Genomic DNA, 72,089 nt, shown 5'->3' on the forward strand with positions numbered 1-72,089 from the left:
TTATAAAAAGTTACTGCAGGGATCTCCTACTAACACAAATTAAGCAAAGCACTAACAATACAAATCGAACACTCTCGCTCCTGAGGCATGTGCTTTAAAAACAAGCGTGAACAAGAAAGATGGTCTCCAAGTAGCGACATCATCTCATCAATAAAAACTGTCGTTTTATAAGCGGAACCTTCCTGTTTTAAAAGCGCAAATGTTTGCACCAATTTATTTTTGACAAAGTGGTTGAAAAAACACAACTTCCAACTAAAAAATGTGCCAAAAAGCCATAATGAAATAATCACGTTATAAGGGCACCCAGTAATTCGTTAATAAGAGCATATGGCCAAACTATATTTGAGGGTAAAACTTGAGAACGCCTATCTGAAAATGTGTATTTGACATGATAATTTGTTTTTGCCATAAAACACACAACTTGCCAAAGCAGATAAATTTATTAAGAAAACAGTGATATTAGGTTTACATAAGTTACAAAAGATAAATAAAAACTCCTTTAAGATCATTTGTCATGCAAATAAATGCCCAAAACTTCACTGGCAAACTGAGATGACGTAAGAGTCTCTGGAAATACATTGTCGAGACAAACTCTAATGTTGTCAATATCCTTTGGGATTGTAAGGTCGCCGGTGCTTCCCCCTTCCTCACCAACACCGACTAAAGTTGCAAGATACTCCGAAATTTCATTTTCTGTCATGTGTTCACCTATATATATATATATATATACAACATATAACAATAAAAAATTGTCCACGCTCTTAACTTTTATTTTTAGCTGTCACGCTAAATTCAACTGCAAGTCCTTATTAATTGGGTTAAAATTACAGAGAATGACCGCATATAAAAAGAAGGAGGCCTAGGCAGTCGCCGGTCAGTGTAAATTATCGAGATTTTTCTTTGCAAAACTTTCCTTTATCCTCTTTCTATACCTTTTTTTTGTAGTTCGTTAAGCAAGACATCCCGTTTTAAACGTGTGTCGTTGCCGCCATTCACAGCTGCAAGTGCCGCAAAAGCGCTATCCAGCTCGAGCGAAGAAAGTCCGAACGCAGGGCGGTGATTGATATAAACTGAGGACAAGAAATCAGAATTTTGCATAAAACATATTAAAGGCTGATAAAATTACACACCATTTTTCCACCCATAAATTTTTATGTTACAATTTCTCAACCTTATTTTGCGGCAACAACCCTAACACTAAGCAGAAGTTTAACAGCGAGTTAAGCTTTGATAACCGCGTTTTGGTCTACCAACTTCGTGCCCTTTGCAGAGCAGTAGACATGTCCAGTTAGTTGACATGCGGATATTAGAATCAGTTTCAAAAAAACTTTCGTGGAATCAAATTATATTTGGACTTCCCTAAAGTAAACTTCGTTTAATAATTTTGCAACATACGTTTTATGAAGTCCTCGAGGTCGATTTTGTTTACTTGCTCGCCGGTGTCCACAAACTTACAGAACTTCACTTCATTTATTAGATCTTCTACCTACAGAAAATTTGCCTGGTGAAGACAATCTAGTCGAAGTAATATTTATTTTAGAATTCCCGACATAAAGCCATAGATATAAAAAACTAATAAAAGTACAAATTCTTTGGTAGTGTTATACATTTAAAGAACCTAAGACTGACCAATTGAAGCGTTACAAACGCGCTGTGTTCTTAGGCGTTTTACTACGAAATTATTCTTTATAGAACTGCGAACATAATGTTTATAGAACCAAATTTTAGCAATGACGTAGGCAATACAATAAACCAATACATATACAGTAGTTTTTAATCACCTGTTGCTCAGACGGGTAAAATCCCATAGCTCGCATAAGAAAGGGAACTTGATCAAGGTCGACTTGGGTTGATACCAACCTTTCCTCGGTTGTCTCAATATCTTGACTCTGCAGTTGTGCGTAGTAAAAGTAATTTTCCATCTCGGCAAACATTTCCCCTTCCTTTCCGCCGTCTATGAGGCCATAGAACGGAGTAAGTCCGCTGCCACCCAATGCTTCCATTGCCTCCATTGCTCTGTTTATGAAGTAAACAAGTACTGTAATCGTTAACCAACAACTTCCAGTAGGCTGAACCTCCAAGCGCAGTTAACACCACTGCTTAATACAATATTTATGACGAACAAACGTACACGGCCTAGTCAAAAAAAAAAAACACAACACGAACAATTTGACAAAATTAGCGAAATAGTTCAGAACAGTGGTTCTCGCAAGGGGTTATCTAGGGTTGCTGTGTAAGATTTGCTAAACAGAAAACTGAACAAAATTTATATTAACATAAAATTAGGAATAAAAGGAACAAACACATCCAACAAATGAGGAATTCCCAAAAGACTGTTATTTAGTTACCAGCCAATCCCGGGTACATTTGGCGGTCGCTAAGATAATTATATTACCCAAAATCCGAGCCGATGATTCTGCGTTAGCAAGACTAAACTGTTGTTGCGATTTTAGTAATTTCTCACGTTGGTTAAAGTGTTTTTTTTTAGTCATAACACTACAAAACTGTTTTATTTGTGTCACCTACTTAGGCACAATCGACCACATGTGAACAGTCGTATCGTTGCCCCCAGACGTGAAAACATAACGACCATCCATGCTGCATGTAATCTGCGAAACACCTTGAGGATGCGCGATCAGCGACACGGACCGATGAGGATTGCCGTCCAAAGGCAGTAAATGTACCCCTACCTTCTTTTCGGTGGCATACAACATAAGTGACGAATTTGTTCCGTCAAAAGTCGGTGCGATCAACATCCTAAACACAACAAATATCAGTTCAAAGTTTACATTCAACCAATACTGTATACTGTACCAAAAATATGTATATCAGAACAAACTAGGGTACACAATCTAAAAATTGTAGACGAAGGGCATACATGTTCGACTAATGTTAGTTGTGTTTAAAACTGTTACAGAATTCACACAAGCGTTTGATTTTAGAAATACTGTCAGGAATACAGCGCAACCTGGCCAATGCGAGATTGCCCTGTTTATGTAAAAAACATATTTTATAGTTTGTTTTATCCTAGTTAATGCGCTGTGCATACTGCTGCAACATAATTTTCAAAGTAATATGCAAGTCGAAAAACAATATTTTTTGATAAATAATTAATCGTAACTGAGTAGTAAGTTACTTATTAGGACCAGCGGTGTGACATAATATGAAGTCAGGAATGCTAATGATTTTTCTTGTTAAATAGTCTAATCAAATTCGTTGTTCTGCCCTGTCTTTGAAAACCAATGTGTTATCCCGTTAATTTAGTGTATGATTGGGCTTGGAAACTGTTTTTTTTAGGGAGTCGCAACCAAAGAGAGGCTTACGTCATCTATTAAAAATGACTTAAAATTATTCCAAATGAAATAAAAACAGCTTCTGAATACCTGTTCTAGAAAGAACCAACGTTTAATCTACGTTGTTCTAATTACACGCTTACTGGTTTAAATAAGGATACCGGTATACAGTTAGTGGTTGTAACTTGTAAGTGTTGTGTAAACTAACCAGAAACTGGGCAGTAGCTTAATCGCTGTGTCCAGGACACTAAAAATAGAGCAACAAGAATTCAATATGGTATTTGTGATCTTGGGTTGCTAGCAACTGCTATAAACAGTACCAACTAATGGCTCAAAGGCATTGGACGATTAGTATTAGTATAGTAGAACAATACAAACTGAAAAGAAAAATAGTTTGTATAACTAAACCTGGTATATCAATAAATTTATTTGGCCTATGTTGCAAGCTTGCCGTCGCTAGTCTTGTGATGTACACTGTTTTGCCAAAACAGTTTAACCGAGAGTTTTACCCTTTTAACCTTGCAAAGATTTAAAAAAAAACGTTATGTTCCCAATCCGCACGTAATTAGTTTAATAGAATATGCAGAGGTGTTTATAGTGTGCTGCGATTTGGTTGCTCAGCCAGTATTATTGACCAGGTTACCCTCAACAGCAACAACCACGCATTTAAGTTAATTTAAAAGTTAGAAACAACGTTGCACTTTGACGATTCCTTTTCGTTCCCTTGAATTAATTTAGGTCCTTAATAATTTTAAAACAAGATTTTTTTTAAATAAAAAGGTACAAATCAATAAAAATGGTGTGATCCAGTTTAGTAAGATTTGTCTGTTAATAAATCCATAAGTGTTACTGGACACTTTCTCACGGACCCCAGTCTGAGAACGTATGCTGTTCAAGGCTTATAAAATAACCCTTGGTACTACCCCAAGATTTATTTAAGTAGTTGCGTAAATTCATATTGCGACACAACCAAATGCCAGCAACGCATAACGCAATAAATTATTTCGAACACGTGATTAGAGCACGTGGATTTGCGGGAGCATCAGATATTCGTAGTAGAACAACGTGACAACTCTATGACATGTACGCATAGTTTGAGGTGCTCTAAACATAATAATGGAAGGGTCCATGGCCTGAAGCCCCAGCTACTTGAATCCGCCCTGTTTTTTTATGTTTTTTTGTTGATATTTTTTGTGTAAAGGGGTAACTCGAACCGTGTACCTTCTCAGAGAAATAAAAAAAATTGTGCTTCACCAAATTTAAACGATGTTACGCAGGCAGATAATGATCTAACTGGCCAAATGTGGCCATTGGGCCTGAGGTTTAAGTCACATTGTACTAGATTTAGAAGATAATAAGCAAGAAAGAAAAAGGAGAAAAATAAAACACATGGGTCACTGAGAGAGATTAGTTATTATTTTATACTCCTTTACAGGCTGCACAAAAACCTCTCACGGGCCGAGTGTTTGAGACCCTCGACTAAACTTAATGTCGGTCGTTTTGTTCAGACGACATGGTACATATTGATAAGTAGTAGATACTAATACTATATGTTAAAACTAATATTTTTAGCAGCTTATAACTTTTTGGTGCATTGTTTTGGAGATCCACCATTTTGTTGCGGTTTAAGAGCGAATTCGTGCGACGCTGATCACAATCATGGGCTTACATATGTTCGAAACCAGACAATAATTTTAAAAAGTCATTTACGTTTGTATTGTCCTCGCTCCAACTCCCACTGTAAAATACTTTTGGTTAATGCTTTTTGAAAGACAAATTCAGAAAAAAATTGAGTTTCATACTTAAATGACATTTCGTAAAAAATACAGTCCGCGGCTTATTAGCCATGGATTTAGTTGTTATTCAAATTAGCCAAAAACTGTCGGGTCACTCCACAGAAAGGTAACGTATACTGCGAAGTATACCAAGAAAAACAGGCTATGACTAAGCGAAAGTAATATCGGAAACCAACAAAGCGCAATTGCGCATATTATACCTAAAACAGAGAAGAACTGGTATGATATCAACCATGCACAAGTTGTATCAGTTATTACTTTGGCTGCAACATTGGCTTTCTCTTTTATCTATATCAGTGATTTTAACTGGTGTTCCGTGAAAGATCGTCGGGTGCTCCGCAAGGAATTTATTAATTTGACTATAATGTTTCATAGAACCCTAGTTGAAAACCACTGGTTTAACCCAATGGGAGTAAGTTGCTTAGGTGTTATAAAAGCCATCGCCAGATTGAATGTTTCAATGTTTTTTTGCCCCATTTATTGTCCTGTAACAACGAGACTCGTTGTTTGGTAAATGGATTATAATTTCGTATGCCCTTTTCTGCTATACACTAATACAATTCGATTATCAAGTTTAGACACATCCAACCAGGTTGTGTTGTTTATTTAATATATATTTATATATATATATATACAGTATATTACTGCTACAATACTTACTTGTCTCACGCCGAAGTGAATCACAAGTCAAAAATGTGATTGCGGAATCATGGAACAATTGTTACAGTTTCCTACTAATGAGTTTAAAATTTTAAATGCACCAGTTAAGATTTGTTAACATTTGATTACCGAAGCTCAGTTTTGTTAAAAAAATGGATCATTGTGCGACAACCCTTGGAAAATAAAAACGACGCACCAAGGCGTCGCAACGCACAGTTGGAGAACCTCTGGGCCATACCAATAAGGCTACAACAATTTTTACTGTTTACATTCAATTAAGCATAACTGCGCCTTTTTACTACTTACATTTGGGGTGGATAACAGCTACATACGGCTATTTAGTTCGATTATGTCAGCTTACCTTTTTATAGGCGAGCCGTAGGTCGGTCCAAGCAGTGTTTTTCTGCACATTTTAGTGGTGGTGTTCAAAAGTTTCATTTTATACTCGTCGTTAGCAGTGACTAAGAAATCCTCTTTCGTTAGCGACGGATACCAGGCGATACAGAGGGGAACAGCAGACTGTTCAACCCGATCGCAGGACAGAAGGCGAAGGTTGTCTTTGCTGCTAGCCAAAAGATCATATTCCACCTGCAATCAGATTCGGATATAAACATTTACAGTTGTGAACACAGATAAATTGGATCTTAGAAGATCTTCGTTCGGTGTTGCTTTTTAAAGCAGGGATAATTTTTTTGAGCACTTACCAGTATTCTATCTTTTCCAAGAGTCAAAAGTCGATGATGGTTGGAATCCAGGTCAACCCCAAAGAGAATGTCCAATATGGCATCATAATGAGCCTGGTGACGCCCCAAGTAAGACCAGCCGGAGTCCAGATTGTACACAAACACAGTTGTGGTAAACTCGTCGTCCTATAAACAGGGTAGAATATAGAAAAAATGCCAAAGTCATTTTTTTGCACAAGCGCATGGAAAATGACCTTAAAGTGACCTAAGCACTTTTTCTATTGATGGGGATGGTAACATGGAGTGACTGAAGCAAAAACTTTGAAAATGTGTAAAAAATGACTTAGGCAATTTGGTTAGGAGCGTGACGATATGTACAAAATACATTCAGTTTAGCCACTACCAACTGCAACTCCACATGCTCGTAGTCGTAAGGTAAGAACGCCTATGATAACACTGGTCAACAAATTTTTTTTTCTTTCTTGCATAAACTTTGGGAAGTGTTTTAAGGTAAGTTTGGCACTGATTTCCAGGTCGAAAACTTGGCGCATCAAAAGGTTTGGACGGCCTGAGCTGGGGGCTCAAAAGAAAAAAATATCAAGCTTAAGGTCAGTGTCCCAATGGTTTGGAGCCCTAGAAATCAGTAAAATGGCGGATTCAAGTAGCTCCATTCCTTTCCTTTGCGGATCAAGGAGTTTTGTTTAGCGATAGCTTACCCATTTTTCAGAGATTACGTCACAAAGCTACTAACCCGTCGGAATAACACCTAAATGGCCCAAATTAGGCCTATACAACATTTTACCTAACCCCAAACCCTGCCCCTACCTACATCAATACCTTCCCTGATAATTTTAACCCCAACCCAATTTCCAACCCCACCCATTACCCACCAATCACCCCAAACAAGTGCAAACAATCCAGTGCCAAAACTGAGGTCAAACTAGGCCTAGGGTGTCCAAACGTCGACACCAAACCGGCCGTTGTCTCAAGCATTATTTGAATTTAGGACGTATTCCGACAGGTTTAGACCTTATTCAGACGATTTTAATATTATTGTGTCGTGGTTCTTCCGGCGTATTAGGCCTAATTATGTCGTTTGTATTAAAAGTACGGTATAGATTATTCTGCTTTGGGACTTGCTGTCTTGTAGATCTTATTGTGTGTTCTCGTTAAAATAGGTAAGAAAAAGTTTGGCATGGAACATGGCTACGTGGTTCCTGATTTAGACTACTAGATAATTCTAGTTTTCAAATTAAATGAATTAGAGTAAAATGGTCTAATTCTTATACTGATATAGTTTGGAAAAACTCAATGCTTCAATTTTAGTTCTAATCTAATTTTAAAGAGCCAAACAAAATCACAGTTGTTCAAATTTTGATGCCGAAATCTTTATTTATTTTTTTTTTTTTCGGATCTTTATTTAATTTTTGAACGATGGTTAGATAATGAAAATGTAAACAATAGGGAACTATGTATAATAACATTTTCGCTGGGAACCCTGACGCTAATGTTTGATCTGCTGCTAGTGCTTCATATTAAACAAAAAACAATCATTATGGTAACAAAAAACAACCGGATTGGTGACATTATCAAAACGATGTTTAAACATGTGATCTTAATCCCTTAGCTTTATGCAGTAAACAAGAAAATAAATCAAACAAATGGTTAATTGCAACAGAAGTTTTGTTTAATTGTGACGATAAAGGGGCCAGGCACTACCACAAAAAAGTCCGGGGAAAATGGTGTTATAAGACGTAATAACGACTGCGTCCATATTTCTCATGGAGTGCAAAATTTAAAATAGCGATAGACGTTGGAAATTGGTCTCATATTATAGCATATACTACGAGTAACAAATAAAAAGTCAACTGGATCTAATCGATTAGTCCAAGTTGTGACGTCATAAAGGCGTTATAAATAACAAAAATGCTATGAAGGACGTAAAACTTGCAATTTAGCGTAGGAATCTATAGGAGTTGCCCATAGGTCAGCTAAACTCTACAAGCACGAAACATTAATCTGTAACTCAATGATACGGACTCCAGCTATAACACCGAAATAAGAACAACGCCAACGTCGGTGCCCAAACGTCGACACCAAAACGGCTGTCTTGGATATTACTGCATTTTTGGCTTTATTATGTCGTTGGTCCCAATACTATAATATTAAACATTTTTCTGATTTAGGTATTGTTGCTCTTTAGGTCTTATTGTGTGTTCCCAATTATACAAGACTTGACGTCCTCATGACGCCACAGTTTTAAGACAGTATATACAAAACTATTGCTTATATTTAATGTTAAAAGCAAACACGGCAACATCCTAATATGTTATTATTACATTGGTGCCAAAGAAAGTTTTAACGTTTTAGGGGTATCTTGCCGAATCTGAAAATGACATGGTGTTTTTAAATTGGCTCTAATTTTTAAGATATTACATATTTTTGTCCCGAATGTCCCAAAAGTGTAGTAGGCCTACAACTTTTGGCATTGGTGTTCTCGTAATACTACAACTTTATTGAGACCTTATTTGTCTTGTTCAAGCATGTCCATCCTATATTCTTATAGTTTTGATTCAATGCTGGTAAATATGGCAATCGTTAACGCCTTTAGGAACCATCAAAGTACATTTCACAAATTGTTAAGCATAGTACACCAGGAGCCTTTAAAGGGGCTAACCAAAATCAGCTCATTAATTAAAGATTTTTGTGCAATCAAGGCAAGGCTCGAAAAAGAAACATTTTATAGCCTGCCGTTAGGTTCGAAATTACGATCTCGGCCGTTTAAACAGGATGCAGCAGGCAAATCATGAGTTAGAACGCAACTGGTGTTACAACAACGCAAAATAGGAGCATTGCTGGAATACACGTAATATATCGCGCTTATTGCAAAAGGCTGCATATTGTTGTTAGAAGTAAATACCCAATTTAACCTGGACAACGCCGGGTGTTTCGTCTAGTGTTTCATCAAAGTTATTTTTCTCGAAAACAGATTGTTTTATGTAAGTTGTCGCTTAAACTCCAAATTATCTTTTAGATATAGCCTAAGATAATTGGCATAATGAGGTTCATATATGCCAGTACTAACATTCAATAAAAGATTGTGGCCGGAGTAAAAAAAATATGTGTTTTCTTGTTCTATTTTTTATTTTTAGTTTACAACGGACTTCTACAGTTTGTCTTAACTACTTTGTTGCCACCTCTTGCCCCCCTTTTTTGAATTTTTCCCCAATTGACTCTGTGTTACCCTTAGTGTATATTATGTAATATAAGACTAATTTCGAGTGTATATCGGAATTTTGAATTTTGTAGCTCATTACAAATATAAATGAAGCTATTATGACGTCGTTATCATGGGTTGTAGCTGATACAAACCTGAAAATTATGCCACAAGAATGTTGAGCACAAAAAAATCTTGATGATTCATGCATTTTATTATTTTTTCAAACGGTTATTACAATGATGTATTAAGTGTGATGCTTTTATTAAACATTTACAATGTACATTTCTAAACTTAAACTACAAAAAACACGGCATTGTCCTTAGTAAATGGATTTCAAATTAATTTAAAACAAATGCGTGTGTTGAAAACATGTAACATCGTTTTATTGGGATCTGTAAAAATAAACTGTTTGCTTAACTATGTTATACGTACGCCTGTAGCGAAGAACTTCGAATCGAGTGAAAACTTGCAATGAGTAATTGCTTTCCTGGCGTAATGGAAGACACGTTCATCAGCGAGAGACAGTGCGTCAATCAGGTGCACGGCACCGGTTGTCATTCCAACAGCTGATTGAGAAATCGTATGGTTTACAGTGCTTAATGAACTCCTTATTGAACCTCAAATCCGGATGCTTACGTACAGCCAGAACATTTATAGTCACTTGTCTATAGATATCAGGCTACGTTTTGACGAATATAATGAAAGATCACTTTGCATTATACAGGTTAAATATGTATTTTTTAAAAGATGAACAGCGTCTATAGATAAAACGAGGTAATGGTATTTTGATTGTTCAGATGTACCTATTTGCATTCCGTTGTCACTGAAGGTGAGACACTGAATCCTTGTCTTGTTGGTGAACAATCTTGTTGCAACAACACGTCTACAACGAAAAGCATTCATGGTTATATTAACATGTCTAAAATATTTACCCGGCAAGTATAAAACACGTGAACATTTCACAATGGTACTAGTAGGCAGGGCTGCGGTGTCGGTTTGAAACAACCCGAGTCCGACTCTCATCTAAAAAAAGAGTCCGATTCCCAAATCTGACTTAGGAACAGTATATATATATATATATATATATAGATAAAAAACAACTAACGTATACCGCACATACCCAATATAAATAACCAAGTTACTTTCTGTTGTATTTGGTTTTATTATAACTTTAAAGAAAGAAACGAAAAAAGAAAGACACAACAATAAAGCGATTATTTATTCGTTCATACATAGAAATATAGGATAGATTCCACCAGTTCACCTTACATTGAGCTGTGAAAATCAGACAGGATGAACTTTAAAGCGCTGAATGACCGTTCGACTCTAACTTGACTGACTGGTAAACCTGACAGAACCATCGCCAACTCCTGTAGCTCCTCAGAAAGGTATTGGATTGTCCCAAAACGTTTCCCCTTCACTCGACCCAGCTCTTCCATGGCCGTTCAGGCCTGTTCCACTCCTTTCCCTCCCGTCGCGTGTCTCAGCTGGGCTGTAGTGACGGCTTTAGCTTGTCTATCGATAGCCATATTAAGTTCATCCCCACTAGAAGCAGTGAAGAAGGTATATACAGGTCCATCGTCAACTTTACTGTAAGATTGGACTGCTGCAGCTGATTCGAAGGCGACGCATTATTTCCAATGCAACCCGCCGTCCTTTTTATCGCTTAACAGAAGCCGGTACCGCAAGTCGAGCGACACAGCTGCTTGTAATATTTCATTATTCTCCAACACGGTAATTCCTTAAGCTTCAGACTGTCCAATATCTTTCTTGCAACAGCGTGTGTTTGCCCCAACCGACCGAGCTTCGTTTTCAAGAAACACCATTCTTTTAAAAACGTGCTGGGAGTCAATTCTGCGGCTTGCAACCGTCCCGTTACGTTGTAGGTTCTTCCAAAAGGCCCTTAATGGTGGCGACCCGTTTCCACTTTTGTTCAGACATAAACAGAGCAGGGGCCGCGGCGCCAACCCCTTCGACGACCAGACTCATGAGCAGGAGACGCTGCGGCATAAGGTACGTCGTAATCCACCTTGCTTCCATATCTCGAGTCGCTCGAAGGCCACACGTTTTCTTCAAGATTTTTTTTTACTACAACTCGTACCCTGCTTCCTGTGGTCGGCTAGCCTTTCATGGTACACCTATCCCCAACTGCAGTATTACACAACGCATGTGATAGCTTGAGCCATCGAATTACTCGTTTCTCACAGCCAAATAGAAACCAGCCTTCCACGCAACCCGACTTTTAACTCTTGGATTCTTGCGATGGCTTCGCCGGTGGTGAGATTCCAGATAGCAACTCGGTCTAAAGCAGTGGGCGGCCCGCCAGTAAACATCATCCGGTCCGCAAACTAATTTACTAGCTGGCTACAAGGCAATGTCTCATATTTTAACTATGTTAACTACCGGTATACAAAAATACATAAAATGTTAGCCTTTCGCGGCAATCGTATTTGCCTTTGTCACTAAATATAAATTTCAAATCATGTCATGTGAAGTCGGTTAACTATAGCGCACAGCACTTGGCTAAGTATGCAATACATCTTTTAAGTAACGAAAACCCGTGACCTTTGTCAATTGAGAATAACTCCCAAACGTAAAACTTTAGGTTGCAGCAGCAATTGCTTAGACTTGCTTAAAAGCGTCATGTTTAAGCAAATACGTAATCCCGGTGCTAAACTGCTTCAACGTGAGAAAAATCCTCATTGAAAAAACAAATGCTTACTGTTAACTACTGCTATAAACGCAATATTTCGCAAACTCTGCTAAGTATTGCGTGGGTAAACACATTGTAAGAAGTCATTAGGCTTTGGCCTCAATCACTATCGCTAACAAACGGCTTAAAAATAAAAATGTAATTCTTCGTAAATTTGCGAACTCTACCTAAATTTTACGCGTAAACATGCATCAATAAGTTCCTAAACATAATAGTCTTAGTTGGAAAAATTTTAATTTTACTTTATGAAGGAAATGTACTTAGTTTTATTTTTTTATTTCCCGACAGGTAAATTAAACTTGGACTATATTTTACTTACTGCGACAACAAATGCGATATTTTGCGAACTCTGCCTAAATTTGGCATTGTTAAACTTAAGTCTTTACTTGGAACGTTGCACACGTTTGTTAGCATAGGTTCTCAACCGGGGGTCCACAAAAACTTTTCAATATACCTATATTAAATTAACTAACGCTTCGGCTTGGGATACATGCTTAAACACAATCTTGGTAACATTGTACCATGTTGTAAATCGCATTGACTGTGACGTAACATTTCCATTGTGATGTAACACAAATATATTGTAAAATGAATGGGCGAACATCTTGCCACACACATCTCACAAACTTTCTCTTTTATTATGTAGATTGGCGATATACTACAAGAATTTACACTCTTATTAACCGATGTGGTAACCTAATATTGTCAAATGTGTCCCTAAAATGACCTACACCTGGTATGGAGGTAGGTTCTGCCTAGTTTTACCTATTGCGGCTTTTACAACTTACTTGTTTTCGTAGTCCCATAGTTTAAGTAAACCTGCATAACTTCCAACACAAATCCAAGACCTACAACAAAATAAAATTGGTTTAAAAGATCTGTTTATACTTATTTTTACATACTCTTTTACTATGTCAAAACTATGTTTTTATACAGATGTTTTCGTAAGACTTTCGTTATCTGAAGTTTTGTACATTATACTTTTCAATTAAAATAAACAATACTAAATTTAAGATATCAAGTTGCAATTTTTTAACAAAAGGGTGGATGGGAATTTGAAAACTATTGAAATTATGTAACCATTTTGTTTACTTAAGTTCATTTTCTGTTGTATCTTTTGCATGCTTTGAAAAAGTTGCACAAGCTTAAAGCCTAGCCCCCGAGCAAATAAAACACGTTAAAATGGGTTAAATACCATTTTGGGTCTTTTTTTTTTATTTTTGTTGGCCTCAGAGTAAATCTTATAATTCAAGGGTAAGGGTATTATATACCGATAAAAATTTCCGCAATTATTTTTAGCATAAAAGGTCAATTCTCGAAAAAAATTGATTGGTTGGTTATAATAAAAGTCATTTATGGTACTACAAAAATGGAGTTTCCGACTCTTTATCTAAAGCTTGCCCCTCGATTAGTAGACTTATTAGGCCCCCTTTGTTGTGTTTGTTTTTGCAAGGTCACAGATTTTAACAGGCATTAAAAACGTTGATCGTTAAATTCGGTTTACAAGAGGATGATTAACAGAATCTTAAGCATAATATTTAGTTCTCTCTGTGGTTTCTTTTGATTATTTTCAACCTACCCCAGCTGATTTTCCGACTGGCTCGGAGAAGTAATTCCTTGTTTGATTGTCAGCTACTAAAATGCCAAAGTGTTTTGTTCTCTGAAGTAGGCTCAGTCATGTTGACATAAATACTTTAACTCAAATAAACTTTAAATTGTACAACTTATCTAATAGCTTGAGAAGAGCACCGCTTCTCACAGCAATTAGCCAGCAAGGTCTAAAACTTTAAATATTAAGATGCATTTAAACGGCATTGTCAGTTTATCTGTACAAAGAAATAGTAAAAAATCACCTCCGACTCTATCGAACACGGAAAAAGCGCTTAAACCACGAGCTAAGGTAGTCAACAAAAGACCGCATACACTATAGAAAATCTTTTTACGAACTATCGACAACTTGCGCACACCTTAGCAGTGCAACAGGTTTGTGAACGTCATGCGGCAAATGCGCACTCTGTGGTCACTGTGGGGGACACAAAGGAATGGTTGGCGTATATTGTAACCTGGGGGCTACAGGTGAGACCATAGCGCTTCGGCAAACCCTCTTGTTGTAAAAACCATAAAATTGTAAATACCATGAAATTTACGTTGCCACGTATAACATCTACTCCGTCCAGTACGTTGGTCAACCCAAGAATAAGTTTTCTATCAGATGGAACGCACACCGAGCGACATGGAATAAATTTAACCCAGCGACAACCGACGACAACCGACGACAACGGAGCTCTGCTCCATCATTATGCAACCTAACATTGCGAGAAATAAAGAAACACTCTCATATTGCCAAATATTTTACGGTGAATTTTTTGAGGAGCCAGACAACAGCAAGCTCGATGAATGTGTGGCTAAATGGCTCAAACTGACCAGAGCCTGAGTTAACATTCAAAAAATGATATTAATCCACATTTGGTGGCTCTTTTGCATTATTTGCAGTTTTGTGTTTTTCTTTTTTAGTTGTGCGTTGTACCACTCTATTTCCGGTTTGTGAGATTTATGCAGTTTCCTTATCTGTTGCTTTGTTTTGGCTTTCCACCGTCTGATCGTCATTCGGTTTTCTTATCTACCGTGTTCGTTACGTCAGTGATTCACATACCACTTTCCTCTGGACCGTGTTTTTCTCAGCGACCGCTTCACGTGTCATGCTCCTTTCTTTTTTACTTTAGTGGTTGGCGTAAAACGCAGCTTGTCTTTGTCCATGTTAGATTGTTAATCTTGGATGTATTTTCTTTTTTTATTTACATGTTTAATATTGTAATATTTATACTATTTATTTGTACAGAAAAACTGACATTGTCATTTATTTATATGGCAAAATGCATATTTATATTAAAAGTTTTATACCTTGCTGACTGATTTACCACTTCGGACAACAATTAAAAACTTTAAGTACTTTTATCGTTAGCATTATGTGCTTTGTTGGAGGGCAAGGTCTGCTGTGGAAACACATACTAAACTTTGTATCTATTGACCAGATAACCTAAGTTTGGTTGTTTCACTTTTGAGACAAGCCAAACAGCTTAACATATGAATATACTGTAATACATTATACAAGCAAATTAGTTTTTGCCTAAACTGGTTCATCGACCAGGTTTGTATATAGATATTTCAACCACCTTACAATTTATCTTAACAAACTGACTTGGTTGGAGAAGCGGCAATCGCATGTATAGCGCCGTTATGCTCCTGCATCACGGGAATAACCTTGGAACCGTCGGTTTGAAGGTAAGCAATCTCTGCTGAGCGACTGGAAACTGCAAAGTCTTGCATCACGAAAGGACCCCCTTTCAATGTGGCATCGATAGGAAATCGTTTATACTCTGTTGATCTAAGAATAAAGTATCCAACTGTATTCCTCAAATACGCTATGGACTATATGTTGTTTTTAGACAACCGCACCTCACAGATTTGTACCACACTATTACAAAAGGAACACTAAGTTTTTTATTACTCCTTATACATAATTTAGAGTGTTTGTCTATAATATAGACTCTATATTATATTCTCCTGTGTCTTTGTCTGTGTGTTGAAACAAACAACCTGCCAACGTGATAAAACATCTTCCTATGAAGTTAGCGCGCAAGAGTACTTTACATCTAAACCAGGGGTTATTTAACTAGGGTCGTTTTTTTGCGGTAATTGTTACACATTAGTGAATGTCAATCATTTGACTCAAGGCAATGCAAGTTTTCTCAAGGCAATGCAAGTCAAGTTTATATGGGGATAAGACCACGGCCAAACGCATGTCTTATTTTTTATGGTGTAAAACATTCAAACAAAATTATGTGAGCTTACTTCACCTGCCTTATTTCAAACAACGATATGTATGTTAACCCCAAACAATCGTTTTAAACTGTTTTCGCCACTTTATTATTTTCTAAAACATTGCTCTTCAATCTTTGTGCCGCGGTGCACATTTAACAGCTTATTAATAACTTGAAAAAAAAAAACTAATAATTAATCGTTTGGTAAAGTGATTATACTGCCTCAACTGTGCCCTAAAAAACCGAATGATTTCCATCTATGTCAAGATAAACGTAAATTGTTACTGTTTGTGTCCTCATCTATTTACCCTTCATATATTTTTTGCAAGTTGCATACCCTAGCTTTGATCCAGCATACAATTGGGTATACTATTTAGCAGGGGCGTCAAATGATTTCAGCCATGATCCACCACAGCCAAGCCTGATAACAAGATGATCCACTAAATACAAATAGTAAACATATTGGACATGCTTTAATTCTTAGGCTACATATTAATAACTTTGTTAAAGTCAAAAGTCAAGTGTGCTACAGATGCAAGATTGTTTCAGTGATAAAAAATTATGATTTGGTTTGGAAAAATAATGAGATCTCACAACAGCATTGAATCAGGGCTTTTCATCCCTTATTAATCTCAAAAGCACATAAGGATGAGCACTTGTGAGTCTCGTTTTTGTGGCCCGAAAAAAAAATAAATTTAAAGCATTAATTTCAACACTGACAATTGGCAACCAGATGAAAATACTGTAACTGTTTTTCAAGATTATTGGAAGATCTACATAAAAAGTTAAAAAAGATCTGGAACCGGATCGAGATCCGCCATTTGAACACCGCCGCTATATAGTATATGCTACCCGGTAAAAAAGCACTGATATTCTAATCTAAACAGTCTTAATGTGACATGCCACTGTAAAGCCCTGTTTTAGTGTCAAACAACTATTTCAGCCAACAAACTAATTTCGTGTTAACATTATTGCTAACAATTTAAATACTCATATAAATAAGTTGTTCAAAATCAATTTATCTTTGAACACATTTGCAATAAATTTTAGTTTCAAACGTGGCAACGTCTGCTTTGTTAAAAAAATTAGGCAAAAAGCAACTAAGTAATCGATTCAGGATCACCAAATTTATTAATTAGTTTAAATGTTGAGATAAAAATCACTTCACTTTATCAGTTGTTGGTTTTCTGTAAATGCATCACAAGTTTTGTGGTTGCGTTTTTGCTAAGCCTTTTAGGCAGAACAGACACCCTGGCCTTTTTTACCCTTTAAATTTAAGATCAACCGAAGTGAATCCAAGACCTGATTTTCATTATTAGACATTAAATTAAACTGGTAAACATACCAACTTAGCTAAAATCTATGTACTATAGTCTATAATTAAGGTAACTTTTCCACTTTTTTTTATGAACTGACTTTAAAGTTTTCCTTCACCAACGAAAGCGTATATGGCAAAAATCACATTTGTACAGACAGAGCTTGTTAGTATATATATATGACAGGTGTGGCAATTTGTTTTTAAAAGGTCTAAGCATTGAAAAATCAATCTATTTAACGGCCAGGCAAAAATCAATAGCTTTTTTTTGACAACCTTTGTAGAAGTGAGGTTAACTTACAAGTGTATTTTATTGAATAACCACCCGATCCGTTTAGTGCATTTCTAAGCAAAAAGGTCTACGACAAATTAGGGCATCCAATGGCAGAAAAGTCTAGACTTTTAGACCTCAAGGTCCTGGCAATGCACTAATTTGGACCTTTAGGTAAACTCCCGGCGTAGATAAATTGAAAATATTTGTTGAACATTCACAAAAGATTACAAAAAGTGAGAGATAGTATTAATAACACTTGACCCACCCTAACCCAAACGCTAACCCGAACCCTAACCCAAATAATGTGCGTTAATGTAATAATTATTTGAATGCTGGTGAAAACGCCCAAACTCGGGTGGGCATAAGTTTCTCGTCTATGATACCATAGGATTGTTACGTCACAAATTGAGGTATTGGAGCCTAAAGCGTTTATGTAATTATTAATTCAATGCACATTATTTGGGTTAGGGTGCTGGTTAGCGTTTGGGTTTAGGTAGGTAAAGTATTATTAAACTTAATCTTTTGAAGCACATTGTTAAGTCAAATTAGTGCATTGTTCGAGACCTCAAAGTCTAAAAGTCGGACTTTTTGATCCTTTGGATGCACTAATTGCCGTAGACCTTTTTGCTTAGAAATGCACTAATTTCTAACGGATCGGGTGGAATAACATATTCTAAAATCAAGATAAAAACGCTTTTTTTGATAAAAATGTGGTGTGTAAAACGAGCGACAGGTAATTTGAATGGCTTTGCAGGCTGCAAAAAGTAACATAAAAAGGGGCAAACTCAAAATATTAGGATATCTCTGAGATCTGTGGAAGAAAGCAGATGGGTCTTTAGGCCAATCATGGGCATAACATTTACTTCGTAGTAGTTTGTACATTAGTAATTGAACAAAAACTGTATTAGTAATGTGCTCGTGGACATAACCTTACACAGATTTAAATGAGTTGGCGGAATCAGAGTTGAGAGACACTGTTCTACAGGCATCAATACATTTCACTTAGACTTTCATCAAATAATATATTGTTAGGTTAAAGATATACATAATAATCCTTACTGAAAGAAAATAAAAAATTAACAAAAAATAATCCCCTGCCTACACGATTTGATTATTTTGCAATCAACATTAATAAAACAAATATATTGTATCAATAAAAAGGAATGATTCTGTATCTAAATCTTTTTAATCGAATTTAATAATATAATCGTTAACCTACATTTCATCCTTTACACAACTAAATGAAATTCCGTTGATTGGTCCAACGTTCAGATGCTGGTACCAGTTGAGCAAGTTCAAGTTCTTGTCAAAGAAGCGCACATGGCCAGCTACATCACCAGTGACAATAAGCTCTCCAATTTGTGTAAGAGCTGTTAAACTTTTGTCTTTCACTCTCACTAGCTTAAGAGGTCGATATCGAAAACAGAAGGCGTTTTCTGAATCAGATAAAATTTGATTTTATACATAGTATATTAATAATAAACTTGATAACAATGGCAATAGTTTAAGTGTAACAGGTAATTTTAAAAAAATGCATAACATAGCTACTTAAGATTTAATATATAGCCTATGCACAGAGAAGTTAATGTTACCAAGTCAGTTAATTTTGTGATAACATTACACAATGTTTGAACTTTACTTATTGATCCTTTGTTAAAAGCGGAAGTCCATACGACTATGTTTCCCAATGAAGTGGCTGTCAATGCTCTGTTCATGTGACCATCCTACGATAAAATGTATAAATGTCAAAATGTAGGCTTTTGATTAGATGTGCACATGTCAGCATGTGTACTTTAAAATGTGCGCACATCTAAACGCCAACTTATTCCACAAGTAAGATTACCTGACTTGACTTTTGTATGCCAACTTTAATGAAAATAAAAGAATCATTTTAACTTTTCTATTGTTTCTAGCAAATTTTGACAACATAATTGCCTTATTTCATTTATGAAGATATCAATAATTTTGGCCTTTTTCATACAAGTTTTTGGCTTTAATTATAGACAATTGAAATTATTGTGCCATATTTTTAACAAACAGCTAGGAGGAATCAATACCTATCACAAATCTTTTATTAAAATAAAGTTAACAAATGGTCACTATATAGAAATGCACTAAAGTTTTATAACGTTCTCAATGCGCAAATGTCTGTCCTAATTTGTATTCACAGTTTAAAACAACTAAACACAAAAAGCTTTCAATTCTAGTAAAGTATATGCGCAAGGGTTAGCTCTACAAAACTTTTATGATTTCCTGTTAAAAAATAACCCAGTTGTATTGAAAACACACCTGCATGCAAGACTTAATGTACACCATCCAATAACTGACATTTTAAGGCATTTACTTATTGCCTTCCTGTGTATTAAGGGTGATTGTCAATTTATAAAATTGTGTGCTTTAAGAAAGCACCTGTAAATATTTTTCTACTGTAAAACAAGATAGTCAAGATGAAAAACAAGCATAAAGGTGTTGCCATTCTTATCATTGAACTTCTAAAACCTGCCATATGTCTATGACAGTGGTTCCAAACCGGGGTGACTTTTCTAAGGCTAAAGGATAGGGAGAGATATTTGCGATTCTTAAAAAAAATTCCTCTGGAAATTAAAAGCAAAATAGACATCATGTAGTTAATGTATATTTCATGTGTCTAGTTACGTAAATATATATTTACTATTTATTCTATTCTTTACATTCCTAATTTATTTCAGTGCAAAACTGTGTCAAATTATATACTAACAATTTAATGTGTGTTACTACGACCAGAAATGTAAGGGCTACAAAAGAATTAGGCCAACCAACATTTAGTTAATATAATGCTTGCGAAAAAGTAGGCCAAACAGGTGCTAACAGAAACATGCTGATAATTTTTCTGACTAAAAACAGTATTGTGTTCCCCCCACTCACAATGCGAGATTAGAATAGTTTTAAAAAAATGCAACAACTTGTTGTTATTTTTGATATATTTGTTACTTTTTTTTATCTAGTTGTTCATTTAAGTTATGCAATATGGCTTTAAACAACTGTTAAATAATTCACATTAGGTCATATGTACGAACAGGATGCAACAGTCAATGGTGCTATGGTAGTTTTCTCTGGGCTAGTGTAGCTCACTTGCTAGAGCAACAGACCTAGAGGTTGTGCGTCCAGTATGGAAGAGGTCAAAACAGACTAAATTTAAACAAATATTTTAATAAAACATCAGGATATGTTCCCAAAATAAATAAAAAAATTATGAAAATATTTTTTGCATGACTCCCGCACACACTTCACACAACTCCGACGATAAACAGAAGGTAAGATATTTATCATAATAAAATTTAACCTTCATGTGAAAGAATGCAATAGTGTGAAGATTTTGGCAAACAGCCAAAAATAGTTTATGGTCACAATTAAGGCTTTCTGTTTTCATGCATGCTAAGAATGCATATTTATCCAATAGTTGAGTAAAACCAAATTTTAACATCTTACCTGTTATAAGACAACAAAAAACTTTTGTATGAACTTTTTCTGGCATTCACAACATACAAAATAACTAGCCAGTAATAGTATGTTTTTACAATTTGTTTAAGGTCATATTTAAAACATATGTGATAAAAACATGTAAAATAAACATGTCACTACTTATTCACTGTGGCTTTTATTAAAACTTCTAGGGCCATAATTACCTGAAATATTGACTGGCTGAACAAACCAACTCCTCGATTAAAAACTGAATCTGACAAAAACGGGGCATCCAATATCAATTCTCCAGACGCCTAACAAAAAAAGATAAATTTGCGTCAAAAATAAGGAACTTAAAAAATACATTCAATTTTTTATGTTACATATTTTAGCAACTTTTTTGCATAAAAATATACTTTATGATCAGCCACCTACCCAAGAAAAGAAGATTACTTGTGTTTCACTGTTGGTCACAAACCGTACATTGTCGTCACAATGAAATCTGGAATGTGTTTGAATACCATGCGCTGGATTAATTTCCCGCTCGTACATTGGTCTTTCACCATTGATAGTCCAATTCCATATACACACCTAGCAGAAAATATACTGATATACTGATAATAAATAAGTATGTCAGCCAGGGTTATGTAGGTTGTAATCCTAATATTTTCTCAAAACATTGTGCTCTTCATTAGTGAGGGTTATTTGTTAGGGATGGGGTTACGCTTTAGTGTAGCATAATGTTTTTGTGATGTAATAATTTATTTGTGACTTAGGAATACACTGTCGTTTATGTTGAACATAATAAATTAGGTCAATTTATATGCAGCCTAAAATACTTGCTTTTCCAAACATATTAATTCATTTAAAAAGGTGTGACTAGGTGTAAAAAAGCTGCTGTGCCCTGACGATTCAGTCGTACTGCCAAAGGATGATGGCTAAGTGTAAATTAATAGTAGTAGAACAAAATCTTTATGGGCTTACCCTATTAAAAACATTTAGTTCAAGCATGGAAAGGTTAGCAAAACTACCCAACTTGTACCTAAAAAGGATTGTCACAAATTTAATTATCGCAGCCCTTTTGTCCCGGACTATTGAATGATGCATTTGGCCGGGGAAACTGCTATTTTAGATTGACTGACTCGGTTTCCTTGGGGGATAAGGCTTTGTGTGACTTTTGGAACCTTCGTTTTTTTTTCACGCCGTGTGATGTCTTTGTACGGGATTATGGCTATTTTGTTTTTCTGTGGTATAGCGTCAGCATTCATCGGGTGGATAACGGGAAGATATTGCACATTTTCAGAATTTGCAAATGTGGTTAGAGACAATCTGTAGCGTAATGCGAACACTTGGTTGCATGTGTGTTTGTCTTATACCGACTGCTGTACTATAAACGTCTTGCATGACAACATAAAGTCAAACCTTATACAGAGGAGATACTTTGGGGATTGTGCCACAAACTAGTTTGCGCAAGGATGAAGCAGAAAAGTACTTCAATGATTTGTTCTTGATGCTTCGAAATCTGCTGAGTTAAGTGTTGATAGTGTATAGCCGAGGTTGTATATCAAAATTGCAGCGTACCTAAGGGTTTTTTTCAGCCTTGAATTGCACTACATTCTTTAATATGATGAGCGATTTTGGCTACCCGAATACTTCTGATGTGATACTAAACGTATTTAGCACAATTATGGGAACTGATAACCAACAGCAATTTATTACAACAATATAAACTGTTATAGACTCAATGTAAAGAACTGATTATAATGAATAATTTTTAACTGCCATTTTAATTTGAAGACATTGAGTAGTCAAAACATTTAAACTGTTGCATCCTGCGTAATTTCATACTGAAACATCATACCTTCTGTGGACTACAGGCACTCAATGTCACAATATACTTTGCGTCTGGTGACATAGCAAGAGATAGATACCCTTCACCTTGTATATCAAACATCGTTTGGACAGGAACACTAAAAAAAAGAATTGTTAAAATATACTCAAAAAATAGTTCAAACCAGAAAAAACGATTTTATACGAAGGTTTATAACTGACTAAAACATCGAAATAACAATACAGTGCAACTAGGGCTGTGTAATCCTTTTTACCAACAGCCCAACTTACATAATATGTAAGTATTATCAAGATTAGGTTAAACTTTTTTATGTTTACTTGAAGCTCTGGTGTTGCTCTTTCTATAGAACTAACTGAACATTACTAATACTATAGTGCCATGGCACCTTTCACATACTATATTTTTAAATTAATCTTATTTGAATTCCTTATTATGCTTTATTCAGCAAGAGAAATATTTATCCCTTAGGTACGAAACAGGCCATGATATTTCAATGGTTTGTTAAGGGAACTTTATTTAAACACCTACATTTTTTAACCTCTTATGATGTTTTGCCATTGTAGGAAGGCCTGTGAAAATATTTTGATGCAGCCAATGCCTTATGTCTCACTACAAGGTAAAAGATTTTCAAATTTTAATACTTGTTTAGATTCTATTTCAGTTGTACATTCGCTTGTAAGCAAGACTGGAAACAACAGGTGTCATCAAGTTACTTGTTTTGTTATGTTGTGCAATAATTTTGTAGTAAAAATGCTGAAAATGTTTGAACAATAAAGCCCTAGTAATAAATATATGGACTTTTAAAATGACAGAGGATAAACATCTCCTAGTGTGTATTACCTTGCCCAGTTGGATGCATAAGTTTATAGTAGCTAAATGTTAAAAAAGTAAAACTAATTGAATCAATGGATAGCTGTTTTTGAAAAATACTAATAAATATACTACAGATAATGGTGAAGCAGTGGTAGAGGCTAATACAACACCAACTTACACATCAAAAATCAAAAGTGCAACAAGAAAATTTGATATGAATTGGTAAATCAAAGGAAGTATATGATTGAGGCACATTTGTTTTGCCAAAAGTAATCAGGAAACATTGTAAATTTAAAAAAATATCGTTAATAAATTATTCTACCAGCTTCATTTCAACGATATTTGTCAAAACGTTGAAGATTTTTATGAACATTTGTACTGACAAAGCTGCTGCAATAACAAGACATACAGCTGTGTTTCCTGTAAGAGTGCGATCTGCAATATAACACTTAGCTGTTACTTGTACATATAATTCACCGAGAGGCCATTGTACCTCCTGATCTAAAAGCTTCATTGTGCAAGATTTTGTAAAAGTTATTAACTTGATAAAGAATATTGTATTTCAGTTTGGAGCTTGTTTTTAATTTTTGTTTGTATGGTTCAATACATATCACAAATATATATTTCGCAGTGTTTAGGAAGGGTTACAAAAAAAATTTAGGAGAGAATTGAGTAGTTCATTAACCATAACAGGGATGCCTAATTTGGTTTCACAAAAAAACAATTTATGTTCAGCATCACAAAAACTCCTTTGTACCTAGTTGTACCACTAAAAAAACAGTACCGAAAAATTCAAAAAAAGAAACAAAAAAAATGTGGTTATCTGACCTTGTGTATGTGTCCCATACAATAACACAACTTCCGGGGCCTTTGTCAGCAGTCACTAACCACCGTTTGTCAGTGCTACAATCCATGCAAGTTAATGTGTTTCCCTAAAACAATGAAGTATTGAGATTATGTTGAATAACAGTAATTAAATACACATATAAATAGACAGTCTTATAAAAAAATATATATTATGGCCAATTGACCAAGATGTAACAATTAGCATGTTTTTTAACACTTTTCAGTAACTTCCTGTAAACTTTCAAACAGTGGGCAACCATGCATATCAATGAAATAATTAAAACTACAATTTATGTTTGAATACCTTTGCAGCCCACTAGACTAGGGCCTTTGCCCACTGGTTAAAAAGCAATGTCATAGCATGAAATCAATAAAAGTTGTTATTTGGTGAATGAGAAACTTAAAAACTTACATGGCCTTGTAGTATCTTTTGGGTATTTTTTTTGTAGTCAAACATAACAGCAGTCTGTGCTGCAGAGTACACAACAGTTGTACGCTTCTGATCACTTAAGTTGATACATGCTATATAACGATTAATTCCAAATGTCCAACGAAGACAGATTGGTTGAGTGTCATCTATTGGGCTGAAAATAAGATTAAAACATAAATTTTTACTTTTAGTATGGTAAATGAATTATAATAAAAATGCATGCTTTTATTTTAAATTCACTGGGAATTAAATCTGACACTCCTAGTTTGTGCCGAGGTTAGTTGCCTTGACTCCAATTGTTATTACAAATATATATAAGACTTCAGTTATTGATCCAATCTGGAACAAAACAATTTTCTGCAAACCCCTTTTTCTGTTTTTTATTTTAAATAAAAAGTGTGTCCTAAGTGCACCTAATTAAGAATGTTTTTTCATCTTAAAGTATATTTCAATTGGTGAATGCAGTAAAATACTAGAAAATCACTTGAAGAAAACATTATTTTAAACTAAGATTAGTGCCATTAACTTATTAAGGACAAAATGAAAACAAGTTAATTTGCATGATTGCATCATCGATTCAACGAGGAATGTATAAAACCGGGGCCTTAAAATCGGGTTTGTGAAGGGTTAACAATGGCAAGAATGACTTACTGAGAAGACCCGATAGGCAATCCATTGGTCAATCCATCTTATTTGTTTACCCTACATTTATTTAGTATGTTCACCAATATTAATATCTTTATTGAAGCTGCTTTTTATTATGTAGGGCTGATATTAAATTGAAAATTGCACTTGTACATCATAAAATCATTTCTTTAAATTTTACAGAAATATATATTTGCCTCTTTCAAGTTTTCAGATATGATTTTATGTTATATATATATAGCTGTTTTTATAAAAAGTGTCTAAACATCTTCTGAAGGAAAAGCAATAATTTTTCTTCACATTTTATTATCTGCAAGAGATTCCTTACATTCAAAAGTAATTCAGCTTTCTACGTAGGTGGCGTTAACATATTTCCTATATTGACGACCTTGATTGTTTAACGGACTATGACAGTTTAGGACTTTTTACCTGACTTCAGCAATAAGAAATTAAATTAACATTATTGTAGGAATAAATTACAGGTTGAAAAAAAAAAAGAAATGAGATCTAAACAACCACCTCTAATTTTCCCAACTAATTTCAAGCCTAATGAAATTCTAACACTACCCAAAAGCCAAAACACACACAAACAGTGTTATGCCGAAAATGAGTCGCCTAAACATCAAAACTAAATTGGCTTATGCCAGACCGGTGACCCTCAATCGCCCCATAACCTTTATCTACAGTTTTAGATGTCATTAGGTCATTTGGGTCTTATTTTGATGAGTTTAGGATTTACTTGAACAAGTTTCCGATGAGATTGGTTTTTATTTCATCATAGATATTACCACTATATCGTTTCTTGTTTTATATTTTAGGTTTAACAACAAATAAATTATGGTTAAGGTACTTGTCAATGGGCAGGTGGTTGTCAACTAGCACTCTTTTTTCTTTCTACGTAATGGCTATACATGCTGTGTCCTAGCGATATTTTTGCGCAGTTGATAGCCGACAGTGGCCACAAGAGGCAGTGGCTGTCTCACAGTAACATTGAAACAAACATTGGTTCATGCTATTTGACAACCTTTTACATCTCACTATTAACAAAATACTTTTGTTTGGAATTTTAGTTGGGGTTTTGACAGGTATCATTTTTAGCCAGATTAACATTCACCAACCAGTAAAACTCAGTTGCAGCTTACCAGCCAACTATAGAGTTAAACGTCAGGCCCAATACACAAGACGCGGTAGGTAACAATTATGTAAGCCAAAATAATTTGACGGAAATTTATTTGGGATAAAGTTAATACCTCTTTTGCAATTAGACCACATTATGGCTTCTAACTATGATACCCGAGATTTCTTTATTTAATTCTATATTTTTAAGGGGTACACCATACATGCAAATAGCACATAAAACACTTTGAGAACTGGATTAAATCCTTTGCTCTGCAATTTGTGTTTTGCATTTATACGAGGTGTGACGGTTTGTGCATTTTACTTTTATTTTAGTACATCACATTTGTAGGGTGCTTTTTCAAATGGTAATATAACTAAGAATAGTAAAATTAACAGACTTAAATCATATGCAACCATTCACACTACATATATATGACCAGGTTTCCGAACATTAAAATAAATTAATATATATATATTTTTTTTGTTTTGAAAACAGGTTAATATGGTAATAAATAAATTATTGTATATATTTTTTTTTAAAAAGGGTTAATATGCAAGATAAAAAAGTAATAGGTTACTTATTAATCAAAACAGCTTATATTGTAAGTATTTCAGTTCTGTAATAGCTAATTTATTTGGGGCAAAATTTTGCATGTAAAGATTTTTTGAAGTATTAAAACACATGACATTTAAAATAACAGTTTTTTGCATTCAATTGCTTGAATTTAGTACTCAGTGAAATCAACTTAATCTATAGTATAACAAAATATTATTTAAAATGCTCAACTTAACTTTTATTGAGTTTAAACTTACTTAGTGTCGGTTACATCAGCAACAGTAGCGGTAAGCACTTTTGAGTATTCCTCATGTTTTTGACAATTTAAGTCACTTTCAATTTTTCTCGCATTGTCATTAGGTTGTTTCTCTGGAGACCGGGCAACTTCCACATCTACAGCCGATCTATACCGCTCATCTTGGTCCTAAATTAAACCCCTTAAACTTTTTATACATTTTTTCAATAGTCAAAAATCTCAAAATTCCTGCTACCTGGTATTGCTGGAGTTCGAGTTTAGTGCCAAAAAAATAGCATTCCATAAGAAACACTGGCCAAGTCAACATAACAAAAAATGTGATTAAAATACACTGCTATTTGCTAACTCTGACGTTTATCTTTAAAATACCAAAAAAATAATGCTGCACATTGAGCCATTGGGCCAAATTGTCCCATCAAATGGGAAAACAAATTACAAGGTCAAGTAAGATTAGCATAAATTGCAATTTCTTTATGTAATTAGGTAGATTAAATCAGCAAAATGTACAGTTTTATGTAAATAATAAGATAATACTAACTTAAACATATATTCTATTTATTAATCACTTGCTTTGAATCATTTTAATTGAATATTAAACGTTCAAGAAAACTTATATTTGCTCTTTGGGATACAGATAATAATCATGTCATGGGCCTGGGCCTGGCTTTGGACCTCCCTGAGTTTGGGTTTTGACCCCCATTTTATCTCTGTCATCGCTTACTTTGAGAACCAATAAACAACACCTCAAAAAATACATAATATGAATATTTGAGAAATCAAGAAGATCAAAGTTATACATTCATTCTTGCATCACAAAAGCAAAACAAAAAAAATTGATATGATTTTCTTAATTTCCATACATAACTAATAATAAATTTACAATCATTGTTGGACATAGCACAAAAAATAATGACAAGCTTTGACATGTTTGTACATATAATATAACTTTATCCAAACAAGTCAATGAGGAAAACAACAAACTTGGGAGAAGAGATAAGTCAAAAAATCTTCTCAAAAAAAAAAAAGTAATGTAAAAGCATTTATTAAGTTTAAACAGCAGAATACTCTAGCAATTTAGGTCACACACTATGGAAAGACATATATATATATTTATTTTTTTTGCCAGCAACTGTATCATCAGTTTATCTGAATAAACAAATTAAACAGTATAAGTATGATACATTAAAATATAATAAAATAAACTAAAATAAAATAACTTAAACATAAAAATTATAAAAAAAAAACAACTTTAGAGAAATCTTTTTGCAGTTTTCGTGTAGTTTTGCGTTGTCATGTCTCTCAACCTGTGTTTATTGTTTTTAGACAAGTGCTCTACAAATTAGACGTTATTACAATTTTATGAACTGCTTTGTTGATTTAGATATGCTGATAACGCCCTTGCTGACAATATATATAACATATATATATCTTTTAGGATCTTTCAGTGTCTGACCTGAATTGCTAGCTTTGTTAGAGCATTCTGCTGTTACTGATCAGGATTTAAGGTCGACATTAATCTTACAACCTTGGGTTAAGGTATTCAAGGGCTATATTAAGTTTACATTAACAAATACCGAAAAATAATCAAAAGTTTCTGAATAATACCTGATGCATAGTTTCCAACTCTACACCAGAAGAGGGCACAGGGAGGCTCATATCCAAAGCTTTTTCTTCTGGGACACAAGTGACGTCATTTTTTTGTCCAATTTCTTGGATTTCAGTTAAGGGAAGTTGCATGTGCAAAATGGATTTAGGTCTGTCTTCTGGAGATGGAAATTTGTTAAGATCTGAGCATAAAATATAAGGATTACAAAATGTATTGAGCTAAGTGACTTTGGATTCACAGTTTCAGCAAAGTACCACACAACGCACTTGGCATTTTAGACTTAAAGTTAAAGTATGTATAATAATTAAATCTACCTAAACGCAAATGCCACAAGGCACAGCATAGCTTTAAAAACTAAGAAGCTGTTTAAAATTGTCTGTTCGACGCTAGAAAAACGCAACACCTTGTTGACGCCTTCAAATCATGTGATTTCAATTGCGTGCAAAATGCCATGGAATTGCGACGTCAGAACATCCTTTGTGACGTATCAACCACTAACTATTGCACTTTGTTGTCAGTAGGAATGTTCAAAGTAGAATCCCAGGCGATTCTAGAACTTTGGATTTTAATCTAGAACAGTGTGGTCCAACTGCATAACTACCGTAGCTGAACAAAGGTGTACATTTCATGAAGTTAGTATATATGCCATAGGCCAGCGGTTCTTAACCTGGTGATCTTTGGAAACAAGGTAACGTACTGTTTAAATCAATGTGTCGAGCGAAAAGCCTCCTGAATTTACAGTTTAGCGGCAATTCAACCAATTAAACTAAAATATTTTTCGCACGCTTTACTATTTTCAAATTGTCTAAGTGATATTTAATTAAAAGTTCCGAATTGCTTTTTGTAGGGGGGCGAAAGGCATTAAAAAATTACCAAAGGAGGTGCGGCTGAAAAAAGGTTAAAAACCACTGCCATAGGCTATGTATAATTTGCCAGCAATAAGCCTAAGAATCGCTATTTAAAAAAATTGGCCCACAAGATAAAAAAAAAATTGTTTTTGGCCCGCAAAGAAAAGAAGTTGGACCACGCTGATCTAGAATAAAGCATCCAGCATATCGAATCCTAGTATATTTTTATTTAATTATTAAACGACGATTTTGTTTGGGGAGGGATTAATCTTAAAATACTTCACAGAGCCCACAGTCACAGCAATTAATCGCAAAAATAATATGCTAACATGTGTAAATTATAATAAAACAATAACCTCCCAATTTTTTAACATTCTTAACAAATGTCATTTGAAGCAGTTATGTAAACTGTGATACATGTCCAGGTTGTTGCGAAAACCTACATTTTTGCCAATATAGCAAGTACAATGCAATACTACACCACAATGAACTATTTTCAGTTCTTCAGGAATTCGGTCCTGTTTTTTAAAACATTGTTGTGTGTCAGTTTGACCTTTTTGACTAACTTGATCTGTTATGCAGTCATGTACTGCAAAGAATACAACTTTACTATTGCCGTAACTAACACTGGATGATTATGCTGTACATAAGCTCTGTATCGCATTTTGTCCAAGGCCCACATGTTTTATAAGGGAATGTTACTTTTGCAACTTAACATAGTTAAGGAAATTGCTAACTTCGCATCTGGCATTACACGTTCATCGTTCGCCCAATAACACTTTATTGACACTCAATCATTAAGCGAAGGTAGTCGCGAGTCGCTCAAAAAACACTGACACTGCATAAACCGGTTACATTTAAAGCAAGCACTATAAATGCGTCGCTGCAGCGACAGGGCTTATCTAAACTTGCCACTAGCGTATGTACAATTTTAGGAACAACCATAGCGCTAAAACTTAATTATAATGGTTTCAACTATCCAAAATAAAAGGCAGGATTGAATACGAATATCGTTTGGATTCTAATCCAATGATCCCTAATTGTCAGCAAAATTAACAATGCTTAACAACAAAATTGGTAATATTTGTAGTTTGATTTTGCTGATTGTTTAAAATGTGCAATAACTCTGCCTGTTACAACTGCAACGGCTGAGTACTTCTTTTGGAGTTTGGGACTAATAAAAACGTTAAATAGAGCGACCTGCGGCGAAGAGTGCTTGACCAGCTAAAGGCTAATGAATGCATACCAGGGTATTACCTACTCCGTGGATGATATTATACAGGAGTTCATTGAGGATGATAAATTGAATTTGTTTAAAATGTACATTGCTGTAGCTTACACGGTTCTCTCTACGTCGTTGAGTAGTCTGTTCCTATCACCAATAAAATATATTTTTGTTATCAGGCATGCTTGAGATTGGGTCGGTGACAGGTGAACTGCTAAATGCAACAACAATAACAAGCGGTGATTGGCGGCTATAAGCACCAACATGTTTTCAATGCCAGGTACAATGTTTCCGATGTAACATCAAAGCAATCACAGTTTTAGTTTTGTGTTCATTGTTTAAGGAGATTTTAAAGGGGGGTGTCTAGACTCCGAGACAACCCCTAACGCTTCACGCTTCACACCAAACCCATGTGGCAATAAAATAGTTAAAAAAACTCTTATTACCTAAGGTGTATATTTAAACTCATTAATATGAAACTGTAGTGATTGGTTGTAATTATATTGATTTAAGAATTCAATTTTGCAATACTGATTAACTTGGCACATGAAAAATAAGGACTGGAGAATTTGGTTTTATCAGTGTCTCGTTTTATATTGATAGAAAAGAGAAGTTCAATTTTGCAGCCAAATCACAATCATCCTGAAAGTAATTAGCTAGCACAATGACTTTTATCAAAATTACAAAGGAAACCATTATCATGCAATTCCTATTGCCGGCTACACTGTATGATACAAACTTACTTTTCAAAAGGCATCACAAAGAAAAACTTTGAGAACCACTTTATACAACCACAACTGCATCATTTTTGTTCAAGACAAATATGAATGCATTCATGGGACAGATTATAGAGTGAATGACTGTTACTCAAACTCAAATGTGGCTATGTGAGTAGCATGTGGCTTCCAAGAATCTTTGTAGCAGCTACCAAAAGGGTTCCAAAATAAATCACTGGCTTTTGTAAAAGACTCATTGCCTTTTGTAAAAGATTTAGGAAGCTCAGGGAAAAAGAAAGATTTTGTCTTTGTATTGTGATGCCAAAATTTTTGGTGCTTTTTTATATAAGTTAAGATCCCCTTATAAGATGAACATTCTCCCTGCTGTTTAAATTTCTCATGGCATAGCTGAACTACTTAAACATACTTCCAACTCAGAGCCTCTACCTATTCGTAAAACTCTCATATTCCAGGTGACAAATAGCTGAAGGGAGGCTGCAGTCTATATATGTGTATCAGCAATATAAAGAAACTGTGGATTTTTATAATGATCAGCCTAATGTTACAGTTTTGCATTATTTCGTTTACTGTCAGATGATGCACAGTTTACCTAAATCTGAGGTAAACTTATACAGTACAGCAACATAATACAGGCTGCAATATTGAGTGTTTTCAATACTGTATAACTGAAGATGCTACAATTACAATTGTACATATTGGAGTATTTGATTGGGAATAAGGTATGTATACTGGTTAAGAACATCTACAAAAGGCATGTTACTGAGCAGTCCAATTTTCTAGCAGAAGTCAAAGTTAGCAAATTTTGTTTTCCAAAAAAAACATCGATATCTCAAAAACTAAAGCCAATTCAAACCAACAAATATAATTTTCAGATCCAGTGGCCCAAAGTTGCCCAGAAACCAGAAAATACATTTGACACTCGAAAAAAATGTTTTGTTAGACAGTGATTGAAAAGACCTGTGTTGCAAAAGTAATTGGTGAGTTTTAATAAACCTTTTCGCATATTTTTATGTTCATTGTTGGCCGGATTCATACCCTCACTATATTTTTTGCCCATCTAAAACGATGTAAAAACATTTTTTTCTTTTTGTGTTTAACTGCATTTCAGTGTGAAATCAAAAGTGCTTACTCATTTACTTAATGAAGTTTTTAAAAAAGATCAAATGAACATGATGAAGAGAAAGGTTTATAAATGTGATTATAAAGTTAAGCATCACAACCATGTCACCTAAAACATGCAATATTTAAAAACTTTAATATATACCTTTAAGAACTGGACTATAATCAGCTCAATATTAGCTAATCATACTGCATTTTTAAATTGCACTGTTAAAGCAAGGTTTTTTTGCTAGTTGCAAAAAATGAAAAAAAAACATTCAATTTGGGAGCAGCTTTCAAAAGCATCAACATTTGTTTTTCTAAAAAATGTTTGGCAAAGAGATGAAAAAAATGTAAAAGCCATGCACGACATTTAACAGCACAGTTAGCAGAAGAATTGACAAGATGGCATAAGAAGTTTAACAGCAACTTGTTGAGAAGGTAAACTTGAGATATTGATATATATAATAACAAACTCGGAATTGTTTTGATAAATATTATATTCGTAAATCTAACATTGTATCTTCCGCTGGTGCCCCTTCATGATGGGTTATACTGTGGCCCTCAAGAATGGATTATTAATAGTATAAGTTTAAAATAAAATAATTGATTTATTTACATCTAGTAACATTTAGATTTTTGCCAGTTGATATATTTTGGATTTATTACAGTGCTAGTTTTTAGTACCATAATACTAGTTGGAAATGTCTAAACTGCTGGAGATGATTGAGTTTTATTGTTAAAATTAGCTTTTGTTTTAATTTGTAAAAGGATATTTAAAGAGGGTTCCCATCTTGCACTACAACTTTCAAATCATGAGGAGGGTAAGAAGAATACCCAATGTAAGCAATAACTGCATGAAAACACTATATAGTAACTGTACTCTTTAGTTTTCCAGTAACCGTATATCAAAATACGGTTAAAGGCATACTATAGTTTTTTACAAAAAATGTACATAATTGTATTAGGCTTAAATTGTGTCCTTCACATAAGGTATTTAACTGGTCTGGCAGATTATTGTGTTTGAACCAATTATGTATTAACACTAAAAAGCGTTTTCTTATGACATTCCATTACTCTATTTACTACCTTACACTGCAGGTAAATTCCTGGTCATATGAGCTAAAAATGAGGAGAACCAACAAAAAACAACATAAAGCCCTGTACCTCGAAAACTGTGCGTATAATGACCTTCATGATCAATTTTGTGTTGTATGCATAGCATTTGTTTACTTCCAAAACAAATGAATAAAATAACATAGTATCTTCATGTGTTCCTATGTAACTGTGTTTGCTGTAAAGGTGTTATAAGAATAGTTCAAGGAAAATGTGATTAAATTAGTGGGACCTAAAGGATATGCAGGTAATTCTACATACTGAAGTAGAAATTTATTAAATAGAAGTGACCTCATTGGATTTGGATTTCAAGGCTCTTGAGAATGACATACCATAATCAACATTTTAGTACTAATTTTTACAATGCTGATTTTTGTACTGTTTTTTTTTTTTTTTTTTTTTTAATGACACTGGCATTACACAAGTTTAAAAGTTTAAAAGACTAAGACATGATAACTTGCCAATGCAGTTTGCAAAGATGGCAGTCCAATTTAAATTTAGTGCCATGTAATCTCTATGCTGCAATGGACTAAATTTCAATCAAACTCAAATCTTAATCCGATCTGCCAGCGAAGGTGCATTTAACAGGCTTAATGTTGCTCCACACCAAGGTAAGGTTACCACCCCATCCGTCAGAAATCAGTGCAGTTCTAAGCAAAAAGGTCTACGACAATCAGTGCATTCAAAGGATCAAAAAGTCCGACTTTAAGACTTTGAGGTCTTGGACAATGCACTAATTTGCATTAACAAATGTGCATAAGAAGATTAAGTTTAACAATACTTGACCCAGCCAAACCCAAACGCTAACCGGCGCCCTAACCCAAATAATGTGCGATAATTTTATAATTATAACGCTTCAGGCCCCAATACCTCAATTTATGACGTAATAATCTTAAATACAATGGACGAGAAACCATCCGAGTTTGGACTTTTTTCCCCAGCATTTAAAGAATTATTAAAATAACGCACATTATTTGGGTTAGGATTCGGGTTAGCGTTAGGGTTTAGGTGGGTCAAGTGTTATTAATCCTATCTCATAATTTTTGTTATCTTTTCTGAACTTTTAATGAATATATTTAATTTATCTTCGCCGGGAGTTTACCTAAAGGTCCAAATCAGTGCATTGCCAGGACCTCAAGGTCTAAAAGTCTAGACTTTTCTGCCATTGGATGGCCTGATTGTCGTAGACCTTTTTGCTTAGAAATGCACTGATTTCTAACGATCGGGTGGGTTACTGTTTAAGGAAAACTTTTTAAGAAGATTTATGGAACTGTTTGAACTACACAGTGTGATTTTAAAAGAGACATCTGAAATGATTTTGTTGATGACCACAGATGTCAAAGGTTGTGTGAGTTACTTGGCAGGTAAATAAGCAGCATAAAGAATTCAATGCAACACTATGCAATGCAAAAGCAAAGTATTTGGATTTGTAACATTTCTCAGTCCCTACAGCAGCAAAATTTTGCACAAAACCTATCTTCAAAGAATGTGAGGTCCACAGTTATTGCTGGACAACATAAAATTCTTATCAAGGACTTTAATGTAATATTTCATTAAGACACAGTATTATAAACATGGACACATCGCTGACTATAACAGGGTTTCTTAACCGTGGCCATCTGCCCCCCCTGGGGGGCCACTGGGCGGTCATTGGGGGGTCATGGAAAACTCTCTAGCTATGTAGTAGTATTGCAAAACTTAACTGTCAGTATTTTCAAAATTGCCAGTTAACTTTAATTTTTTTATTATGAATGTAATCCTTTCGTGTAACATATTATAACTAATTTTTTACATGTTAGGTCAAAATTTGTCAAAAATATGTCAAGTCTAAATCAATAACAAATTGCACCAATATTTTTCACAAAATTATCAAAACCTGGAGCATGCTTTTTGAAATTTTTATTCAGTTTTAAATTTGATCAAAGGTTAGTTTTGAATAACATCCAACAACATTTTAACGGTATTGTACACTATTAACATAAGTTTTCGATAAATCCAATAAAATAGCTAAAAAAAATGAGCGAGTGGCAAGTTTAGATTGACGCTGCTTATCGCTGTGGAGAAACAAATACTGTGCCAATTCGTGCAGCCAAATAGTGCGGCGTTAGCGTTTTTCGTGCGACCAATTACTTGCTGATAACCTTCGCCCAATTATTAAGTGTCCATCACATGCTGTTGGGTGAGCAACTAACGTATAATGTCAAGTGCATAGAATGGCTTGAAGTTGCAAACATCCAACCTAAAACGCGCAAAGTGGCTACAGGGTTACTCAAGGTCAACTTTAGGCCAATATTTAGCAAGGTAATATGCCACAGCATAATTGTCAAGTATAGTAACGTATTACTAGCAGTGGTAGCTCTGTATTTTTCGCAGCATATTATTTGACTGTCTAATTAACATATTACATTTGTAATGAAGTATAAGTAAAACACAACATTGTTTCTATTGCGCTTACTATTTCTATTAAGGGTTGTGTTAATGTTTACTTTTTTGTTTAGTTGTGCACTTTAATTTAAACAACTTCTTTAAGTGGCAGTTTTTTAGAATGCTAATCATTCATAATTTAATTTTTCGATTACAATATATATATGTTAGCAATCAGCTTACGAATTGCTTTTTTGTTAATCTCAAAAAAATAAAAGTTAAATAGTTATTTCAAAAATTATTAGGATTTAATATTCTGGTTTGTTACTCTACTGTCGAAACCTATCATTATAACACCTTTGGATTCTACTTTGCAGACCCCTACTCGCCAGTTAAATGTTTTTATTGTGAATAATTTTTTTTATTTTATTTTGCGAGCAGGTACATTGTCGAGGCATAGTAGGTACAAACCTTCGTTATTATGAACTCTACATGCCCAGAATACAATCAAGAATAGGTGTAAAACCGTCAAGCTATATATAACACGGATGAATTATAGAGGATTGTTAACTTTGAAAACACAATGGTTGCCCCATCTTCCACTTTTACCACTGCATTGAAGCTGATCAAAAGTGATGCCTCCAGTTTTTGTGTCTATTCAAGATTAGTTATCACTAGTCACTACTGAACAAGAAGGCCGTCGTGACATTCGCGTGGCTCAATACAAACCAGAGCCAAATAAAAAAATACCTTGGTAGAGTAGGCTACAAGAATGAGCTTACAATGACTACTAACTAAGTTAATTTAAAGTAAAATGACTGATTTGTTGTTGGACTTGGTTCACGGCTGTATTTGTTATTAAGTTGGAGTAGTAAAACAAGTACAAACATGTAAATACAATGCTAGGAATTTCTATAAGCAGGGGGCCACGAAGCATAAAAGGTTGAGAACCAATTGACTATAAGAAAAGTTATATACCTAAACCCTTCGAAACATCCTTAGAAAGGTCATCATTTGGTTCATCTGCAAGAACGGCATTGTCCGTTTCTGCAAGTTTAACAAGTTCCTTTAATTCCGTATTAGAAACGCTTTCGACAGGTTCAGATTCCTCAACAATGTCTAAAAAAGGGTATAAAACCAGTATCAGTAATTTGTAAAACATGGAAAGTTATACAAATAAAACCACAGTCACTGCAAACAAGTCAAGGTAAACAAAAGTTACTTTTTAGAAAAATGTATATCAAAAAGGGAACACACAATAAGACCTAAAAAGCAACAATACCTAAAGCAGAAAAATCTATAAAACTAGACCAACGACATAATAAAAAATACGCCAAATACGCAGTGATATCCAGTAGAGAATGAGATCGACATCGTCTGAAAAAGGCTTAAATCTGTCGGAATACATGCTAAATTCATCGGAATAAGGCCTAAATGGCGCCAGAAACTGTCGGTAGAGGGTATGGGCGATCAGGTGCCATGGGTCTGGCAACAGCCATTTTGGTGGTGATGTTTGGACGCCCCAGTTTGACCTGTTTTGGCACCAGATTTTTGGCTCTGTTTGGGGTTATTGGTGGGTAATGGGTAGGGTTAAAATTATTAGGGGAGTCAGTAATGTACTTAGGGGTGGGGTTGGGGGTTAGATAAAATGTTGTAAAGGCCTAGTTATGGCCATTTAGGTCTTATTCCGAAGGATTTGGGACTTATTTCGATTTAAACCTATAATGATTATTAGGTATTAGGCCTATTTTGGTCTTATTCGGAACTGTGTTTTATTCTGACATTGATGTTGTTTTTATCTCAGTCTTAAGGCTGGAGTCCATAAAAATATAAATACAATCATACACTTATAGACAAATAGAATGAATTTAGCTTAAATATAAGCAACCTAACCTACAAAATTTGTATCCAAATAATGTTAAACTTCTACTATGTTTAGGGCCTAAATAGTCAACTTGCCCAAGGGCACCATTCATTTCATGAGACTCTTTACTAAAAGTTTGAACCTCATCTATACAAAATGCTAAGTTCAAACAATTTTGCAATTTATTTCAGTTTGAATAAAACGCAGTATTAATCCATTTCAATTCCTGTGAAATTCTAACAAAAATTATTGAAAGATTTGAAACTTGTTAATTTCATTCTTCATTTCTCTTTATAAATATTATTTCGCAATTAACTGCTTTGGCAATCCAATTTAAATTTAGTGCCATGTAATCTCTATGCTGTAATGGACTAAATTTCAATCAAACTCAAATCTTAATCCGATCTGCCAGCGAAGGTGCATTTAACAGGCTTAATGTTGCTCCACACCAAGGTAAGGTTACCACCCCATCCGTCAGAAATCAGTGCAGTTCTAAGCAAAAAGGTCTACGACAATCAGTGCATTCAAAGGATCAAAAAGTTCGACCTTAAGACTTTGAGGTCTTGGACAATGCACTAATTTGCATTAACAAATGTGCATAAGAAGATTAAGTTTAACAATACTTGACCCAACCAAACCCAAACGCTAACCGGCGCCCTAACCCAAATAATGTGCGATAATTTAATAATTATAATGCTTCAGGCCCCAATACCTCAATTTGTGACGTAATAATCTTAAATACAATGGACGAGAAACCATCCGAGTTTGGGCTTTTTTCCCCAGCATTTAAAGAATTATTAAAATAACGCACATTATTTGGGTTAGGATTCGGGTTAGCGTTAGGGTTTAGGTGGGTCAAGTGTTATTAATCCTATCTCATAATTTTTGTTATCTTTTGTGAACTTTTAATGAATATATTTAATCTATCTTCGCCGGGAGTTTACCTAAAGGTCCAAATCAGTGCATTGCCAGGACCTCAAGGTCTAAAAGTCTAGACTTTTCTGCCATTGGATGCCCTGATTGTCGTAGACCTTTTTGCTTAGAAATACACTGATTTCTAACGATCGGGTGGGTTACTGTTTAAGGAAAACTTTCTAAGAAGATTTATGGAACTGTTTGAACTACACAGTGTGATTTTAAAAGAGACATCTGAAATGATTTTGTTGATGACCACAGATGTCAAAGGTTGTGTGAGTTACTTGGCAGGTAAATAAGAAGCATAAAGAATTTAATGCAACACTATGCAATGCAAAAGCAAAGTATTTGGATTTGTAACATTTCTCAGTCCCTACAGCAGCAAAATTTTGCACAAAACCTATCTTCAAAGAATGTGAGGTCCACAGTTATTGCTGGACAACATAAAATTCTTATCAAGGACTTTAATGTAATATTTCATTAAGACACAGTATTATAAACATGGACACATCGCTGACTATAACAGGGTTTCTTAACCGTGGCCATCTGCCCCCCCTGGGGGGCCACTGGGCGGTCATTGGGGGGTCATGGAAAACTCTCTAGCTATGTAATAGTATTGCAAAACTTAACTGTCAGTATTTTCAAAATTGCCAGTTAACTTTAATTTTTTTATTATGAATGTAATCCTTTCGTGTAACATATTATAACTAATTTTTTACATGTTAGGTCAAAATTTGTCAAAAATATGTCAAGTCTAAATCAATAACAAATTGCACCAATATTTTTCACAAAATTAACAAAACCTGGAGCATGCTTTTTGAAATTTTTATTCAGTTTTAAATTTGATCAAAGGTTAGTTTTGAATAACATCCAACAACATTTTAACGGTATTGTACACTATTAACATAAGTTTTGGATAAATCCAATAAAATAGCTAAAAAAAATGAGCGAGCGGCAAGTTTAGATTGACGCTGCTTATCGTTGTAGAGAAACAAATACTGTGCCAATTCGTGCAGCCAAATAGTGCGGCGTTACCGTTTTTCGTGCGACCAATTACTTGCTGATAACCTTCGCCCAATTATTAAGTGTCCATCACATGCTGTTGGGTGAGCAACTAACGTATAATGTCAAGTGCATAGAATGGCTTGAAGTTGCAAACATCCAACCTAAAACGCGCAAAGTGGCTACAGGGTTACTCAAGGTCAACTTTAGGCCAATATTTAGCAAGGTAATATGCCACAGCATAATTGTCAAGTATAGTAACATATTACTAGCAGTGGTAGCTCTGTATTTTTCGCAGCATATTATTTGACTGTCTAATTAACATATTACATTTGTAATGAAGTATAAGTAAAACACAACATTGTTTCTATTGCGCTTACTATTTCTATTTAGGGTTGTGTTAATGTTTACTTTTTTGTTTAGTTGTGCACTTTAATTTAAACAACTTCTTTAAGTGGCAGTTTTTTAGAATGCTAATCATTCATAATTTAATTTTTCGATTACAATATATATATGTTAGCAATCAGCTTACGAATTGCTTTTTTGTTAATCTCAAAAAAATAAAAGTTAAATAGTTATTTCAAAAATTATTAGGATTTAATATTCTGGTTTGTTACTCTAGTGTCGAAACCTATCATTATAACACCTTTGGATTCTACTTTGCAGACCCCTACTCGCCAGTTAAATGTTTTTATTGTGAATAATTTTTTTTTATTTTATTTTGCGAGCAGGTACATTGTCGAGGCATAGTAGGTACAAACCTTCGTTATTATGAACTCTACATGCCCAGAATACAATCAAGAATAGGTGTAAAACCGTCAAGCTATATATAACACGGATGAATTATAGAGGATTGTTAACTTTGAAAACACAATGGTTGCCCCATCTTCCACTTTTACCACTGCATTGAAGCTGATCAAAAGTGATGCCTCCAGTTTTTGTGTCTATTCAAGATTAGTTATCACTAGTCACTACTCAACAAGAAGGCCGTCATGACATTCGCGTGGCTCAATACAAACCAGAGCCAAATAAAAAAATACCTTGGTAGAGTAGGCTACAAGAATGAGCTTACAATGACTACTAACTAAGTTAATTTAAAGTAAAATGACTGATTTGTTGTTGGACTTGGTTCACGGCTGTATTTGTTATTAAGTTGGAGTAGTAAAACAAGTACAAACATGTAAATACAATGCTAGGAATTTCTATAAGCAGGGGGCCACGAAGCATAAAAGGTTGAGAACCAATTGACTATAAGAAAAGTTATATACCTAAACCCTTCGAAACATCCTTAGAAAGGTCATCATTTGGTTCATCTGCAAGAACGGCATTGTCCGTTTCTGCAAGTTTAACAAGTTCCTTTAATTCCGCATTAGAAACGCTTTCGACAGGTTCAGATTCCTCAACAATGTCTAAAAAAGGGTATAAAACCAGTATCAGTAATTTGTAAAACATGGAAAGTTATACAAATAAAACCACAGTCACTACAAACAAGTCAAGGTAAACAAAAGTTACTTTTTAGAAAAATGTATATCAAAAAGGGAACACACAATAAGACCTAAAAAGCAACAATACCTAAAGCAGAAAAATCTATAAAACTAGACCAACGACATAATAAAAAATACGCCAAATACGCAGTGATATCCAGTAGAGAATGAGATCGACATCGTCTGAAAAAGGCTTAAATCTGTCGGAATACATGCTAAATTCATCGGAATAAGGCCTAAATGGCGCCAGAAACTGTCGGTAGAGGGTATGGGCGATCAGGGGCCATGGGTCTGGCAACAGCCATTTTGGTGGTGATGTTTGGACGCCCCAGTTTGACCTGTTTTGGCACCGGATTTATGGCTCTGTTTGGGGTTATTGGTGGGTAATGGGTAGGGTTAAAATTATTAGGGGAGTCAGTAATGTACTTAGGGGTGGGGTTGGGGGGTAGATAAAATGTTGTAAAGGCCTAGTTATGGCCATTTAGGTCTTATTCCGAAGGATTTGGGACTTATTCCGATTTAAACCTATAATGATTATTAGGTATTAGGCCTATTTTGGTCTTATTCGGAACTGTGTTTTATTCTGACATTGATGTTGTTTTTATCTCAGTCTTAAGGCTGGAGTCCATCAAAAATATAAATACAGTCATACACTTATAGACAAATAGAATGAATTTAGCTTAAATATAAGCAACCTAACCTACAAAATTTGTATCCAAATAATGATAAACTTCTACTATGTTTAGGGCCTAAATAGTCAACCTGCCCAAGGGCACCATTCATTTCATGAGACTCTTTACTAAAAGTTTGAACCTCATCTATACAAAATGCTAAGTTCAAACAATTTTACAATTTATTTCAGTTTGAATAAAACGCAGTATTAATCCATTTCAATTCCTGTGAAATTCTAACAGAAATTATTGAAAGATTTGAAACTTGTTAATTTCATTCTTCATTTCTCTTTATAAATATTATTTCGCAATTAACTGCTTTGTTACTAAATTATGCATAATAATTATGTCCTCCTACATTAAAAATACTGTAACAAGCTGGGTAAACCACTCTAGTTAATAATATACTTTTAGGTATTCTAGTTTGAATATTAATAGTTTTATGTAATGATGTTATGAGGAATATAACAGTACGTATAAACATTTAAGTAGCCCTCTTTAAAACAAAATTACTTAAACCAATCCTGGTCATTAAGCCAGGTGTGAACAACTAAATAGAATGTGATCCATTCTTTATTCATGCCATTCTGTGCCTTTTTTATGTTTGCTCGTTTAAGATAAAACTACAATGCACCCTTGAAACTAGAGATGTAAGTAGAACCCTCTGAGGTTTAGTGGGGGTGGAAAAAATATAGGTAGACATAACATTTTTGGCAGAGATGTTCATTTTAGTGCTTTTCTTTTTTTTGCCTAGACACTACTTGATATTGGTGTACTTCCCCCTAAACTGTGAATTTTCAACCTTAGTGAAATAAGTTTTTATTGGACTCAAACAAACAAGAACTATGACATTCCTTTGAAAATGTGAGTGCAATTCACTATGATTTGCTAACTGCATGTAGTTATGGGAAACAACAATTTTTGCGTAATATATACTAAAATGTTAACAAATTGTTTTGCTTAAAACTTTGTAAGCGAACTAAACATTATGACAATAACATGAATAAGTTCAAACTCATTTTTACATGAGCCAGGCCTATATATTGCTTCTATACCTTTTTCAAATGTTAGAAAAATCTTGGTGAGAACCAATCCCTTTAATCTAATAAAATTAACTTGAACAATCATATATTTTTGGGTCACAACCCATGAGTTAAAAAACACTGATACAGCAAAAGGTAATCCATAACGCGATAATAATTGCAAAATACCACAATGCCAATTATTTTATAACTTTGTATGCAGATTTCAATTTTTTTAAAGGTTTTATAAAAAAATACTTTCGCGCGACTTTATGAAATTAAGTAAAAATGGGTAGGGAAAAATTCGTTTATTTTTTAATTGATGGAAAATGTCGTTTGACTCACTATTTTTTTTTTAAGTTACTTGTTTTTAAGTAACATAATATTTAACTCAGTGCACATCTGTGCAACAAGTTAATGCTTCACATCGTTGGTGGCTTCAGGAAGATTACAGATTTTTATATCAATAATATGGCTATTGAGATAAAATATGCATTTTGAAAGATATACAGTTGTTCTGATTTACAAAATAAATACCATCATCATGATCCAATATTCTCTTATATCATGATCCAATATTTCTCTTATATACATTTTGAGAAGCAATCAAAGGCGACTTTAACTTATAAATTATGTAAAGAGCCTTGTTTAACTATATAATGATCGCAATAATATTTATTCACGAATAGGTTGTTTTTGCATAGCCTAATGGTATAGTTTTTCTGTGAAATTGTTACTTTGGTTCTCAACGTTTTACAGAATTTAACTTCAATGTTTTTAGTTAGAAAATTACATATGCCGTTACATCAGTGGTTCCCAACCAGGGTGGTGCGGCACCCTGGGTGGCGGATTTAAATGTTCAAGAATAAAGAAATATTTTTTTAGATTTGTAGAAATCTATAATTGGGTTCCATAAGCCTCAAATTTAGCAAGAATCAGAAATCTATTGTAATTGCCAATACTTACTAATTTAATAAATGCATCACAACAGATGTTCAACCTTGCATGGAATAACATGCAGCTGTGCATGCAGCAACGCCACATATCTGCTATCGTGACAGAACACAGTTTTGACGGTACTGCTAAAAAAAAATCCAACATGTGGTAAATAGTGATCATATTTAAAAACTCCAAAAAGAAAGACGTCGCTATAATATCACAAACCAAAAAAAAACATAAAATAATTATCTTTCAAAACCCTAAAAAAATACTCGAATAAGCTAAAATTGGGATTATGAACAAACATTAATATTTTAAAGATTTTTGAAGACAACATTAAAGTTATAAATGGTAATATCCTAAAAAAAGTAAATCCTCAAATGAACGAAATATATTTTTTGATTCTTGTTTGTTTGAGTCCAATTAAAGTGCATTCAGCTCAGAGTTTAGGGGGTCATATGGGGAAGGTATATCAAAATCAATTTGGGTCCAAGCAAAAAATAAATGTTAAAATAGACATCCATGCCAAAAATTCCATTTCTACCCATCATATGCATGCCTCCAAGGCACATCGGGCCCCTGCTAATTTTCTAGAAAACAAGGTTTTGAATGTATAATACATATCCAGCATATGTATTAATCTGAAATCGGACTAAATTAACATATCCTTTAATGATGAAACAACTATTTGCTATAACTATTGTGCAATAAAAACTCAAAAAAATGATTAAAATTTAATAAATTTGCCATTGGAGCAGTGTTAAAATTTTGATGCATAACCCACGAAAATTTTTTGTTCTAAGTAATGGTCGCATTTCGAAATTTGTTGTTCTAAGTAATGGTCGCAAGTCTGCAAAATAACTGGGCGCCGAAAGCCGGGTGTGATTACTTAGTAATTTCCTTCTCGTCTGCAGTTCGATAAGTGGCCGCTGGACATTATTGGGCTCACTGGATTGCGAAGTTTGCTAAGAATAGATTTGAATGCTATAGTTCTATTGCCAGTAATGCATTTCTATTACTTGACAATAAAGTTGTGGCATAACCTTGATGAACCTTGGTCTACAGTTTACCGTGAGTAACCTAGTACAGTGCTCTTCAACCTTTTTTGGTTTGGTGAACTCTAAAAGTAGTTGTGACGAACTCATGCACCCTATTTACTTAAAAGGCAAACTGAGGTAAATAGCAATATAAAAAACCATTATTCATATCAATATCACCATGTCAATTAAACCGAGCGGACCTGTTGAATTTTTACATACTGTCGGTGAGTGTTCGATATGACTGCAGGCTGCTAGCTTTTTATTATATGTCATAAAACAGCATTTAAACAAACTTGAGAAGTCAAATATTATTGGTTCATTAAAAGTTTGTGATGCTCCCTTGTGTACCTTTTCGTTCTGGTGTACTTTAGCATTGTCAGACGTAGGAACAAGTCAGACGTAAGAAGGGTTGTTCAGTACCTCACGCATATTTTGGTACACCCTAGGGTGCACACCGGTTGAAGAGCACTCTTTGCATGTTTTACGATGGAATGTTACTTTTTGCTTAATGCCTTTAAGTAAATGGTAAAATCTTTACACCTGGCAATAGAAGTTAGCTGACACTTAACAATTAGGCAAAGTTTATTGGCAAGTAATTGGTTACCTTAAGAAATGCTCACGCCGCATTATGTGACTGCATTTAAAGCAAGCACAGTAATCGTTTTGCTACTGCTACATGCCTGAATCCCAAAAATTAGGCCCAAAAAAATTATTTAGTTTTAATTACCCGATATAAACAGGAAAATTGGTTTTAAATCTAAATTGAATGTAATGATCCAATATGTTGAACATTCCCACAAGCTAACAGTTAATTATTAAATTCACAAGGGTTTGATTCAATTGAAATTAGTAATTGTATGTGTGAGTTTATGAGGAAATTTAGACTGGTAAACCTATTGAACACATAATTCTCCACAATGGCATGGTCTGTTTCACATAGAGAACCAAAAATAGTAAACAACAACAATATTATAACACAAAAAACATTTTTGCTACTCAAATATTAAAGATAAAATACCAAGATGTTCATTTCTTAGGTCCTGCAAGGTTGTTTCTTCTTTTGACTTTTCAGCATTTGCTTCCAATTTTACTGCTGTCTCATTCTCAGTTATTATTGTTTCATCTAAACCACATGGATCAGAATCAGCTTTTTTATTATAATTTTGTTCAGGAATATGTGAATATATCTCACTTTCACCATCTTCATGTGATGCCTCCATTTTGTGGTGAGAAAGATCACTTTGCGTATTTTCTTTATCATCACTATGTTGTCCTTCAGACATATTTATCCAGTTTCCTAAAACTAAACATTTGATATATAGTGAAAATATGTATATGTACTACAGTACAAAATGATATGTTTAAAATATAACTACAAGACACAATAAAACTTGTTTTGTATCAAAAAAGTATAAGCTGTCGAAGAAGTACACCGAAAGCCATTGCAGACTTACCGAGTCTGTTGATCTATGATGCAAGCTGGGCAGACTAGAAAAACAACTAGCCTGCAGTGAGGTTCGAACTCACGACCTCCGGTCAAGCCGGGACCGTCGCTCTACCAACTGAGCTACGCAGGCTCAGAGAGGAGCGAGTCGAGAAACAACCATACGCCAATGCTTGCTCAATCTGTTAGTACAAGCAATTCAATTGAAGGGGATCCACAGTACCGTATGATTTATTCAATGAAACATGCACACATATGTGTGTTAACAACTGAGATCTAGCCCTTCTGAAGTTGCTTTTTGACCAACGACTGCGGCTTACATATTATTAGTACACCGAAAGCCATTGCAGACTCACCGAGTCTCTTGATCTATGATGCAAGAAGGGCAGACTAGAAAAACAACTAGCCTGCAGTGAGGTTCAAACTTACGACCTCCGGTCAAGCCGGGACCATCGCTCTACCAACTGAGCTATGCAGGCTCAGAGAGGAGCGAGTCGAGAAACAATCATACGCCAATGCTTGCTCAATCTGTTAGTACAAGCAATTCAATTGAAGGGGATCCACAGTACCTGTCTAAGAAGCTTTTATTATTTTGACAGTTGTGCCACTTCCATAAAAACTTGCTGCAAGTTTGGTATATGTCACTGCCAGATTTGCCAAGTTATCAACAATTAAAACTGGGACACATTGAAAATTACCAAAATTTAGGTATCCAGTTATGAAAATAGAACAATGAGGACTGACATCAATAAAAATAAACATTAAAGTAGGCTTAAAGCATGTCTGGTCAAATCAAAACTCTGGTTTTAGATTTCATTTACTTTATTTCGTTGACAAGTTTGTTTTGCAAAGTTGTCAAGTATTAAAGAAATAATTTTAAGTACTTAAAAACAAATAGATCTACTTACTAGAAATTTGTAAATTGACCTGTAAAAAGAACATATTTCAGGGACACATTATTCTATACCAGGATAATAAGGTTGTATAAAAAAAACGGTTTAAATAAAGACATCCTAGTTTAATTGAGACAAAACTAAGAACAAACCTAAGACACCAAAAAATGGTTTTATAAAAATTGTTCCTGTGACAAAATTGAATGCATTTACTAGTTAAAAACAAACAAAAAGACATGACAACTTTTTCAGACATTTCTCACAAATTCATAGTCTCCTAGGACAGTTGAAATACCTTGTTGTGTACGTGGCATTTAAATTTGTTCAAAATTAAACTTTTTGAAAACGTTTGATATCCCTAACAACGGTAAATAAAAGACTTGCTTTTTTTCTTATGTCGAGTTTTTTTTAGAACAGTGGTTCCCAAGCGGAGTGGCACGGGACCCTGGGATGCTAAGTGGTGCGCCAAGATATTTTACAATATTTTACATTCTGTTTTTTGCTCTATTGAAGGGGTTCTTAAACTGGGTCCATGGATCCCTTGAGGGTCTGTGAACTAGTTTTTGGGGGCCGTGAGACCAAATTGAAATATTAGTGTATTTTTAAGAAGTAATCAATATTTCTAAGGAAAGAGTTTACTTAAAAATAAAATGTTTTTGCACTGAATGTATTAGATTCTATTTTCCTTTCACATTTTGTGGACTAAAAACTGCAGATTTCTAAAGTCTATTTGTAATATGCTGTCATTTTTGAAAATTTCTTGTTTACCGTCAGTCCATGCGAAGCAAAAAAAATTTTAGTGGTCTGCGGTGAAAAAAGTTTAAGAACCCCTGTGGTATGCTTCTCGGTTAAATTGTTTGTGTGGAATTTGAGTGCAATAGTCAAGAATAAACTATTATGAGAAAAATCTACCTTATGCAGCCAATTTAACAGTAAAGGTGAATTTACTCAATTTCTATGACAAAGGTAAATGCTCATATTGAAAATCATTACAAGGATGTTAAGATTTTACAACATAATCGTCGAACAATATTAATTTAGAAGTTTTTTACGAAAAAAACAGTTAAAATTTCACTGTGACAGTTAATTAAATAAAGGTTTTCCCTCATGTCGTGACAAATTAGAACCATCACGTCTTACATGCAATGCAAAAATATTTTAAGGAAGCTATGGTAACAAGTAAATTAAATGAACAGTTTACAAAAAACATAGACACCTCTCTGGCAAACATCAAACTTTTTTAAGCGAGCATTGACTAGAGTTTTCCAAGGTTTGAAAATTGCCATCTATCTTTCTGCAGAACTAATAGAATTTATTTAAGAAGTCCTGTAGTGTTAGTAGCAATATGCATCGATTTAGCTTACCTAATGTTGTTTATCTGCAACATGTACAACAAATAACCAGCCCAAATATACATGTTTGTGAGCAGGGCGGATCCAGAGTGACACAAGGTCTGTAGCGTATCGGGGTGTGTAGTTACGGGTAAAATGGTGCTGGATCTTAAGACGAGAGCCGATGGCTGCCTATGGTCTCTTACACGTCCTTGTATCTGACTCCAAAGGAGCAGACCACTAAAATACATGTCCTTAATTCTTCAACTCTAGCCAAAGTCACTTCACTCAGTAGATATTGCCCGTTGAGTATATATTCACAAATCACACAAGTACACACGATATAATGAAGCGGTGATTCAGGCCGCTAATCAGTAAGACATATTAAATAGAATGAATGCGAAACGTTGAAAACGCACTGTTCGGTGCTAGGTCACGCATCAGTGAACAACGGTCCCTTGTATAGTGACGTCAAATTAGGCAAAATTGAGAATATTGCATGATAAATGCTACAGGCCATGCTTCTTTTTAGCATAAAACACTCCATTCAAATGTTTTCAAATATGAATATAACATCTAACATATAAATACCCTTCGTCCCAACTGCATAACTGGATAAACAATGAATTTTACAGTGCTTTAAGAATTGTGTGACCATATGCCAATGCCCTTTGAAACTAAAGCGTTTTTTCATTAGGACCCTTGTATTGACCCTCACAAGTTAACTGTTCAAGTTTTTGATAAAATAACATTATATAAATAAATGTGCATTTTTTATCCTGTGTGCCATATCTTCTTCTTAATTAAATTTTGTCTATTTAACCACATAAAAGCACTTCTTTAAGCTTTGTGAATTGGCATTGTGTGAGTAAGGAAGAAATGAAGTTATAAGCTATATAGTTCTTTTCATTGGTGTAATGTGTGGCTTGTTGCGCTTAAGTAAAAAATGCAGCTCTTGGTATCTAAATGATTGGCCACCACTTATATAGAACATGGTGTAGTCAGGTCTGTAAAGCCAAGCAAGCAATTGCAATGCAGGTTAATGAATTTTAAGGACTTAAGCGGTAAAGCTCAATTACTGGCATTTTCATATGTAGACAATCATGAAAACACCAAATAACAATGTTTTTTGCTGTAAAGACTGTGTTGGAAAAACCTCAGGCTTCAATTTAAAAGAAGTGTTGGACATTGTTGTAAAAATGGTAAACTACAATAAACCTAGACTGCATAAACCCCATATTTTTCCAAAACTGTGACAACATGTATGTATACTGAGATAAGATGGCTGTCATAAGAAAAGCATTGTCAGGAGTATATTAACTAAAAATGATCTGTTTAAGTTAAAAAAAAAAACATGAAAATTTTTTAACTGTGCTTTGTGATGACAATTGGTTTATCTCTATTAGCATACTTATATTTTGACCATTTAATCCAACATGCAAGGAAAATTTGAAAAACTTTTGTCTATAACTGATAAAATGAGAGCACTAAAATAAATTAAAAATTGAGCCTATGAAATGGTTTTTCATTTCTTTTGAAACAAAAAAAAAACTATTGAATAATCTCATTGATTGTAATAAGTGTTCTTAGCTCAATTTGCAAAGCAGATTTCCAATCAGACTAGAATTTTCTCTATTACATTGAGGTTTTGAGATACCGACATGCATCAAATTTTTCTATTTTTTAGTATAGCAGAAATTTTTTTATAATCCCGTTTATTCGGCAACATAGAAAAACTTAAAAAAAGTTATTTTTGACTAATATAAAAAATATATTACCAAACCTATTAAATTTGTTGCCTGAGTTGCTTTACTTGCACTTATCAGCGGGAAAACTGAATTAAATTTATCTTACCAATAAAAATACGCCCTGCATGCTTTTGGGGTAATACTAATTTACGGAATGATGAATGGTCGGAATGATCGGAACGCTCACTAATTTAAGTGTTACCCCGTTAAAACAATTATTAAACCAACGCACAATATTTGGGTTAGGGTGGGGTTAGCGTTTGGGTGAAGGTGGGTCAAGTGTTATTATATTTAATAATAACACTGTGAGCGTTCCGACCATTCATCATTCCGTAAATTAGTGTTACCCTGCTTTTGTTTGGCGCTGGTCTAGAATCCTACCACAACGCACATTATTTGGGTTAGGGTGGGTCAAGTATTATTATTATTAAATATTGAATATAATAATACTTAACCCACCCACACCCAAACGCTAACTCGCGGCCTAACCCAAATATTGTGCGTTAATTTAAAAATTGTGGTAGGATTCTAGACCAGCGCCTTTTGTTTTCTAAATAAAAACATATAAGGGTAAAAAATGACTTGGACATCATTTTAAAGTTACTTGAATACAACAGTACTAAAAATTCAAAAACGAAATCATTCATACACTTTGTTTGGTAAAGGGTAAAGCTGACATTGTTGCTAGTTGCTACGATACTAGAATCTTACGTGGTTCCGGGTGAATACACACTCATAAAGCTATAAAATAAAGTACGATTACAACAAGCGGTCATGGTCAAACCACGGACCTGCATCCCAAGAAAGAAATGTTTTGACCTGTTCGCAATTTAGAAAAAGTAATCTCAGTAAAAATGACGTCGCGAGACAGTAAAATATGTTTTTTTGTTTAGCTCCTTTTACAAGAATGTGTGCGTGCGAGCCACAATAAAAGAATATTAATTGCAAACTAACAAATAAGTAACAGTGCTTACAGCTACTCACGATATAGGCCTACGTACAATAATTTACCTCCGTAACGTACGCGATCAGAACTCCACAATGAGCAGTTCGAGCAACTGCTGCTTTTGGCATTAAATGAAAATCACTTATATAACATATTACAGCTGGCGGTAATTAGTTTTCGCGGCATTACGTTTTAAGCACAACATACAGAACAGGAAATTTTGGACAATTGACGAAACGCTTCCAGCAATTTGCTGAGACCCGGTAACGATATGGAGCAAGATGATACAAATGCGCAGTGCGTTTTTAAATGACTGTTTCTCGAATTGATAAGGAAAACTTAAATTGTTTCTGTTGCAAACGTTTTTCATCTTTTAATATTAACGTAACATAGAAAGAATAACGGCAATATTCAAATTACAATAATTTCCACTTTAAACAAAACAAATACTGGTACATTGCGCTTCTGTAAAGTATTTTCCATTTCTATTCCGTAATAGACAGGTGAGATTCTTTGTCAGACACTCCTAGGGGGCGGCGGACGTAAAAATGTCTAATCCTGTCAGCTATGCAAGATCGATAGCAAAAAATCCTTCATCTACTAAGAAAATGTCTAACTACATTAACTTTCGCTCAGAAACGGCATTAAGAAGAGACGAATATTGAAAATTGCGAAAATAAATTACCTTTTTTTTGAAAAATCTGTGGAATGACAGAAATGAAAGGATTAACAATCGACGTGACTTGTAAAACAATGCCAAGCGTGCTGAAGTTATATTAGAAATTTTGCAAAGTCTCATATATAAAATCTGTTAGACTGCAGGGCTAAACTCGATTTGTTTGGGCTGATGCTAGTTTATGGTGGATCGATCCGAATCCATTTGCTTACGTAGCCTAGGAACGGCAATCAACTTACAGGAATAGCTTAACGTCCATGGTACAGTACTAACAGTCCAGCGTAAGAACATCTGTCCGTCACATTATTTTAGTTGAGTCGGTTGAGCCACTTTCCAGTTGCGTACAGTCCAGTTACGTTCAGTTACTATTGAATTCTGTTAGTTCAATTGGTTTATCGCCAATCCTTATATACACATCGCCTGGCCATAGAATCATTTAGCAGAGGCGTCTTAACGGTAGTGGTGGGATTCAATTGTAGCCGGTTCTGCCACAAAAGTCATATTTATCAACTGGTTCTGTATAAAAAAGTCATATTTTTTCGGCAAATAAACTGATTATCTACATAATAAAAGAGAAAGTTTGTGAGATGTCGGTGATGATTATAGTATGAAATTCGAGCAGCATCGAGTTTGCGCCGCTTTAGCTCAGTGGTAGAAAACTGGTTGCGTGAACCAGGGTCATGTGTTCAAACCTCACTTGTGGAAAACTGTTGTAATGCTAACTTTCAATTTAAAATGTGTTGCATCACAATGTTACGTCACACTCAATGCGATTTACAAAATGTTTTTACAATGTGATTTGTCACTTACCAAGATTGTGTTTAAGCATGTATCCCAGGCCCCAGCGTTAGTTAATTTAATATAGGTATATTTAGAAGTTTTTGTGTTAGGCAGAGTTTAAGTAAAAGATAGTCCAAGTTTAACGTATCCGCGCAAAACTTTTTTTCAAGCGCTATTACCTGCCGGGAAATAAAAAAATAAAAGTAAGTATATTTCCTTAGTAAAGTAAAATTTTAATGTTTCCAACTAATGAGAATTTTATTTTTATTTTTAAGCCGTTTGTTAGCGATAGTGATTGAGGCCAAAGCCTAATAATGACTTCTTACAATGTGTTTACCCACGCAATACTTAGCAGAGTTCGCGAAATATTGCGTTTATTGCAGAAGTTAACAGTAAGCTTTTGTTTTTTCAATGAGGATTTTTTTCACGTTTGACGCAGTTTAGCACCGGGATTACGTATTTGCTTAAACATGACGCTATCAAGCAAGTCTTAGCAATGGCTGCTGCAACCTAAAGTTTTACGTTTGAGAGTTATTCTCAATTGACAAACGTCACAGGTTTTCTTTACTTAAAAGATGTATAGCATGCTTAGCCAAGTGTTGTACGCTATAGTTAACCGACTTCACATCACATGATTTGAAATTTCTATTTGTTGACACTCAGTTTAAACGTTTAGGCATAAGCAAATTTGTTATGACATTTAAAAAAATATGTTTGCATTATTTATGTCATTTACGAAGTCTTACGAATAACCGGTAAATATTCTATTTAACCTGGGCAACGCCCAGGTTGGAAAGTTTGGCCTGCGCGGGGGATTTATTTTATCAGTAGCACTTTCAGCCGCGGTCACAGCCGCGCATTTTATAGAAAATGTGTTCAGCCGCGCAAATCTGACTCGAGCAAACGCGCAAAACTTCAGCCGCGCAAACTTCTGTATGAAACTTAAGAAGCACAAAAAAAATTGGCGTGCCGCATACTGAAGTTGTATAACATTTTTTAACGCTAGTTTATAAGACGTATATAATATAATGCATCATATAGAATCACCTGCGAAACGCTGAAAACGCACAGTTCGGCGATTTGGTCACGCATCAGTGGACAACGGTCACGTGTTTAGTGACGTCAAATTAGGCAATATCGAGTAATATTGCATATTAAATGCTATACTATCCAGCACACCAACCAAAAATTGCGCAGTGATTCAAGTATTCTATGAACGCTGTAAGTTTAATATAAATTCGCAATTTACAACTTTCGGTAGCCTGATGGTTTATTTTCAGCCGCGCAAGTTCAAGTCGAAATTTTATTTTCAGCAGCGCATTTTTTCAGCTGCAAAACATCTCCCCCGCGCAATATCCAAAGTTTCCAATCTGGGGCAACGCCAGGTATATAAATATTCTATTTAACCTGGGCAACGCCAGGTATAGTCTAGTTTTTTATATATGCGACAGAACGTCGTTTTACGAAGATAAATGGAGATTGAACGTATGTTACAAGAACAGAATAGGTTACAACCCCATGGTCCAGGAAATGGTGCGAACCGGCTAAGTGCCATCACTACCATCAGCCACAATAAAGCAGCAGATGTCTTATTATGACTTGTACTTATGATGCAACAATTCTGTTTTCAGACAAACAATCACAAAAAGAAAATTACTACAATTATAAAAATTAACACAATGCATCACTGCTACGCGCGAACTTGACTGTTGCAACATTTAAAAAAAAATGAGCTACTTGGATGTCAAAAAGCGGTGTTTTAGATAAGATGCAAAAGTCCATTGACAGTAACCAGTAATGATCACATAAAATTTTGTGAGACGGTTCTATAGAACCGGTGCGAACCGGCTGAATCACACCACTGGTTAACGGGTATAATATCCGTGTTACTTATTTTATAGACACGGTCAAATGTTTTTTGGTGACAGGACTGCGTTTGGGTCACGTCATAAAGTTGGTTATAAAACTTAGTTTCGAATAACAATAACAAATAATAAGACGTCCCCTACAAGGCCAAAAGAGTCTTATTTAAAAACCCTTTGGTTAGACCAGCGGTTGTCAACCAGTGGGCCATGGCTCACTGGTGGGCCATAAGAACATTTGAGGTGGAACACAGACCAATTTAAAACAAAATAGATTCAGTTTCATTTGTGCCACTATATTTAATTTTACAGGAATAGTGGCTTGGGGAGGAATTAAAAAGGAATGTAAATTAATTGTTCAGCCGCAAGTATCTCACTATAATGCAAGGTTGAATAAATAATCTGTTTTAAAATATGTTCTACTGTGTTTTGTTTTAAACCTATTTTACGTTTTTTTTTTTTCATAAAAATTTATTGGGCCACAGAATTTTTTTGCAACGTAAATGGGCCATAAAAAAAAAAAGTTGAAAACCACTGGGTTAAACTATACGAAAGCGTGGATACTATCATTGCATTTGGCTGAGTCCCATTGTCGTTTGTAAATGGGAATAATGCAAGAAGGATGGTAGAGCAATTCGACATGACGGTGCAACGTATTTTCCACAGAAAAGATAAAATATGAAGGGCTATATTCTGTTATGAGAATTTTGAAGGTTCTAAAAGCCGATTTGAAAGCCAACCCAAATCCAAGTTATGTTACGATTGATGGAAATAAATGCTATGTGACATATGAAGCATGCGTGTTTAATTACAAGTCTCATTAAACTAATTTGCCTCGGCAATCAACCTCACTATTGCTTCAATAAGTATTGCTGTTGTCTGATTACAATTCCACACAGTTTGTGTTGGCTATTATGGGCAAAGCGGCTAATGCCGGCAAGCACAACCACTCACTGTATTGACTAGACAAGACTGGATATATTGATATAAGGTTTCGCATATATAAGTTGAAAGTTTGCATAAAAGAGGAAAGGCGACACCAAAAAAAAACTTTTTGGCAGCCGGGAACTTTAACAATAACGCGTTCACACAGGTGAAATACTTTTATCTATAACGGAAATATATGTGTCACGATATAACATTATTCATGTGTGAAACAGCCGAATGCTTTGTTCTCAGTGTAACAGCGAGTGTTTGGAAAAAGGCGTGAAAAAGTGACAAATCATAAATCGTAACATATTTGATAAATACACAATACTATAAATTCCAAATTATCCACTAATTATTACTTATGACGCTACAGACACTCCAGCACAAAACGAATTGCCGTCGTTAATGTAACACGGCGGCTGCTTTTCGCAATATACCCGAAAGGTTTCTATTTTTTTTTAACACAATTGACTTTTGTTAGAAAGTGCTTCATACGATTTGAGCGAAATGAACATGAACAAGGCAATGAGTCACGAGTTGTAGTTTTTAGCAACACGTTCAACAACAAGATGTTTTCTTCTGTCGATAAGTCAACGAACGACAGGCGTTTTGTTGTTGTCTCTCTTTCTCGTTCACGTCCTTCCGTTATAAATGGTGAAAAACGTGAAACTGTGAAAACAAAGGAAAGGAGGAGCAGTTATTTGTTCGGAATTAAATTATATTGATTTTTAACATTGAGCAACATTTCCTTAAAAATTTGCATATTTTAGTTTGCACAATTCGTTCAATGTAAGTTTTAAAATAACGACGCATCACAAGAAAATACGCTTTGAAGTTGCTGCTTAATCACTATTGCTTTCAACAAAGGGCAGGAAATGGAGTGGTCCTAAAGTTGTGATTTGAAAGCTAATGTTTCGCGTGTGGATAAATCATTATGCTTGATACGAGATGTTTAAACTCGTGTGTAAACGCGGCTGCGTGATGAGAGAAAAACAGACAAAAACCCAAAACGTACCAAATGTTTAAAAGAATTCGGAAATTTAACACGAAATTATTTCGTGCACAACAAAATTAAGTCGTGATTCACAAGTTTAAAGCGTTGATTTCAAACTATTGAGCTCCAAGCACAAAAATTAAGCTCTTTTAACATTTATCAAAAGATCGTGCGATCGACGTTTAAGCTTAGACTTCATAGATATAGACTATACATAATTTGCGAAATGCGATACATAATGGTTTAATGAAAAGTCGCATTAAAACAATTTACAGACCTTTCAGTCGATATTTTTACTTATTATATATCGTTCGACGACTTTTCTTGGCCATAAGAAATGGAGTTCTTTTTTTTCCTCACTCGGGGCACCAATTTGAAGCATGCGTGTTTAATTACAAGTCTCATTAAACTAATTTGCCTCGGCAATCAACCTCACTATTACTTCAATAAGTATTGCTGTTGTCTCATCACAATTCCACACAGTTTGTGTTGGCTATTATAGGAAAACCGGCTAATGCCGGCAAGCACAACCACTCAAAGTATTGACTAGACAAGACTGGATATATCGATATAAGGTTTCGCATATATAAGTTGAAAGTTTGCATAAAAGAGGAAAGGCGACACCAAAAAGCGGAAATGATTTATAATCGAGCGCCTTTTTTGGCAGCCGGGAACTTTAACAATAACGCGTTCACACAGGTGAAACACTTTTATCTATAACGGAAATATATGTGTCACGATATAACATTATTCATGTGTGAAACAGTTGTATATTTTTTCAAGGGGTATATTTTCAAGGTTTAGTGTCATTTTTTTTTAATTTTAAATTTAATTTGTTTTTAATTTTAATTTGTAATATTTTTAATTGACTTAATTTTTTATTGATTTTTTTTTTTTTTTTGTACTGTATATTTTATATTATAAATATAAGCTTTTATATTTTGTTTTTTATTTTCCTTAACTTGTTTCTGCAAGCAAAAACAGATATGGGCCGAAAATTTCTCCACTTAACTTTGGCTTTGATGCGAAAGGGGTTCAAATAATGTTGATAAATCTCATTTACGTAGATAATGCTTACGGCCATGTTATTACATTTCGGCCACATAACATTTAAAAAAGTAAATATTATCATTCTCCTAAAGACTTTAAATGGTTTAACGCCTATGGTTTGCTATACTTTTGCCAACTTTTACTCGGTAAATTTTTACAATGGCTTGGTTCGAGCAATCACTGTTAAAACAGACTTTAAATCTGTAGTTTCGAGCAATGTGCAAAACACTTTTATGTGCCTAATAAGCAACCTTTTATATTAAAAGTTTCGCAAATTTAAATCAAATAAACGCAATGATGTTAATATTTATTTTTGTATGACGCCATGTTTTGACGTAGCTTTGGAAGGTCGTCGCTAAAAAAGCGTTAAACTTAAGCTTTTTCATGTTGCGGCCCTTGTATAATTATACTTGTTTAGGCCTGGTGTTGATATGTTTGAATGGTGCAACAATGACAACAGGTGCTAACAGAGATGTGTACACTGCTTCCAGGATTCGCCTTTAAATTTGCGTGGTAAAATATGTTGTGTTGTAAGAGCAATAAGTTTTTTTATTTAAGGGGGCCTCTGTATAAAAGGCAAGTCGCATGCGCCTAGTTTTACTAGGCAAGCCACTTCGAACAAAAGCGTTGCACGCGCTGGACAATAAGGCGCAGCAGGGATGCCAGCAACCGTTTCGTCGCGACACAAGCTGAATAAAGCAAGTGATATATAAGCATTCTTTATTGAGTTTTTCTCACGTTAGATAGGAGTAGATAGCTGTTATGAACTAAAACGATTACGTCACACTTTTGTTTTTTGTCCCCCAATTGAAGGCGCCTAGGGGTGCAACCTCATAAACCTCGACATCGCACCTTCATACCGCTCTACGCCATGTCTCAAAATTTGAAAGTTCTACGATGTATACTTTTTCTATAATTCTCTGGACAAAAATCGGTCTGAAACATACCGAGCAAACCATACAAACCATAAAAACCAAAAAAGACTAGACGGGGGTGCGGTTGTTGTATATTTTGTCAGGGGGTATATTTTCAGGGCTTAGTGTTTATTTTCAATTTTTATTTTTTATTTTTTTCAATTTTTTTTTTCATATTCATTTTTAAATTTTTTATTTTTTATATTTTATTTTATACTTTTTATTTTTTAATATTTTGTATTGTGTATTTTATATTATATATTTCATATTTTGTTTTTCATTTTCCTTAACTTGTTTCTGCAAGCAAAAACAGATATGGGCCGAAAACTTCCCCACTTAACTTATGCCTTTGATGCGAAAGGGGTTCAAATATGGCGTAGATTTTGGGGAATGATCGAAACATATATTTGATAAATAGAATTTACGTAGATAATGCGTATGGTCATTTTATTAAATTTTGACCAGCTTACGTCTTTGAAAAGCAAATATTATTATTCTCTTAAAGATAAAAATGGTTTAACGCCTATGGTTTGCTATACTTTTGCAAACTTTTACTCGGTAATTTTTTACCATGGCTTGGGCCGAGCAATCACTATTAAAACAGGCTTTAAATCTGTAGTTTTAAACAATATGAAAAACACTATTATGTTCTCAATACGCAAACTATTAAATCGAAAGTTTTGCTAGATGTTTAGGCCTGATGTTGGTATGCTGGTTGGAGCAAGATGCACGACAGGTGCTAACAGAGAGGCGTAGACTGCCTTAAGATTTTGCATTTAAACTTGCGGCGGTAAATACACCCTATTGACACTTAATTATTAGGCGAAGATTATCGCAATATTTCAGGTTTTTGCCCCCTAAGCAAAGGCCCCTGGGGGTGCAGCCTCATAAACTTTTACAAAGCACCTACATACCACTCTACGCCATGTCTGAAAATTTGAAGATTCTACGATGTCTACTTTTTCTATAAAGCTTCGGACAAAAATCGGTCTGAAACATACCATAGGAAACCATAGGAAACCAAAAAAGAACTAGACGGGGGTGCGGTTGTTGTATATTTTGTCAGGGGATATATTTTCAGGGCTCAGTGTTTATTTTCAATTTTTACTTTATATTAATTTTTTTTTTTTTTAATTTTTTTTTAAATATTTTGTATTGTGTACTTTATATTATATATTTTGTTTTTCATTTTCCTTAACTTGTTTCTGCAAGCAAAAACAGATATGGGCCGAAAACTTCCCCACTTAAAATATGCCTTTGATGCGAAAGGGGTTCAAATATGGCGTAGAATTTGGGGAATGATCGAAACATATATTTGATAATAGAATTTACTTAGATAATGCATATGACTATTTTATTAAATTTTGACCAGCTTACGTGTTTGAAAATCAAATATTATCATTCTCTTAAAGACTAAAAATGGTTTAACGCCTACGGTTTGCTATACTTTTGCAAACTTTCACTAGGTAATTTTTTACCATAGCTTGGTCCGAGCAATCACTGTTAAAACAGGCTTTAAATCTGTCGTTTCAAACAATATGAAAAACATTATTACGTGCCTAATACGCAAACTATTAAATCGAAAGTTTTGCTAGATAAGTTTAGGCCTGATGTTGGTATGCTGGTTGGAGCAAGATGCACAACAGGTGCTAACAGAGAGGCGTAGACTGCCTTAAGATTTCGCATTTAAACTTGCGGCGGTAAATACACCCTATTGACACTTAATTATTAGGCGAAGCTTATCGCGAAGTAATTGGTCGCCCCAAAAAATGCTGACGCCGCATTTAAAGCAAGCATTATAAATGTGTCGCCGATATTCTGCCTTGAACATCCCTACTCGAAATGCTTCCCTCCGTTAATTGTACGGTGGGTGAAACTTTATTCACGGCCTTACCTCTTTGTGTATTACCGCGACAATACGATGAAATACGATTTGGAGAATATTGGAAACATCGTATTTGGAGAATATTTGCTATTTGCACCTGTTCTGTATGTTACTCCAATTCAACATATCTACACACAATTATAAGTTGTGTATAATAATATAATAACTTATGGCTTTGAAGCGAAGGGGGTTCAAATATGGCGTAGATTTTGGCAAATGATCTAAACATACATTTGATCAATAAAAATTTACGTAGATAATGCTTACGGCCATGTTATTACATTTTGGTCAGCTAGCATGTTTAAAAAGTCAATATTTTCATTCTCTCTAAATGATTTAACGTCTATGGTTTGCTATACTTTTTCCAACTTTTACTGTGTAAATTTTTACCATGCCTTGGTCTGAGCAATCACTGTTGAAACAGAGTTTAAATCTGTAGTTTTGAGCAATATGCAAACACGTTTATGTGCCTAATAAGCCACGTTTTATATTGAAAGTTTTGCCAATTTAAATCCAATAAACGCAAGATTTATTTATTTATGACGCCATGTTATGACGTAGCTTTGTAACGTCGTCGTTAAGAATGCGTTAAACTTAAGCTTTTTGTTGTTGCGGCCCTTGTATAATTATATTTGCTTAGACCTGGTGTTGATATGTTTGAATGGTGCAACAATTACAACATGTGCTAACAGAGATGTGTACACTGCCTGTAGGATTCGCATTTAAATTTGCGGTGGTAAAATATTTTGTGTTGTAAGAGCAATAGGTTTTTTTACTTAGAGAGGCCTCTTTGTGAAAGGCAAGTCGCATGTGCATAGTTTTACTAGGCAAGCCACTTCCAACACAAATGTTGCACGCGCGGGACAATAGGGCGCAGCAGGGATGCCAGCAGCCGCCTCGTCGCGACGCGAGCTGGACAAAGCAAGCGAATATGAACGAATTCTGTATGAAAGTTTTTCTGCTGCTAGATGGCTGTCGTTAGCTACAAAGTGCTAAAACGCAATATTTCAGGTTTTTACCCCCCAAGCAAAGGCCCCTGGGAGTGCAGCCTCATAAACTTTTACAAAGCACCTACATACCACTCTACGCCATGTCTAAAAATTTGAAGGTTCTACGATGTCTACTTTTTCTATAAAGCTTCGGACAAAACTCGGTCTGAAACATACCATAGGAAACCAAAAAAGAACTAGACGGGGGTGCGGTTGTTGTATATTTTGTCAGGGGGTATATTTTCAGTTTATTTTTTATTTTTTATTTTTTATTTTTTATTTTATATTATATATTTCATATTTTGTTTTTCATTTTCCTTAACTTGTTTCTGCAAGCAAAAACAAATATGGGCCGAAAACTTCCCCACTTTGATGCGAAAGGGGTTCAAATATGGCGTAGTATTTGGGGAATGATCGAAACATATATTTGATAAATAGAATTTACGTAGATAATGTGTATAGCCATTTTATTACATTTTGGCCAGCTTACGTGTTTGAAAATCAAATATTATCATTCTCTTAAAGACTAAAAATGGTTTAACGCCTATGGTTTGCTATACTTTTGCAAACTTTCACTAGGTAATTTTTTACCATGGCTTGGTCCGAGCAATCACTGTTAAAACAGGCTTTAAATCTGTCGTTTCAAACAATATGAAAAACACTATTACGTGCCTAATACGCAAACTATTAAATCGAAAGTTTTGCTAGATAAGTTTAGGCCTGATGTTGGTATGCTGGTTGGAGCAAGATGCACAACAGGTGCTAACAGAGAGGCGTAGACTGCCTTAAGATTTCGCATTTAAACTTGCGGCGGTAAATACACCCTATTGACACTTAATTATTAGGCGAAGCTTATCGCGAAGTAATTGGTCGCCCCAAAAAATGCTGACGCCGCATTTAAAGCAAGCATTATAAATGTGTCGCCGATATTCTGCCTTGAACATCCCTACTCGAAATGCTTCCCTCCGTTAATTGTACGGTGGGTGAAACTTTATTCACGGCCTTACCTCTTTGTGTATTACCGCGACAATACGATGAAATACGATTTGGAGAATATTGGAAACATCGTATTTGGAGAATATTTGCTATTTGCACCTGTTCTGTATGTTACTCCAATCCAACATATCTACACACAATTATAAGTTGTGTATAATAATATATTAACTTATGGCTTTGAAGCGAAGGGGGTTCAAATATGGCGTAGATTTTGGCAAATGATCGAAACATACATTTGATCAATAAAAATTTACGTAGATAATGCTTACGGCCATGTTATTACATTTTGGTCAGCTAGCATGTTTAAAAAGTCAATATTTTCATTCTCTCTAAATGATTTAACGTCTATGGTTTGCTATACTTTTTCCAACTTTTACTGTGTAAATTTTTACCATGCCTTGGTCTGAGCAATCACTGTTGAAACAGAATTTAAATCTGTAGTTTTGAGCAATATGCAAACACGTTTATGTGCCTAATAAGCCACGTTTTATATTGAAAGTTTTGCCAATTTAAATCCAATAAACGCAAGATTTATTTATTTATGACGCCATGTTATGACGTAGCTTTGTAACGTCGTCGTTAAGAATGCGATAAACTTAAGCTTTTTGTTGTTGCGGCCCTTGTATAATTATATTTGCTTAGACCTGGTGTTGATATGTTTGAATGGTGCAACAATTACAACATGTGCTAACAGAGATGTGTACACTGCCTGTAGGATTCGCATTTAAATTTGCGGTGGTAAAATATTTTGTGTTGTAAGAGCAATAGGTTTTTTTACTTAGAGAGGCCTCTTTATGAAAGGCAAGTCGCATGTGCATAGTTTTACTAGGCAAGCCACTTCCAACACAAATGTTGCACGCGCGGGACAATAGGGCGCAGCAGGGATGCCAGCAGCCGCCTCGTCGCGACGCGAGCTGGACAAACCAAGCGAATATGAACGAATTCTGTATGAAAGTTTTTCTGCTGCTAGATGGCTGTCGTTAGCTACAAAGTGCTAAAACGCAATATTTCACGTTTTTACCCCCCAAGCAAAGGCCCCTGGGAGTGCAGCCTCATAAACTTTTACAAAGCACCTACATACCACTCTACGCCATGTCTGAAAATTTGAAGGTTCTACGATGTCTACTTTTTCTATAAAGCTTCGGACAAAACTCGGTCTGAAACATACCATAGGAAACCAAAAAAGAACTAGACGGGGGTGCGGTTGTTGAATATTTTGTCAGGGGATATATTTTCAGGGCTTAGTGTTTATTTTCAATTTTTACTTTATATTAATTTTTTTTTTTTTTAATTTTTTTTTTAATATTTTGTATTGTGTACTTTATATTATATATTTTGTTTTTCATTTTCCTTAACTTGTTTCTGCAAGCAAAAACAGATATGGGCCGAAAACTTCCCCACTTAAAATATGCCTTTGATGCGAAAGGGGTTCAAATAAGGCGTAGAATTTGGGGAATGATCGAAACATATATTTGATAAATAGAATTTACTTAGATAATGCATATGGCTATTTTATTAAATTTTGACCAGCTTACGTGTTTGAAAATCAAATATCATCATTCTCTTAAAGACTAAAAATGGTTTAACGCCTATGGTTTGCTATACTTTTGCAAACTTTCACTAGGTAATTTTTTACCATAGCTTGGTCCGAGCAATCACTGTTAAAACAGGCTTTAAATCTGTCGTTTCAAACAATATGAAAAACACTATTACGTGCCTAATACGCAAACTATTAAATCGAAAGTTTTGCTAGATAAGTTTAGGCCTGATGTTGGTATGCTGGTTGGAGCAAGATGCACAACAGGTGCTAACAGAGAGGCGTAGACTGCCTTAAGATTTCGCATTTAAACTTGCGGCGGTAAATACACCCTATTGACACTTAATTATTAGGCGAAGCTTATCGCGAAGTAATTGGTCGCCCCAAAAAATGCTGACGCCGCATTTAAAGCAAGCACTATAAATGTGTCGCCGATATTCTGCCTTGAACATCCCTACTCGAAATGCTTCCCTCCGTTAATTGTACGGTGGGTGAAACTTTATTCACGGCCTTACCTCTTTGTGTATTACCGCGACAATACGATGAAATACGATTTGGAGAATATTGGAAACATCGTATTTGGAGAATATTTGCTATTTGCACCTGTTCTGTATGTTACTCCAATCCAACATATCTACACACAATTATAAGTTGTGTATAATAATATAATAACTTATGGCTTTGAAGCGAAGGGGGTTCAAATATGGCGTAGATTTTGGCAAATGATCGAAACATACATTTGATCAATAAAAATTTACGTCGATAATGCTTACGGCCATGTTATTACATTTTGGTCAGCTAGCATGTTTAAAAAGTCAATATTTTCATTCTCTCTAAATGATTTAACGTCTATGGTTTGCTATACTTTTTCCAACTTTTACTGTGTAAATTTTTACCATGCCTTGGTCTGAGCAATCACTGTTGAAACAGAGTTTAAATCTGTAGTTTTGAGCAATATGCAAACACGTTTATGTGCCTAATAAGCCACGTTTTATATTGAAAGTTTTGCCAATTTAAATCCAATAAACGCAAGATTTATTTATTTATGACGCCATGTTATGACGTAGCTTTGTAACGTCGTCGTTAAGAATGCGTTAAACTTAAGCTTTTTGTTGTTGCGGCCCTTGTATAATTATATTTGCTTAGACCTGGTGTTGATATGTTTGAATGGTGCAACAATTACAACATGTGCTAACAGAGATGTGTACACTGCCTGTAGGATTCGCATTTAAATTTGCGGTGGTAAAATATTTTGTGTTGTAAGAGCAATAGGTTTTTTACTTAGAGAGGCCTCTTTATGAAAGGCAAGTCGCATGTGCATAGTTTTACTAGGCAAGCCACTTCCAACACAAATGTTGCACGCGCGGGACAATAGGGCGCAGCAGGGATGCCAGCAGCCGCCTCGTCGCGACGCGAGCTGGACAAAGCAAGCGAATGTGAACGAATTCTGTATGAAAGTTTTTCTGCTGCTAGATGGCTGTCGTTAGCTACAAAGTGCTAAAACGCAATATTTCAGGTTTTTACCCCCCAAGCAAAAGCCCCTTGGAGTGCAGCCTCATAAACTTTTACAAAGCACCTACATACCACTCTACGCCATGTCTGAAAATTTGAAGGTTCTACGATGTCTACTTTTTCTATAAAGCTTCGGACAAAAAGCGGTCTGAAACATACCATAGGAAACTAAAAAAGAACTAGACGGGGGTGCGGTTGTTGTATATTTTGTCAGGGGATATATTTTCAGGGCTTAGTGTTTATTTTCAATTTTTACTTTATATTAATTTTTTTTTTTTTAATTTTTTTTTTAATATTTTGTATTGTGTACTTTATATTATATATTTTGTTTTTCATTTTCCTTAACTTGTTTCTGCAAGCAAAAACAGATATGGGCCGAAAACTTCCCCACTTAAAATATGCCTTTGATGCGAAAGTGGTTCAAATATGGCGTAGAATTTGGGGAATGATCGAAACATATATTTGATAAATAGAATTTACTTAGATAATGCATATGGCTATTTTATTAAATTTTGACCAGCTTACGTGTTTGAAAATCAAATATTATCATTCTCTTAAAGACTAAAAATGGTTTAACGCCTATGGTTTGCTATACTTTTGCAAACTTTCACTAGGTAATTTTTTACCATAGCTTGGTCCGAGCAATCACTGTTAAAACAGGCTTTAAATCTGTCGTTTCAAACAATATGAAAAACACTATTACGTGCCTAATACGCAAACTATTTTATCGAAAGTTTTGCTAGATAAGTTTAGGCCTGATGTTGGTATGCTGGTTGGAGCAAGATGCACAACAGGTGCTAACAGAGAGGCGTAGACTGCCTTAAGATTTCGCATTTAAACTTGCGGCGGTAAATACACCCTATTGATTAATTATTAGGCGAAGCTTATCGCGAAGTAATTGGTCGCCCCAAAAAATGCTGACGCCGCATTTAAAGCAAGCACTATAAATGTGTCGCCGATATTCTGCCTTGAACATCCCTACTCGAAATGCTTCCCTCCGTTAATTGTACGGTGGGTGAAACTTTATTCACGGCCTTACCTCTTTGTGTATTACCGCGACAATACGATGAAATACGATTTGGAGAATATTGGAAACATCGTATTTGGAGAATATTTGCTATTTGCACCTGTTCTGTATGTTACTCCAATCCAACATATCTACACACAATTATAAGTTGTGTATAATAATATAATAACTTATGGCTTTGAAGCGAAGGGGGTTCAAATATGGCGTAGATTTTGGCAAATGATCGAAACATACATTTGATCAATAAAAATTTACGTAGATAATGCTTACGGCCATGTTATTACATTTTGTTCAGCTAGCATGTTTAAAAAGTCAATATTTTCATTCTCTCTAAATGATTTAACGTCTATGGTTTGCTATACTTTTTCCAACTTTTACTGTGTAAATTTTTACCATGCCTTGGTCTGAGCAATCACTGTTGAAACAGAGTTTAAATCTGTAGTTTTGAGCAATATGCAAACACGTTTATGTGCCTAATAAGCCACGTTTTATATTGAAAGTTTTGCCAATTTAAATCCAATAAACGCAAGATTTATTTATTTATGACGCCATGTTATGACGTAGCTTTGTAACGTCGTCGTTAAGAATGCGTTAAACTTAAGCTTTTTGTTGTTGCGGCCCTTGTATAATTATATTTGCTTAGACCTGGTGTTGATATGTTTGAATGGTGCAACAATTACAACATATGCTAACAGAGATGTGTACACTGCCTGTAGGATTCGCATTTAAATTTGCGGTGGTAAAATATTTTGTGTTGTAAGAGCAATAGGTTTTTTTACTTAGAGAGGCCTCTTTATGAAAGGCAAGTCGCATGTGCATAGTTTTACTAGGCAAGCCACTTCCAACACAAATGTTGCACGCGCGGGACAATAGGGCGCAGCAGGGATGCCAGCAGCCGCCTCGTCGCGACGCGAGCTGGACAAAGCAAGCGAATGTGAACGAATTCTGTATGAAAGTTTTTCTGCTGCTAGATGGCTGTCGTTAGCTACAAAGTGCTAAAACGCAATATTTCAGGTTTTTACCCCCCAAGCAAAGGCCCCTGGGAGTGCAGCCTCATAAACTTTTACAAAGCACCTACATACCACTCTACGCCATGTCTGAAAATTTGAAGGTTCTACGATGTCTACTTTTTCTATAAAGCTTCGGACAAAAAGCGGTCTGAAACATACCATAGGAAACCAAAAAAGAACTAGACGGGGTTGCGGTTGTTGTATATTTTGTCAGGGGATATAGTTTCAGGGCTTAGTGTTTATTTTCAATTTTTACTTTATTTTAATTTTTTTTTTTTAATTTTTTTTTTAATATTTTGTATTGTGTAATTTATATTATATATTTTGTTTTTCATTTTCCTTAACTTGTTTCTGCAAGCAAAAACAGATATGGGCCGAAAACTTTCCCACTTAAAATATGCCTTTGATGCGAAAGTGGTTCAAATATGGCGTAGAATTTGGGGAATGATCGAAACATATATTTGATAAATAGAATTTACTTAGATAATGCATATGGCTATTTTATTAAATTTTGACCAGCTTACGTGTTTGAAAATCAAATATTATCATTCTCTTAAAGACTAAAAATGGTTTAACGCCTATGGTTTGCTATACTTTTGCAAACTTTCACTAGGTAATTTTTACCATAGCTTGGTCCGAGCAATCACTGTTAAAACAGGCTTTAAATCTGTCGTTTCAAACAATATGAAAAACACTACACCGAAAAGCCATCGCAGACTCGCCGAATCTGTCGATCTATGATGAAAGCAGAGCAAGCCAGAAAAACAACTGGCCTGCAGTGAGGTTCGAACTCACGACCTCCGGTCAAGCCGGGACCGTCGCTCTACCAACTGAGCTATGCAGGCTCAGAGAGGAGCGAGTCGAGAAACAACCATGCGGCAATACTTGCACATTTTGAATTGGTTCGATTACGATACTTTGTCACGGGAAGAAATTATAAGATAAAAATTGGCACGCCGGCATGTTTGAGTTGGACACCCCTGGTTTAATGTTTATTATAGTTTGGAATCCAACCACAACTAAATCTTTTTCTATAATTTACTAATTTGGGTGTGCACCTGTCCTGGAGAACAGAATAGGCTGTAATAACCCTACAAATGCAATTTGTCTAGTTTAGATAAAGTTCAACTGAAAACTGTACTAGGGGTTTTATATTGTGATTGTGGAGTTAATCTGATTCCACAGTAAATTTCCATAAAATGCACAAAGTGCAACTGCATAAGATAAAGCAAACTTTCCAACTTGGGTACAATGTTCTTTAAGCAGTGGCCTACACACTTTTTTGTCGCTGCCCAAAATGCTCTTTCGAGAGCTTTTAAAGGCCCAGTACATGAAGCGAATTATATCACAGAGTTTTTGTCATAAAACACTTAATACTAATAATTAGTCGTTTAGTGCAAAAAGTTTATAGTTTCATTTAATAAAAATTTACTTTGTAGCATTTATAAGTCACACAGCTCAACATACGATAGTATGCACAGCATTTGGGGCATAAACAGTTTAATGCAGTATAGATTTTGGGGGATGTATAGCACGGTGGCACTATGATGCTACAATGAGCAAAAGTAAACAAATACTCCTAAGCACACCATTTTTTAAAACACATTACAGTGAATGTGAAAGTTATCAAGAGTCGTTTAAGGAGGCAGTCCATGAGCCAACACAAAAAAGATCAAAACTGAAGAAACTGCCTCAGTGTTTTAAAGTGCATATTGTCAGTGTAGCGATAGTCAGGTTCTTGAAAATATGTAAATTCAAAAAATTCAGCATAGCTCTGCTTTTAATAAATACAGTTCACAGGGCAGCAAGAACATGTCTCGCAAGTATTGCAATATGATTGTTGTGTATTTCCAGTAGCTGTGTTAAACTATATTATAGCACAAGAGTCCATCATGGAAAGTATGACAAGTGCACCCACAATTATTTTTAACAGACTAGACCAGCGTTTCTCAACCGGTGCGCCCGGCGCACTGGTGCGCCATGGAAGGCTGCCAGGTGCGCCACAAGCAAAAAGAAAAAATAATGTAGGTCCTATTATATAAAACATATTTTTTGCTTTCCAATTAACTTAGCTCATTGATTTCACAAGGCTTTCAAGTGGAAAACTCAATAAGCCTACAAAGCAGCAATATCTAAATCATATAATTAATCTATAACAGGCTTCCGTAGTTGGCCTATTAAGATCCCGAAAAAATAACGCCATATTCGCAGTAATAACCACGACAGAATAAGATCTAAAATAGTCTAGATAAGACCTAAACATGTCAAAATAAGTCCAAAATTAATCGGAATAAGACTTAAATGGACAAAATAATGTTTTCAGTCTTAAACACTGGAGTCCCTTTAAAGATATGCAACTATTAAACAATATTTGAAAAATAGCAGTAAGAGAAATACCGGGTACACCTAAAAAAATTCTCGCACGCTTCGCTCACAAGGTGCGCCGCCACGTTTTCATACGTCTTTAGGTGTGCCACCAAGTCAAAAGGTTAAGAAACACTGGACTAGACCTTCAACCCTTGAAAATGAATATAATAGCAGTTTTTCAACAAATTATATTGGCGGGTGCAGTTTTGACCTTAGTTGCATCAGGTCACCCCAAATTTTCTGGCAGTGCAATCGCAAGATTTCATCAAAATCTGTCATATTTTTCATACGGGACAAGGGCGATGGCGGGTAAGCTAGTCAGTTGCTGACTTTGGTTCGTGGGAAAACGAAATATGCCAGGACAGTTTTAAACTAAGATTTGGTCTATTTACGCACAGCGCACAAGTTATAATTACAAATATGTTGGCTCGCTACATGTTTAGACCTGGGCAACTAGACAAGCCACAAAAAATGATTGTTTAAACGGCTGTGTTTCTTGATAAGTGATAGGTCCAGACTAGTGAAAACAGTTAAATACTAATAAAAATGTGACCGAATGTTGGCGGTAGTCGGGTCACAGACTCGTTCTGCAGGTATAGCGTTATTTGAGTAACAAAGCCCTTTACTATACATTAGGCTGCCCAAAACGGTAGTAAAGACTAGTAAGCAACCATCTTGTATAGGTTAGATTGCGCCTAACATTTTCAACAATATATTATTGCTGCAATGCATAACAGGGAAAGCTACTTGTACAGGCAGTGGCTCTGCAGGCTACATGACACCCTCAGGGCCGAATATAATACACTTTATCATGACTAAAACATAGCTGACAGGAAATGTTAACTGATCAGGTAATTACTTTTTGCCTTTTTTCATAATTTTTAAAACCGTGCTGACAGAAAGACAACTTTTTAAGCTGAATTGAAGTTTTTTAGCTTTACGGTCGCTACAATGGGGAGTCCCCTTATACGAGAGTATAAGTTTAAAAAAAAAATATTAAAAATTCTACATTTTCGTATTTCCTAGTTATTCGTAAACTAAATATATTTTTGCTGTTTTTATTCGTTATTACTTAAGTAGTTCATCTTTGCATCATTCTCGGGTGAAATCGTTACCTTTGTGTAATAAAAAAGCAAAATATTGCGTTTCTCTATAGCCGCTTGCCAGTAAATCACATTCACGAAGATTCGTGAGTGCTATGAACCGAGTGGAATAAGCTGTTGGCATAAAGCAGGCAAGTTTACCCACCAGTGGGTCAGTGGACATCCACGGGACTGCTTTAAGGCCGAAGAAGTGAAATTATAAGACGGCTTGAAGCGACCTAAACGAGTCGGATCGGGTGAACACAAAGGCCGTTTTGTCTCCTGGTCAGTCGACCGTAAACGCAGGATACTTTTTCTCTTTCGTTCCGGTTGGCTGATTAACAAGGGTGCATTCGACAATTGACAACGCAAAGTAAAGCCTTATTACTTTTTTTGTTTAAAACGTCGAGTTAGGCGCAGCTAATGTCCCTCGCTGTTCTCGGTAATATTTG

General features: G+C 34.9%; 1 protein-coding gene across 4 annotated transcripts; it reads right to left on the reverse strand.

The window, feature by feature from the left end:
* Positions 1-277: 277 nt before the first annotated feature.
* On the reverse strand, positions 278-46,963 carry LOC146140605 (cilia- and flagella-associated protein 251-like). Of its 4 annotated transcripts, none has more exons than XM_083391661.1 (24): positions 46,857-46,963; positions 46,683-46,787; positions 41,777-41,917; positions 37,706-37,846; positions 29,339-29,493; positions 27,735-27,901; positions 25,140-25,311; positions 24,710-24,813; positions 23,078-23,186; positions 21,652-21,807; positions 21,441-21,530; positions 19,415-19,499; positions 18,995-19,211; positions 15,565-15,750; positions 13,154-13,213; positions 10,456-10,535; positions 10,085-10,218; positions 6,454-6,618; positions 6,111-6,337; positions 2,527-2,757; positions 1,782-2,016; positions 1,396-1,486; positions 933-1,070; positions 278-708 (listed from the first exon to the last, which is right to left on the reverse strand). In XM_083391661.1, exons 1-24 carry the CDS (start codon positions 46,945-46,947, stop codon positions 506-508), a joined length of 3,483 nt encoding a protein of 1,160 aa, XP_083247787.1. In that variant the 5' UTR covers positions 46,948-46,963; the 3' UTR covers positions 278-505. The 4 variants fall into 4 exon arrangements, with proteins under 4 accessions (XP_083247787.1, XP_083247786.1, XP_083247785.1 ...); XM_083391660.1 differs by having other exon boundaries at positions 29,339-29,496; XM_083391659.1 differs by having other exon boundaries at positions 29,339-29,520.
* Positions 46,964-72,089: the final 25,126 nt, after the last annotated feature.

The sequence above is a fragment of the Ascidiella aspersa genome, chromosome 6 (genome assembly GCF_963924565.1).
Source record: "Ascidiella aspersa chromosome 6, kaAscAspe10.2, whole genome shotgun sequence".
In the NCBI taxonomy this organism is placed as follows: Eukaryota; Metazoa; Chordata; class Ascidiacea; order Phlebobranchia; family Ascidiidae; genus Ascidiella; species Ascidiella aspersa.

Excerpts from the sequence above, each read along its gene's own strand:
- LOC146140605 (XM_083391659.1), bottom strand. The coding sequence starts at position 46,947 with ATGTCTGAAGGACAACATAGTGATGATAAAGAAAATACGCAAAGTGAT. Across the intron at positions 19,212-19,414 it reads TTTTAACAAAGGATCAATAA|AAAACGCCTTCTGTTTTCGA; the intron begins GTAAAGTTCAAA and ends TATCTGATTCAG. Across the intron at positions 1,071-1,395 it reads CCTCGAGGACTTCATAAAAC|TTTATATCAATCACCGCCCT; the intron begins GTATGTTGCAAA and ends TCTTGTCCTCAG.